The 70,734-nt window shown below is 49.2% G+C and overlaps 1 protein-coding gene across 2 annotated transcripts; it reads left to right on the top strand.

Moving 5' to 3' along the window:
- The first annotated feature begins 24,751 nt into the window (after window positions 1–24,751).
- Window positions 24,752–52,681, top strand: INCENP (inner centromere protein). 2 transcript variants are annotated; one of them, XM_068977696.1, is made up of 18 exons: window positions 24,752–24,850; window positions 28,037–28,187; window positions 28,574–28,687; window positions 29,514–30,289; window positions 35,782–35,833; window positions 36,691–36,748; window positions 36,832–36,925; window positions 38,211–38,262; window positions 38,665–38,782; window positions 39,274–39,408; window positions 45,325–45,434; window positions 45,505–45,625; window positions 45,944–46,066; window positions 47,093–47,265; window positions 48,985–49,063; window positions 49,249–49,353; window positions 50,803–50,953; window positions 52,385–52,681. In XM_068977696.1, the coding sequence occupies exons 2-18, from the start codon at window positions 28,048–28,050 to the stop codon at window positions 52,597–52,599; spliced, it is 2,616 nt and encodes an 871-aa protein (XP_068833797.1). In that variant the 5' UTR covers window positions 24,752–24,850; window positions 28,037–28,047; the 3' UTR covers window positions 52,600–52,681. The 2 variants fall into 2 exon arrangements, with proteins under 2 accessions (XP_068833797.1, XP_068833796.1); XM_068977695.1 differs by having other exon boundaries at window positions 36,832–36,946.
- Window positions 52,682–70,734: the final 18,053 nt, after the last annotated feature.

The following is a 70,734-nucleotide window of genomic DNA, read 5'->3' as shown; positions in this document are numbered from 1 at the left end:
ACCCAGAGAGTTTAGGTGATCAGGCGCATGTGTGCTAAGTTGCTTCAGTGATCTGCCTGCATGCTTAATTGTGTCCAGCTCTTTGCAACCCTTTGGACTGTAGCCTGCCAGGCTCCTCCGTCCATAGAGGTTTTGCAGGCGAGAATACTGGATCAGGTTGCCATTTCCTTCGCCAGAGGATCTTCCTGACCCAGGGATCGAACCCATGTTTCCTGTGTCTCCTGCACTGGAGAAGGATTCTTTGCCACAGAGCCACCGGGAAAGACCCTCAGTGATCTGAGGACTTGCCTAAAAATCATGCAGCAGATGCAGCTGCGTCTCCACCACCTCTGACATCCTGCCTCTCGGCTTACACATATCGCTTCTACCCAATGTGCCTCGCTAGATTACCTGGACAAGGACACTGGCAATATTTCTGAATCTGTATACACCCAGTTTGGCTCCTATTTGGACTCTAAATCCAACCTCAGTGTGGACAGATTCACCCTACAGCTAACTTCTCTTTAAATTCTGGAGTCAGTTGCTCCCAAGGTTTCAAAACACAGAGAAACGTCAAATTAAGAAGGTAGGGGTCAGGAGGTGGTGGCTGAATATTAACCAATGATGTGCTCAGTCGCGTCTGACTCTGCAGCCCCATGGGCTGTAGCCCTCCAGGTTGCTCTGCTCAGGGAATTTTCCAGGCAAGAATAGTGACGTGGGGTGCCACTTCCTCCTCCAGGGGATTTTCCTGACCCAAGGATCGATCCTGCGGCTCTTGCATCTCCTACATTGGCAGGCAGATTCTTCATCACTAGCGCCACCTGGGAAGCCCATTAACCAGTGAGTTACTCTTCAAATGCCTGTTAACAGTTTGTCAAGTTTACAAAAATGTATGTATCCCTATCTCTGTGCCAAGGAGCAGGCAAAATGCTGGAACAGTTTCAGAAGCATAAGGCAGGTTTTCTGCTCTTCGGAGATCTGGGGGTTCTCATGCAAATGAGGCAAGGCTTATGCAGCTCAGTTTTAAATTATCAGTAGAGATTTTTAAGTGATATGATTTTAAAGAAGTGATTCCTGGACTTCCCTGGAGGTCCAGTGGTTAAGAAGCCGCCTGCCAATGCAGGGGGCATGGGTTCGATCCCTGGCTTGGGAAGATTCCACATGCCTCAGAGCAACTAAGCCCGCGTGCTGCAACTGCTGAAGCCCTTGTGCCCTAAAACTCATGCTCTGACTCATGGGAAGCCACCACAGTGAGAAACCTGAGCACCGCAACTGCAGAAAGCCTGAGAGCAGCAAATAATTTTTTTTTAAAGGAAACCTAATTTTTTTTAAAGTGCTAAAAAGAAAAAAGGAAGTGATTGCTATGAGCTAGATGTTGGGTACTAACTGACCCTGGAATTTCTTTCCTACTCTGCCTCTCTGAGGCTTTATGAGATAAGGAAAGCTCTATGGCAGAAGACTAAATGATAGAACCTTCTCCTAGGTCATGGCAGGCAGCCTCTAAGCTAGCCCTGGTGATCCTGGTCTCCTGTTATTCGCGCCCTTGCATGGTCCCCTCCATGCTGAGTAGGGTTGACTTGTGTAGCCAGTTGGATGCTGTGGACAGGATACCTTGAGATTTCTGAGCTAGGTCGTAAAAGGCACTGAAGCATCTTCCTTGTTCTCTCTTGAACTGCTTGCCCTGTGGAAAGTCAGCTGCCGAGTGGTAAACACACTCAGGCAGCCCTATGGGGAGATCCTTGAGAGAAGCTGTGACTTCCTACTAACAGTCAGCACTGACTCAACATCCACGTGAGTAAGGCAGGGTAGGAGCAGATCCTCTGGCCCTAATCAACTTCAGATCAGCTGCATCATGTCCGACGTCATGACCATAGCCTCGTGGGAGACTTGGGGCCAGATCTACCCAGACAAGCTGCTCTTGAATTCCTGACCCACAGAAACAATGTGAGATAATAAATATGTGTCCCTTTTTCTTTTTTTAAGTTACTAAGCTTTGGTGTAATTTGTTTTGCAGCAATAGATAACTTGTACAATGGTTTGCTTATAGATAATCACCAGTCTAATAAGAAGAAAACAATTCTAATTGCTCAAAAGCCTTTAATGATTGTTATTACTCCCACAAACTCTGAAAGAGGCAGATGGTGAAAGGGAAGTCTTAGAAAAGGTGAACTATTTCTTTAATTCAGAGGGATAGATGACAGGGATAAAAAGATATTTCAGATTTCAATGCACAGAACAGTACTTGCACTCTCAAGTTATAGCTATTTTGAAAACACTCTGGGGACTTCTCTGCTAACACCCCTTGTTCCCAGTGCAGAGGACCTGGGTTTGATTCCTGGCCAGGAAACTAAGATCCTGCATGCCACAGCCAAGAGTTTTCACACCACAGCTAAAAGTTCCCATGTAACTAAGACCTGGCACTGCCAAATAAATAAATTTTTTAAAAATTGAAAACAGTCTGGCAACTCATTTAAGCCTTACAATGTTAGGTTTATAGATATATACATGGTATATGTGTGACTTAGAAAAAAGTTTTGCAGCTTCCTAAAGTACTAAAAATATGTTAGCTAGTACTCTACACACTCCTGTCATTACTGATCTGTTTTTCCCACTTTAAGAAACGGTCACCGTTCATTCCGAGAGAAAGCATCAATTTGTGGGCAAATTCAGTCTTTCCCCACTCCACACACAGAAAAGGAGGGGAGATTTAAAATATTCAAAAAGAAAACAGAACCAAAACAAACAAACAAAAAGATAGTTTCTTAGGAGGAAAAGGGGACGACAGAGGACGAGATGGCTGGATGGCATCACCCACTCAACGGACGTGAGTTTGAGTGAACTCCGGGAGTTGGTGATGGACAGGGAGGCCTGGCATGCTGCAATTCATAGGGTCTCAAAGAGTCGGACACGACTGAGCGACTGAACTGAACTGATGGCAATTGTAGAAAACACTGAAAAGGGAGGGACTTCCATGATGGTCCAGTGGTTAGGACTTGGTGCTTTCACTGCAGAGGGCCCAGGTTCAGTTCTTGGTCAGGGAACCAAGATCCTGCAAGCTGTGCAGCACATTCAAAAAATAAACTATAAATTTAAAAAAAATTTAAAAAGAAGATGTGGTACATATACATAATAGAATATTACACAGCCATAGAAAGGCCAAAAATAGGTTTCACTGAGCTCAAAATCAAGGTGTCAACAGACCTGAGTTTATTCTGAAGAGTCAAGGGGAAATCTGTTTCACACAGATGGGGCTGAGTTCAGCATCTTGACGTGGGGAGATTATCGAGGATTCTGCAAACGAGTTATGTGATCACAAGAGTCCTTATAAGGGAAAGCGAGAGATAGGTGACTCAGAGGAAATGCTACAGGCTGCCTGCATTCCTTGGCTCATGGCCCCTTCCTTCCTTTTTTTTTTCAAAGCCAGCAGTGTAGTATCTTCAAACCTCTTTCTTTCTGTGACATCTGCTGTTTCCATTGTCAAGATCCTGAACTCAATCCCACCTGTAAATTCCTTTTTGCCATGTAAAATAACATATTCACAGGTTCTTGGAATTAGAATGTAGACATCTCTATGGGCCATTATCCTGCGTGGTGGGGGGTGGGAGTGAGGTGTGCTCAGAACCACAGATGAGAAGCAGGATGAAAATGCACTATGGTGAGTGGGCTGCAGAGCTCCAGGCTCAGACATTCAGTGAAAGCCCCAGATTCATTCCTGGGGGACATGGGAACTAAAAGTCTCAAATTAGATGGGGGATGGAGCTGGACCCCTGTCCAAAGTTGTGGGCTGAACCAGGCCAGGCTAGGGGCTGCTGAACTAAATTGCTGCTGAAACCTGCCTGGGCTAAGATGTATAACAGGCTGCAAGTCCAGAGACTCATCTTGCAGCCCAGGGAGGGAGCCAGGCTGCCTGCTGGATTCGTGCCTGGATCTGTGTCCTCCTACATCACTAGTGGGGCAGCTCAACCATCATAATGAGAGCCAGTTCTGAGCTAGAGCCTTGAGGATGGTAGGAAGGCAAATGCAAGAGCATAAGACCTAGAGGGTTGAGCACAGAAGGCGAGCAGGAGAAACATACAAACCCTGAACATCGCCCATAAACCAATATTATGAAACCCTGTAAAGATATAACACTATGGCAGTCAATAAACTCAGAAATTAGAATATGAGTTTTAGATGAGATTAGTCAATCAAATAATCTGACAAAGACTTTAAACTGAGCCTGTTTTGTTTTTCACTTTTAAAAATTATGTTTAGTTTCATTGTTTACCAACAGGGAGATGCAGGCTATTTATACCAGCAGCTGTAGGGGCAAGGGGAATGCACAGTTAGTTAGCAACCTGTATAGGATAGAAAACTTAGGCAAAAAATAAGACTCTCCAAAACAAAGGACAGTGGTGGGCTTCACTACACGTTGAGCATGTCCAATTTGCCCAAAGGTAGACAAAATGGTTCCAGGGGAGTCCCAGGATGCTGAGGTCCTGTTTGAATTTGGGAGAAGGTTACCAACACTACAGTCTGGACTTTGTTAGGAAAATGGGGGTGTCCTTACCGTGGAGGCCATTGTCAGGAAGATCTTGCTGGAATGTCAAGGTCCAGGCTCGAAAAGGTGGTTCCTTTGTCAAGTGTATAAACATGATTTGAGAGGCCACATCACCCACAGAGAGAATCCAGATGTGTCTGGTACAAATTTCATCTGGAAAACAGGACAAAATTTTGTCTTTGAAAGTCAGAGGGATGTGAAATGTTCAACCCTTCTCTACAGTCCCACTTTACAGTGTATCCACAGCTTATTAGTTATTCTGTAGTAAAGTTTCTCAGGTCAAAAGTTCTGTTCTATTCTCTTTCAGGGCATTCCGAAGACCCAGATGCTCTGGTCCACTGCGGCCCCAGGGAATAGTCCCGTGAATTCTCAACTACGAGTTTATAGTTTGCAGAAAGGCAGAGAAACTGCCTCATTTGAAGACATCAAATCTTTTAAACAGGAAGATCGTCTTTTTACTCAGCAAGGATTTCTTTTTTAAATAGGTAAGAAGTGTACTTTATTCAGAAAGAAACACATTCCACAGAGTGCAGGCCATCCCAGAGGGTGCGTGTGGCCTCTTGGCAAGGATTTTAATGAGCATCTACTCTGTACAAATCTTTGGCCGTATCGCATGAGATTTCATAATGCAGTACTTTTCCAGGACCTTTGAGGTTAAACTGCAGGTTTGAAGTGACATTTTGTAGGGGCCCTAGAATCAGGCATCCCTTGTGACTCAGATGGCAAGAATCCTCCTGCAAAGTGGGAGACCCAGCTCAGATCCCTGGGTTGGGAAGATCTCCTGGAGAAGGAAATGGTTACCCACTGCAGAATTCCTGCCTGGACAGAGGAACCTGACGGACTATAATCCATGGGATCCCAAAGAGTCAGACACAGCTGAGTGACTAACACTTTCTAGAATCAGGACCTGAGTTCAAATCCCGGCTGCTCCCCCACCACCTCCTCTGGGTCCAGAGCTAGTTGGCTCATCTCTTTTAGACTCTGCCCACATTTGCAAAATGGAGATGATGCTAGTAACTACCATATTGTTGTAAGGATTAAGTAAGTAATGCCTAAAAAGTACTAAACCCCGTGCCTGACACAGGCAGTATCAGTAGATGTTAGTAATATAAAGCAAATATACATTGTCTGAGAAAGAGTTTATGGTGCTGATAAGCTGAAAAGTTGCAAAGAAAGGGCACAATGTGACAGAAGTGTGCGGTCAGAAATCTGAAGGTAAAGTCAGTCAGAAAGCCTTCAGACCAGAGGAAGGACATCTCAACAGCAGGAGAAAAGGACCTAGGGTTATACCTTTGGAGTATTTGAACATGTGAATCTTTTATTCTGAGAAGCCCTCAGTTAACGGCTCTGTGTATCACTGCTGTCTGTTCTTCACTGACCACGGGAGGGAGCAGACAAAAGCTAACCAGTTCAGTTCACGTGGAGATACGTTAAACGTGTTAAAAACGTTGCTCAATTGTGGCCGACTCTTTGCAACCCCACAAACTGTTGCCCTCCAGGCTCCTCTGTCCGTGGGATTCTTCAGGCAAGAATACTGGAGTGGATTGCCATTCCCTTCTCCAGAGGATCTTCCCAACCCAGGGATCGAACCCAGTTCTCCTTCATTGCAGGCAGATTCTTTACCATCTGAGCTACAGGGAAGATCCAACATGTACTGAACCAGATTAAAACTACTCTGAGAATAAAGAGGGGGAAGTGTCTCAGTGTTACATTTTAATTTTTCATTTAATTTTTATTTTATATTGGACTATAGTTGATTTACAATGTTGTGTTAGTTTCAGGTACACAGCAAAGTGATTCAGTTTCAGATCCTTTTCCCACTTAGATTATTATAGCATATTGAGTAGAGTTCCCGCACTATACAGCAGGTCCTTGTTGATTATCTATTTTATACCTAGTCATATGTATATGTTAATCCCTAATATATCCCTCCTTCTACCTTTCCCCTTTGGTAACCGTAAGTTTGTTTTCTATGTCCACGCGTCTGTTTCTGTTTTGTAAATAAGTTCATTTGTATCTTTTTTTTTTTTTTTTTGGCCATGCTGGGTCTCGTATCTTTTTTTTCTAATTTATTTTTGGCTACGCTGGGTCTCGTATCTTTTTTTTTTTTTTTTTTGGCCACGCTGGGTCTCCGTTGCTGTGTGTGGGCTTTCTCTGGCTGCAGCACTTCGGGATCTAGAGTGTGGGCTCAGTAGCTGTGGCACCTGGGCTCAGCTGCTCTGAGGCCTGTGGGGTCCTCCTGGACCAAGGATCGAACCCACGTCCCCTTCACTGGCAGGCGAATTCTCAACCACTGGACCACCAGGGAAGTCCCCATGTGCATAATTGTGCTTAGATTCCTATGCTATTTGTCTTTCTCCATCTGACTTACTAGTCTTTCGTTTTAAAATAACATTTCATCTACTTACTGTCCTAGTTGCTTAGTCACTGAGTCATCTCCAACTCTCTGAGACCCCATGTGACTGCAGCATGCCAGGCTCCTCTGTCCTCCACTATCTCACAGAATTTGCACAAATTCAAGTCCAGTGAGTTGGTGATGCTATGTAACCTATTTATAATTGTTAACCTAGCTAACCTATATCTAATTTAAAATAGAATATTTGTTAATTACTGCTACAAAGTTTAGCCCTCTCACTCCCACACTCTATGGAATGCTGCCCCTTTGAACATGTACTGCTAATCTCTAAATGGTTATCAACGGGAAACATCCTTCTACTTGGTTCTGCCTGAAGGATTTAACCAGGATGTCCCCAAAACAAAAGATACAAACAAAAGAATATGGAAAAGTGTTCAACTTTACTGATAATGAAAGAAACATGTATTAAATACAAGCTCTTATTTTAATTCAATTACTGTAGACTTTCAGTATAACAATGACTAACATAGGCAAGGGCCTGGCAGAATGAATCCTTTCAGGAGTTTCCAGTGAGAAACAACAACAACAAAAACTGTATTGTTCTCAAGCTCAACAAGGAAATACTAACTGACATGTGCCACTCACAGGAAGCAATTTCATAGGCAGTAAAAGTGAGACCCGTGGAGTGGTGACATGGTAAAATACACACCCACACAAGTGACAAAAGAATATGAGGTGGTTAGGAATGGTTTTTCCAGTGGTCATGTATGGATGTGAGAGTTGGACTATAAAGAAAACTGAGCACTGAAGAACTGATGCTTTTGAACTGTGGTGTTAGAGAAGACTCTTGAGAGTCCCTTGGACTGCAAGGAGATCAAACTAGCCAATCCTAAAGGAGATCAGTCCTGAATATTCATTGGAAGGCCTGATGCTGAAGCTGAAACTCCAATACTTTGGCCACCTGATGCAAAGAGCTGACTCATTTGAAAAGATCCTGATGCTGGGAAAGATTGAAGGCAGGAGGAAAAGGGGATGACAGAGGATGAGATGGATGGATGGCATCACTGACTCGATGGACATGACTTTGAGCAAGCTCCAGGAGCTGGTGATGGACAGGGAGGCCTGGCGTGCTGTAGTCCATGGGGTCGCAAAGAGTTGGACATGACTGAGCGACTAAACTGAACTGAAGGATGCCATGATTACAGTTGTGCCTAAAAAATACCCAGAAGGAGTCATGGGAAGAAATACAGCCACAGTGTGATGAGGTAGTGAGATTAACGATCGCTTTCTATTTCTGTTTGTCTCAAAGTTCCTATAATGAATGTGCCCTATTTGTAAATATTTTCCTTTACTTTAGAGTTTATCTTAAAATTTTTATTTTAATTATGTAAAAACCTGGTGGTCAAACATCAGAGCTCTCAGTCCCCAGTTCATATGTGGGTGGAAAAAAAAAAAATCACATCTCTCAAGGTGACAAAAACTCAGGTTTCAGGAATAGTAGAATGACTATACCATTCTCCTGAAAGATTCTACAACGTTCCTAACAGCCTACCTGGTGAAAAATGTTTTGCAAGTAATATGTACTTATCTTTGGGAAAATATGTACTAACCCACCAGAGCTTCTTAGTATAGCAGAAACTTTATAACCCTTAAAGTTTTTTCTTTTTAAAAAAAAATTCATTCATTTGGCTGCATCAGGTCTTAGTTGGGATCTTTCCTTGTGCAGGCTTAGTGGCTCTGCAGCGTGTGGGATCTTAAGTTTCCTGACCAGGGATTGAACCCATGTCCCCTGCTTTGCAATGTGGATGCTTAACCACAGGCTCACCAGGAAAGTTCAAACAGTTTTTTTTTTTTTCCTCTCTTATTTCACCCTCTCCCCCTGGTTCAACTTTTCTGAGGAAATTAGATTTTCAGGCATAACTTCAAGTTCTGGAGAGACGTCATGGCCCAAACCCCTTTCCCTTCAGGTGGTCATGGTTTCCTGTTCCCTGTAGGTAGAAATTCCCTGGGCTCCTACTTTATTCAAGAGCACACACAGTGCCTAGGGAGTGCCCTGAATGCCCCTACTCTCTGGGAAGAGTCCTAGATTCACTTTTATTTGGCTCTTTGAAAAAAAGAGGCACAGTCTACATGAGGGAGCCAAATGGGTCATTATTGAGAAAACAGAATATAGGTACAGCCTTATGACCGAAAGGTGTTGGGAATCATACTCTGACTTGTATATACCCAGTAAATCTCGCAAGAGGATGAAGTTTGTTTTTTTCTTTTTTTAAGTATGTCTTTTTTTCAGACAATATAATATAAGAGACAGATAAAGTGAAGACTGCCAATTGCTGTCAGGAACATGTTGTTTGTTAAAACTGGAATCTTGGGACTTCCTTGGGGAGTCCAGTGGCTAAAAAGATCCCATATGCCACAATTAAGACCTGGTGCAGCTAAATAAATAAATGAATAAATATGTTAAAAAGAGAAAAAGCTGGAGGGACTTCCTTGGTGGTCTGGTGGTTAAGACTCAGTGCAGGGGTCATAGGTCCCCTCCCTGGTGAGGGAACTAAGATCCCACATACCATGTAGTACAGTAAAACAAAACCAAAAAAGCTAGAATCTTGTTTAAAGAGAAGAAAAAAAAGCCAGCATTATCTGAGTGACTATTGCTAATAGTCATACAATGTCCTTTAAAACTGTACACAGGGATTAGCCCCTTTGCCAAAGAGCCACTGAGTAAATAAAAACAGGAATTCTGGCGTCTTGGTTTCTCCTGGGGATGATTTTTGTTGTTTTTCAGTCACTCAGTCATGTCCGACTCTTTGCTACCCCATGGACTGCAGTACACCAGGCTTCCCTGTCCTTCACTATGTCCCAGAGTTTGCTCAAACTCATGTCCTTTGAGTCAGTGATGCCATCCAATCATATTATCCTCTGTCACCCACTTCTCCTCCTGCCCTCAATCTTTCCCAGCATCAGAATCTTTTCCAATGAATCAGCTCTTTGCATCAGGTGGCCAAGGTATTGGAGCTTCAGTTTCAGCATCAGTTCTTCCAATGAATACTCAGGGTTTATGATTACCTCTCTCTTAACTGCGCTCTCTGCATTTGCTGATTCTGAGCACACTGACTCATGAGCCCACACAGCAGCTGCCTACACCATCCTGTAGGATTTAACCTACCTCTTACTGGTCCAGCAGGTTAACATTCACAGAAGGAAAATTTTTCTCTCTTTCCCACCCCCATTTGACTCCTAAGCCTCCAGAATGTTTTATCATCTAGAAATCCAAGTTACAAATCTTCTCCTAGGAAGTTTTTTGCAAGTTCAGCTTTAGAAGACCTACTTTCTCACTCTCACTATTTTCTCTAGCAGTTCAGAAATGTGTTCAACCTCCAGCATCTCTTAAGAGGAGCCAGTCACAGGCAGAAGAATTCTTTTGTAGAGGAACTTTGGTCACATTGGCTAGTTCCTTAAGGCAGTGGTTTCCAAGGCTGATGTGTAGGCTGGGTTTGGTGAGTGACCAGGATTCTACTGATTTGGGCAAAACAATAAAAATAAGAACAAGGCAAGTGTTTTCAAAAAGGAATTTATCTAGCTGTGATGGATTCTGAGATTGCATACTCTTTTAGTTTTTGACTTAAAATGTCTTTTATAATAGTGAAGTGAAGTGAAGTCGCTCAGTCGTGTCCGACTCTTTGCGACCCCATGGACTGTCGCCTACCAGGCCCCTCAGTCCATAGAATTTTCCAGGCAAGAGTACTAGAGTGGGTTGCCATTTCCTTCTCCAATTATAATAGTAAGGTCATAATAAGTGATAGATTTTTAAAAAAAGACATGCGTATTTGCTCAGTAAAATCAATACAATGTACATTTTTTGTTAATTTACAATTTTGTGAAATCCAAAAGTCCAGAGAACAATTGCTCTCATGGATTTCATCAGAGATTTAATATGAGATAATGGTATTTAATGAGACTTAATAGCATTTCATTCCAATGAGGAAAGTTCTGAATAGTCTGTCTCTGTACACTCAAAAAGTCAACCTACTTGGAAGCAACTGCGGTGTCCTTCAGCAGATGAATAGATAAATAATAGATAAAGCCCATTTTCTGCGGTCCAACAGAAAATGGAATATATTCAGTACTAAAAAGAAATGAGCTATCAGGGCATGAAAAGACATGGAGGAAACTTAAATGCATATTATGAGCTGAAGAAAGCCAATCTGGAAAGTCTGTGTATTCTGGGATTCCAACTATATGACATTCTGGTAAAGGCAAAACTTTGAAGATGATAAAAATAATCGTGGTTGTCAGGGGGTGTAGGCAGGGGTAATGACTAGGCAAAGCACAAGGATTCTTAGTACGTGGTTTGATAGGTATCATTTTGATACATATCATTACACTTTTAGCTAAACCCCACAGCACCAAGAGCGAACCCTAATGTCTAAGCTATAGACTTCTAAGCTTAGAAGTCTATAGACTTCTTTTATTTTTCTATAGACTTCTTTTTTAAATATAGACGTCTATAGACTTCTGGTGATAATGATATGTCAGTGTACATTCATTAATTATAATAAGTGAACCATTTGATCAGGGATATTAATAACTGGGAAGGCTAAGCATGTGGAGGGGCAGAAGGTATAAGGGAAATCTCTCTGTTTTTCACTCAAGTTTCTTCTGAACCTAAAAATTCACTTAAGAATAAAGTCTTTTTTTAAAAAAGTCAACCTCCCAAGCAAAATTAATGATTAGTTAGAGCCACCGTGGGAAAGCAGAGATCTCTGGCCAAGACCAGAACATCAGTTTCTTAAGCCTAAAGCTTTAGATCTTCAGAGATCACCTCTTATATAGCTGAGAAAGTTGACTTTGATGCTTTCTAGTCCTGGGCCTACCACTAACTTGACATATAACCTTGAACTAGCCACTTACCAGTCTGGTCCATTTCCTCAGGCTGCAAAGAGCCCTTTCCAGATCTGAAATTCTGTAACTTAACAAGTTAACGATCTGCAAGTTCAACATATTAAGAAAAACAGAGGGTTCCTCCTGGATAAGGGGTCAACACTGGGGAAATTCTCACTAATTATAGAAAGCAGCAATATACTCAGTGAAACTAAAAACTGGAAACACACAATTTTTCTTATTGCCCTAAATGGTCATGACTTGTTGTTATTCTAGAGTGGTTTGGTATTGAGAGAAAAACTAAGAAGATATTCCTACCCCCATCCCCTCCTCTCTCCCCACTCACTGACTTTTAGTAAGTGAGAAATCCCATGGACAGAGGGTCCTCTCAGGTTACACTCCATGGGGTCACAAAGAGTCAGACATGCATGCATGTTAAGTCACTCAGTCGTGTCCAACTCTTTGCAACCCCATGGACTGTAGCCTGCCAGGTTCCTCTGTCCATGGGATTCTCCAGGCAAGAATACTGCAGTGGGTTGCCATGCCCTCCTTCAGGGGATCTTCCCGACTCAGGGATGGAACCTGTATCTTCTGTGTCTCCTGCATTGCAGGCAGATTCTTTACCACTGAGCCACCTGGTAATCCTGAAGAGTCAGACAGGATTTAGCAACTAAAACAAAATAAGTGAGACATTGTTCTCAAAGGGCAGTGGATCCAAATGCAGTCACTGCCTCTTAATGGACACACAGCGTGGGGCTTATCTCTAGATGCAGAGATTTCAACTCAATTGCCCAGCAGCTGCAAGAATCGTTAAGACTGGAGGGGCCATAAACAGCTGGCTGTTTCACTTCCTTTACTTTGCGATGGGGATGTTGATACTTGAGGTCACATGGTGAGGCCCAGGGTTTTTTGTCTCAAGCCCAGGGACCATCCCCCTGCATCACATGGCAGCTTCACAGGGCTGCACAAACTCTGCCTATTTCTGTAAACATCTTGAGTGTTGGGGAACTATCTTTGGCAGGAAAAGAAAGATACCTCTTCATGTCAATTGGTCTCCCACTGGAACAGGAAGAGGATGCCTCAGACACAGCCATGTGACCTGTGGACCTGAAAAATATCCACAGCCTAAAAGCTGAGAGTTATGTTTATTCAATGGGAATTTTTAGGACTTCAGATCCAGGAGACAGCATCTCAAGTAGCCCTAAGAGAACTGCTCTGAGCAGGCAAGAGAGGAGCCAGGTTGCATAGAAGTTCTGAAACAAAGGGCAGTAGTCTGAACATCAAAAGATTGTTGTCAATTAAAGGAAAACCAACCTGCCAACGCAGGAGATGCAGAAGATTCAAGTTCGATCCCTGGGTAGGGAAGATCCCCTGAAGGAGGAAATGGCAACCCGCTCTAGTATTCTTCCCTGAGAAATCCCATGGACAGAGGAACCTGACAGGCTACAGTCCATGGGGTTGCAAAGAGTCAGATGCAACAGAGCACACACACACACACACACACACACACACACAGCAGCAGCAGCAACAGCAGCAAAATACCAGATGTCTCAAGTTAAGGAATTTAGTGCTTTCCTATGTATGGGAAAAACCAAGGGTTTCAGTTGGAGAAGGAAATGGCAACCCAGTCCAGTGTTCTTGCCTGGAGAATCCCAGGGACAGAGGAGCCTGGTGGGCTATAGACCATGGAGTCACAAAGAGACGGACACGACTGGCCAGCTAACACACACATACACACGCAAGAGTCTCTGTTCACTTAACTCATCCTGGGATATGCACTTATGTAGGATGTTCCCTATACGTCACCTATCTGGGGCCAGTAGACTGTTTTCCCACCCCGAGTTTCCTTAGGGCTCCCCATGGGGAGTGGCTGCAGTCTGCTGGCTGCTAGATGGCAGGTATTCTTTCCTTCCTGAGTTCCCTCGGGACTCACCAGCTTACCATCCATAATGGTTACAATTGCTGATGACTGTGACATCCTTTGTTTACTGACATGGCAGGAATTATCCCATTTCTCAGGCCTGATAAGGCTAACACAGAGGGAGAAGGTCATGGAACATGAAGGCAGAGATGGGATATGCCAGGATGCCTGGCAAACCACCAGACGCTAGGAGAGCGGCAGGTAACAGCTTCTCCCTCCAAGCCCTGAGAAAGGGCCAATGCTGCCAACCCCATCATGAACTTCAGGCCTCCAGAATGATGAGACAATACATTTTTGCCATTTAAGCCACTCAGTTTGTGGTACTTTGTTATGGCAGTGCTAGCAAATTCATAACAGATTTTGCAGAGCTTTCTCCATCAAATACCTTCCAGTTGTCAAATAGACTTTGATTTTGCAGGACCAGATGAAGCTGCCTTTTCTCCGAAATATCCAGTGACTGAAATTTCAAAACATGGAAAGGTCGTGTGTACTTAGAATTTCAGAATCATTCATTGCGGGACTTCCCTGGTGGCCCAATGGCTACCAAGTGCTACCAGGCTCAGCACTCCCAAGGCAGGGGCTTGGGTTCGATCCCTGGTCAGGAAACTAACTAGGGTTAGGGTTAGGGTTAGGGTTCGAATGCCTCAACTAAGAGTTTGAATGCCTCAACTAAAGAGCCTGCATGCCGCAATGAAGATCAAAGATCCCATGTGCGGAAACTAAGACACGGAGCAGCCCAATAAATAAATAAAAACAGATATTTTCTAGAAAAGAATTAATAGTTGGAAGGAACGTAGTCTAGTGACAGAATGAGTAGGAATCCTTCTACAGTATCTCCTTCAGCCAGGGACAGAAAAGAATGCTGTATCCCAGGATGGCCCTGGGGGTCCAGTGGTTAAGAATCCATCTGGCACTATATGGGACACAGATTCGATATGTGGGAAAATCCCACATATCTCAGAGCAACTGAGCCAGTGAGCCATAACTACTGAGCCCAAACTCTAGAGCCAGTGCTCCACAATAAGAGAGCCCCCCGCAACAAGAACCCACACACTGCAATGAAGAGTAACTCCCACTTTCCACAACTAGAGAAAGCCCGCGCCCAGCATCAAAGACCCAGCACAGCCAAAAGAAAGAAAGAGAGCTCACTCAGTCGTGTCCGACCCTTCGAGACCCCATGGACTGTAGCTGACCAGGCTCCTCCATCCATTGGATTTTCCAGACAAGAATAGTGGAGTGGGTTGCCATTTCCTTCTCCAGGGAATCTTCCGGATCAAAAATAATAAATAAGTAAAATTAAAAAAAAAAAGACTTCTGTATCCCTAGGGCACAAAAAAGTTAGGACAGTCCAGATGAGATATTCTGTGATAGAATAGAGATGTAGCCTTAGAACTCAGCAAAGGATTAGCACACTCAACCACCTTCCATACTTGAAGCTACAGAGGAGCTCCTTATGAACTTTAAATGAGGTAACCAGGGTTGCCATCCATGAGCTTGACTCTACGATGATGTATAAGGGACTAAAGCAGAGACAAGCAAAGTCCCCCGAGCAAAGCAAAAGGAACAGCAGGAAGCAAACACTTCCTGTCCAAGGGCTATAGGGGGAAGGATGAGTTTTAGTTACCAACTTTAAGCAGTTCCTGTTCCAAAGTGGTATTTTTCCAGCTAGGATGGTTTACTCGGGATCAGCAGAGAATTGCAATTTAGGGTCATCCACCATGGTGAGCTATATGCAAGTCCCCACGTGGCAAGGGAAAGGAGATAATTTTTTATGGAGAATTAAAGGAAGCTGGAGGGTTTCCCTGGTGGCTCAGTCAGTAAAGAATCCTCCTGCAATGCAGGAGACCTGGGTTTGATCCCTGGGTCTAGAAATTTCCCCTAGAGAAGGAAATGGCGACCGATGCTCCAGTATTCTTGCCTGGGTGGAGTCTTTTTCTTTCTGGTGGGCTCTGCGGTTCTTGCAGGGTGTGAGAGCTCCCCCTGCTGGTCTCCCAACTCTATTTAACTGCGGCTACTGCTGATGTTCAAGCTGGTTTTAGAAAAGGCAGAGGAACCAGAGATCAAATTGCCAACATCCGCTGGATCATGGAAAAAGTAAGAGAGTTCCAGAAAAACATCTATTTCTGCTTTATTGACTATGCCAAAGGCTTTGACTGTGTGGATCACAATAAACTGTGGAAAATTCTGAAAGAGATGGGAATACCAGACCACCTAACCTGCCTCTTGAGAAATCTGTATGCAGGTCAGGAAGCAACAGTTAGAACTGGACATGGAACAACAGACTGGCTCCAAATAGGAAAAGGAGTCCGTCAAGGCTGTATATTGTCACCCTGCTTATTTAACTTCTATGCAGAGTACATCATGAGAAACGCTGGGCTGAAAGAAACACAAGCTGGAATCAAGATTGCCGGGAGAAATATCAATCACCTCAGATATGCAGATGACACCACCCTTATGGCAGAAAGTGAAGAGGAGCTAAAAAGCCTCTTGATGTAAGTGAAAGAGGAGAGTGAAAAAGTTGGCTTAAAGCTCAACATTCAGAAAACGAAGATCATGGCATCCGGTCCCATCACTTCATGGGAAATAGACGGGGAAACAGTGGAAACAGTGGCAGACTTTATTTTTGGGGTCTCCAAAATCACTGCAGATGGTGACTGCAGCCATGAAATTAAAAGACGCTTACTCCTTGGAAGAAAAGATATGACCAACCTAGATAGCATATTCAAAAGCAGGGACATTACTTTGCCGACTAAGGTCTGTCAGTCAAGGCTATGGTTTTTCCTGTGGTCATGTATGGATGTGAGAGTTGGACTGTGAAGAAGGCTGAGCGCCGAAGAATTGATGCTTTTGAACTGTGGTGTTGGAGAAGACTCTTGAGAGTCCCTTGGACTGCAAGGAGATCCAACCAGTCCATTCTGAAGGAGATCAACCCTGGGATTTCTTTGAAGGGAATGATGCTAAAGCTGAAACTCCAGTACTTTGGCCACCTCACGTGAAGAGTTGACTCATTGGAAAAGACTCTGATGCCGGGAGGGATTGGGGGCAGGAGGAGAAGGGGACGACAGAGGATGAGATGGCTGGATGGCATCATGGACTTGATGGACATGAATCTGAGTGAACTCCGGGAGATGGTGATGGACAGGGAGGCCTGGCGTGCTGTGATTCATGGGGTCACAAAGAGTTGGACACAACTGAGCGACTCAACTGAACTGAACTGAACTGCTGCTGCTAAGTCACTTCAGTTGTGTCCGACTCTGTGTGACCCCATAGGCGGCAGCCCACCAGGCTCCCCCATCCCAGGGATTCTCCAGGCAAGAACACTGGAGTGGGTTGCCATTTCCTTCTCCTATGCATGACAGTGAAAAGTGAAAGTGAAGTCACTCAGTCGCGTCCGACTGTTCGCAACCCCATGGACTGCAGCCCACCAGGCTCCCCTGTCCACGGGATTTTCCAGGCAAGAGTGCTGGAGCGGGTGCCCTAAGAGTGACTTTTTACATCTCTTAGGTATGTACTCAGGGAACACGACAGCTTTTACGCATTTCTGATTCCACTGGCAAGAGTCTCTCTGTTATAAGCTGGATGCATCAGGCTGTCGTAGCTGGCTGCCATTAACCATTCATCCAAATCCCCATGCTAATTAGCAGCACATGGGACTACAGCGTGGCTTTTGCTGTACATTAGAGAGAGAAATGCGCTTGACTGCATTCAGCCTAAAACTGGCTGCTCAAAAACTAGGATTCCTCAAACTCAATCCTCAACAAATGAGCTGCTGATTGTGATTTCATTCACTGCTTGAGGGAGACCACACAGACAACACTTATTCACGGATTTAGTTTGGTGAGCTTTATTCTTCACTCCATCAGGATCAAGAAGCATTCTTTTACTAAATTTCCTTTGCATACTTCCTAGTTCATATAAATGAGTTTCTCAGCCATTATGATCAGAGGGTAACAACAAAAAGAGTGATTCTTTGAGACGTCAATATATAGGCCGCCCAAATAAAACACAGTTGTGGAGAACTTTGGCTACCAGCTGGGATGGAACTAGTATAGAATAAGCCCTCCTATGGTAAACAACAGTAAAACTGGAGTGAAAAATATAAGCAACTCTTTTTAGGCATTAGACCACAGGAGGAGGCAGACTGTTGTCCTGAAGAGAAGGAACACACCTGGGGTTGAGCCCCAGGACCATTGTCTTCCTGGGGTGCGGCCAGCTGGCACCTTAAGTAGCTGAGGAAGCAGATATCAGATCTAGGAGCAGGTGGAGTGACTGGAATTTCAGAGCATGGGCAGACATTTGTGTGATCCTCTACAAGGTAGGGAAGATGTGGAGCAAGTGAAATTAGAATCAGTTGCGTGTGGAAGGGTGAAATGGTGCAACCACTCTGGAAAATTGTATTTTATAAAGTTATACATACACTGGCTATATGCCTCAGCATTTTCATAATAACAGACATATGGAAAGAGTCGTCTCCCAAATATCCCCATCAGCAGAATTAATTAAGATTGCAAAATATTCATAAGTAGTATTAATACTTTTATATAGCAGTAGTAAGAATGACCTAAAGCCACAAATAACAGCATGGATGAATCTCACATAATATTGAGCAAAAGATGCCAGACACAAGAGCAAACTGTATAACACTTTATTTTTTTTTTAACACAAACTTTTATTTTTTAAAAAACAAAAATTATGTTGACAGATGCATGTGCTTTGGTGGTAAGCCTATACAGTAGTCCCCCTTATCTGTGGGGGATAGTTTCCAAGACCACCAGTGGATGTCTAAAATCTCAGACAGTACCATAGTATATACCAGGTTTTTTCCTACACATTAAGCACAGTAACAGATTGACAACAATAATAGTAGAACCATTACAGCAATCTACTGTAATAAAAGCTATATGAATACGGTCTCTCTCTCTCAAAATATCTTATTGTACAAATGTAATGCCTTTTCCATCATAACTGAGCAGTTCTCAGGCACTGTAGGCTGAAACATTTACAGTTTGAGGTGTGACAGCAAACTAGCATGAGTTTCTTTTTCCTTCTTCACAATTTCACAGATAGAAGAGTCATTCTTACCAAAGATCTTAGTAACCTGTGTATTTTTTTTTATTAAGAACTTTCACATTTTCACTTAAAGGAAGCACTTCATGGCTTTTCTTTGTCATAGCTGAATCGCCAGCATCACTACTCTGGTGTCTTGAGGGCATTACTAAGTAAAATTAGGGCCACTTGAACACTGAGCACTTTGATGCCTGGACAATTAATCCAATAAACCAAGACAGTAAGTAGCTAAATGGGTGGGGTACACTGGAAAGGGATGAATCTTGGCACCAGCTGGATACAGCAGGCTGTGTGAGATTTCAACACCCCACTCTGAACACAGACAAATTTAAAACTCATGAATTATTTACTTCTGGAATTTTCCATGTAATATTTTTAGACTGCATCTGACCCCGAATAACTGAGATCTTGTAAAATGAAACCATGAATAAGGACAGACTACTGTATAAGCAATCAATGATTACCATACTTTTTTTTTTTTAAGGCTTTACTTTGGGAAAGGGAGCAAGTGGGCTTTCCGGAGGCTAGCGAAGCTCTATTTCTTAACCTGGGAGGTGCTTTTTAAGGACTGATTTTGACAAACTAATAAGCTGTGTATCTCTGTTTTGTGCCTTTTTCTAGATGTGTCCTCTATTTCACAATTAAACTGTTGGAAGAGAGGAATGAAGGGATATCCTCACTCAGGATAATTTTAGGGGTCCAAGAAGCCAGGATCTGCTCCCAGGTCCATACACTACCCGTAGCATGAAGCCCCAGCCTGGGTAGCGCGTCCTTCGCTGGTCGCCAGATTCTCCGGCACAAACTGTCTAGAAAGTAAAATGTCTAGATTCTCACTTGGCAGTGCAGCACTCTGAGCAGCCAATCAGCGGCTTCTAATCACCTGCGCCTGCGCAGAGGTGCCTGCGGCAGACTCGGTTACGCCTGCGCAGTCTGTGCTGCTGGGCTTTAAACTCTTGTCCAGGGGCAGCTGGAGCAAGGGAATCCTTGGCAGCTGGCCTGTGGGCAGAGTATTAATACTTGGCCAAGAGGTGCAGTTGCATGTCCACTGAACCGAGCTGCAGGCTACTAAAGGGGTACCCATGTTTAGTTCGAGAAATGTTCTAACTTGTGCTGTGCTTAGTCACTGTCGTGTCCGACTCTTGGCGAGCTCATGGACTGTAGCCTGCCAGGCTCCTCTGTCCATGGGGATTCTCCAGGCAAGAAGACTAGAGTGGGTTGCCATGCCCTTCTCCATGGGATCTTCCCAATCCAGGGGTGGAACCCAGGTCTCATGAATTGCCGGCGGATTCTTTACTGTCTGAGCCACCAGGATTCTAAAATAGGGATCAGCAAACTTCTATAGAGGATTGGCAGTAAATAGTTTAGGCTTTGTGGGCCACGAGGCAAAATCTCCTATATTACATAGGTACTTTAGTAAGGAAAGAAAAACTTACCTACAGCTTTAAAAATTGATGTAATTCAATATAAAGCAATAATGATTAAAATTTTTAAGGGAATAGCCCTACTAATTAAAACAGAATTGTAGTTTGAGGCTGGGACGTGGAGGATAATATTTTCTTAACTGTGGCTCATAGTTAAGTTTGAGGGACTGCCAGGAGATAGTGAAGGACAGGGAAGCCTGGAGTGCTGCAGTCCACGGAGTGAATGGCTGAACAAAAATAATCATTAAAACTCAAATATGATGTTCATCTGTAAATGCAAATCTACAGTGAGATTTTTACCCACTTCCTTTTTAAAGTGTCTTTCCACACAGATAAGTAATGCCAGATATTGATAATCTGAGATGATTTCAGTTGACCATATTCATCACCAGAAAATGGGCTTCCCTAGTGGCTCAGTTCCCTAGGTTGGCAGGTGCCCAATATGCTACTGGAGATCAGTGGAAAATAACTCCAGAAAGAATGAAGGGACGGAGCCAAAGCAAAAACAACACACAGTTGTGGATGTGACTGGTGATAGAAGCAAGGTCTGATGCTGTAAAGAGCAATATTGCATAGGAACCTGGAATGTTAGGTCCATGAATCAAGGCAAATTGGAAGTGGTCAAACAGGAGATGGCAAGAGTGAATGTCGACAACTAGCAATCAGTGAACTAAAATAAGCAATAAGCAAACTCCTTATTTCCAAATTCAGACTTAAATTGAAGAAAGTGGGGAAAACCATTAGACCATTCAGGTATGACCTAAATCAAATCCCTTATGATTATACAGTGGAAGTGAGAAATAGATTTAAGGGACTAGATCTGATAGACAGAGTGCCTGATGAACTATAGACAGAGGTTCATGACACTCCCTGTACAGGAGACAGGGATCAAGACCATCCCCAAGAAAAAGAAATGCAAAAAAGCAAAATGGCTATCTAAGGAGGCCTTAAAAATAGCTGTGAAAAGAAGAGAAGTGAAAAGCAAAGGAGAAAAGGAAAGATATACCCTTTGAATGCAGAGTTCCAAAGAATAGAAAGGAGAGAGATTAGAAAGCCTTCCTCAGTGATCAGTGCAAAGAAATAGAGGAAAATAATAGAATGGGAAAGACTAGAGATCTCTTCAAGAAAATTAGAGATATCAAGGGAACATTTCATGCAAAGATGGGCTCGATAAAGGACAGAAATGGTATGGACCTAACAGAAGCAGAAGATATTCAGAAGAGGTGGCAAGAATACACAGAAGAACTGTACAAAAAAGATCTTCACAACCCAGATAATCACAATGGTGTGATCACTCACCTAGAGCCAGACATCCTGGAATGTGAAGTCAGGTGGGCCTTAGGAAGCATCACTACAAACAAAGCTAGTGAAGGTGATGGAATTCCAGTTGAGCTATTTCAAATCCTGAAAGATGATGCTGTGAAAGTGCTGCACTCAATATGCCAGCAAATTTGGAAAACTCAGCCGTGGCCATGGGACTGGAAAAGGTCAGTTTTCATTCCAATCCCAAGAAAGGCAATGCCAAAGAATGCTCAAACTACCACACAATTGCACTCATCTCACACGCTAGCAAAGTAATGCTCAAAATTCTCCAAGCCAAGCTTCGGCAATACATGAACCATGAATTTCCAGATGTTCAAGCTGGTTTTAGAAAAGGCAGAGGAACCAGAGATCAAATTGCTAACATCCATTGGATTATCGAAAAAGGGAGAGAGTTCCAGAAAAACATCTATTCTGCTTTATTGACTATGCCAAAGCCTTTGACGGTGTGGATCACAATAAACTGTGGAAAATTCTGAAAGAGCTGGGAATACCAGACCACCTGACTTGCCTCTTGAGAAATCTGTATGCAGGTCAGGAAGCAACAGTTAGAACTGGACATGGAACAACAGACTGGTTCCAAGTAGGAAAAGGAGTACGTCAAGGCTGTATATTGTCACCCTGCCTATTTAACGTATATGCAGAGTACATCATGAGAAACGCTGGGCTGGATGAAGCACAAGCTGGAATCAAGATTGCCGGGAGAAATATCAATCACCTCAGATATGCAGATGACACCACCCTTATGGCAGAAAGCGAAGAGGAACTAAAGGGCCTCTTGATGTAAGTGAAAGAGGAGAGTGAAAAAGTTGGCTTAAAGCTCAAAATTCAGAAAACTAAGATCATGGCATCTGATCCAATTAGTCAGTTCAGTTCAGTCGCTCAGTCATGTCTGACTCTTTGTGACCCCATGAATTGCAGCACGTCAGGCCTCCCTGTCCATCACCAACTCCTGGAGTTCACTCAAACTCACGTCCATCAAGTCGGTGATGCCATCCAGCCATCTCATCCTTGGTCGTCCCCTTCTCCTCCTGCCTCTAATCCCTCCCAGCATCAGAGTCTTTTCCAACAAGTCATCTCTTCACATGAGGTGGCCAAAGTGCTGGAGTTTCAGCTTTAGCATCAGTCCTTCCAAAGAACACCCAGGGCTGATCTCCTTCAGGATGGATTGGTTGGATCTCCTTGCAGTCCAAGGGACTCTCAAGAGTATTCTCCAACACCACAGTTCAAAAGCATCAATTCTTCAGCACTCAGCTTTCTTCACAGTCCAACTCTCTCATCCATACATGACTACTGGAAAAACCATAGCCTTGACTAGACAGACCTTTGTTGGCAAAGTAATGTCTCTGCTTTTGAATATGCTATCTAGGTTGGTCATAACTTTTCTTCCAAGGAGTAAGCGTCTTTTAATTTCATGGCTGCAGTCACCATCTGCAGTGATTTTGGAGGCCCCAAAAATAAAGTCTGACACTGTTTCCACTGTTTCCCCATCTATTTCCCAAGAAGTGATGGGACCAGATGCCATGATCTTAGTTTTCTGAATGTTGAGCTTTATGATCCCATTACTTCCTCGCAAATAGATGGGGAAACAGTGGAAACAGTGGCAGACTTTATTTTGGTGGGCTCCAAAATCATTGCAGATGGTGACTGCAGCCATGAAATTAAAAGATGCTTGCTCCTTGGAAGAAAAGTTATGACCAACCTCGACAACATATTAAAATGCAGAGACATTACTTTGCCAATAAAGGTCTGTCTAGTCAAGGCTATGGTTTTTCCAGTAGTCATGTATGGATGTGAGAGTTGGACTGTGAAGAAAGCTGAGCGCCGAAGAATTGATGCTTTTGAACTGTAGTGTTGGAGGAGATTCTTGAGAGTCCCTTGGACTGCAAGGAGATCCAACCAGTCCATCCTAAAGGAGATCAGTCCTTTAGTGTTCATTGGAAGGACTGATGTTGAAGCTGAAACTCCAATACTTTGGCCACCTGATGTGAAGCGCTGACTCATTTGAAAAGACCCTCATGCTGGGTAAGATTGAGGGCAGGAGGAGAAGGGGACGACAGAGGCTGAGATGGTTGGATGGCATCACCAACTCAACGGACATGAGTTTGGGTAAACTCCGGGAGTTGGTGATGGACAGGAAGGCCTGGTGTGCTGCAGTCCACGGGGTCACAAAGAGTCAGACGCGACTGAACTGAACTGAGTTGCTCAGTCAGTAAGGAATCTGCCTTCAACGCTGGCAGACCAGGGTTCAATCACTGGGTGGGGAATGTCCCCTGGAGAAGGAAATGGCAACCCGCTCCAATATTCTTGCCTGCAGAATCGCATGGACAGAGGAGCCTGGTGAGCTACAGTCCACAGGGTCGGCTATAGTCCATGGAGTCTCAGGAGAGTCCAACACGACTTGGTGACTTAACTATCACCAGAAATGTATGTGTAGAATTGTTGGCTTCTTCTCTTGATATTTGCCTTTTAGCAGGTCATCGCATTGCAGATTAATGACTTCCAGTTGGAGATTAAGTGGAAAGTCCTGAATAACAGGGTTAAATGGATTATGAAATAATGGAAATGTCCTCTGCATTTGCATCAAAGTCTGAAAAAGTATGCTGGAACTGCAGTTTGAGGCTGACGATTTGTGCTGAAATGGAAATCTGGATTCTTACTTTTACCTTTGACAGCATGGAAAGCATACAAGCAATTTGGCTTTACTTGTGATTCAGTGTTAATTGTTATGGAAACAATTTCGCTCTATTATAAATTTTGCTGTCTTGCTTTGTAATTTTAAGTTGAAATCTTTAAGAAACATCATCGTCTATATTATTTCTGTAAAATGGCTGAGATCGGCCCGTATTGAGGACAGAGTTGGGTGAAGAAATGGCAGTGAAGAGCACTATCCGCAACTAAGGCCTCACCCATCTCCCAGGTCCCTCAGGGCACTCGCAATGCACGCTGGGACTTGTAGTTCTTGCGTGTGAGACCTTGCGCGCGCAAGCCCCACCTCGGGAGATCTCTAGGCCGCGCGCCGCTGTTCCCGGAAGCTGTACAGGTTAAAGTTTCAACGCTTCCTCTCCCCTCTTCTTAGTCCCGCAGAGTGCCAATCCACATAGCCAATCGATGGGCTGACTGGTGCTTCCTTTTACTTGATTGGCTTAGAGTTTTGCAGCCGCCCAGACAAACTTGACGGGGATTGGTCGAACCTTCAGTTTTGAAAATCGTAGGTTTGGCCCGCGCTGTACCGCCCCGTTGGTTCACTGCAGCCGCAAGCCTTGGAGGCCGGGAGCCGTGGGGCTTGGGCAGGCTGGGATTTGTGTTGGGGGGGTCGCCGGACCTGGATCGGAGCAGCAGTTAAGGAGACGCGGTGCAGTCGAGTGAGTCTGCGCGGGCGGCTGGCGGGGCTGGGGGGTCGTTAGCAATTTGTTGTCCCTCCGCCAGCCCTGGACCGGGGGGCATGACCTCCCTTATCCCCCGTTGCGGCCTGCAGGGGATGGGTCACCTCTTCCAAGTGACGAGGTGCCCTGCCTTGGTCCTGGGGCCCAAGATGACCCCACCCCTCCCCCTCCAGGTGCCTTTTTTTGACCTGGACGCTCAGGAAGCACCCACCGACTGGGTGTTTGGCGGCATTGTACCAGATGGCATTTCTGTACAGTTAACCCTGGCTCGCCACCTCCCTTATCGGCTGAGCAGCATTTTAAATTGACCCATTTCCGGAGGCCAGTGCTGACTTGTCACTCCCCCGGCCCATTTGCTGACAGTGGCCTTCTCTGGGGCGCCCAGTCAGAACTTAGCGCCTACCTTTCCGAAGTTGAAATGGAGTAGGCGGCAAAGCTTGAGGTTAAGAGCACGGTTTAAATCCGGGCCCCTCCCTTGACTTACCCGAAGACTTGGGCTTAACTTCAGTCTGCCTCAATTTGCTCATCTGCACCAGGATCTCCTTGAGGTTGTGGCGAGAATGAAATGAGATGATGCTCCACCCGAGCATGGAGCAGGTCTCTTTACAGAAAGTAGCTATTACGAGCTTCCTCACTGAGGTGTGGTCAGGGTTATCTGGTGGCCTTCCCGCACCCTCAAAAGAACAGTCATTGTGAAGGAGGGCCGTGGGGCTCTTAATGTATGACGTGAGAAAAGTATTGGGAGAGGAAGATGAGCCTCCTTCACCCTTGGTGGGACGTAAGGTGCTTTGGGTTTGTATCCAGGTTCTTATAGGGGACTGAAAAGATTTTTATTGCCTTTCCCCAGACCCTCATTCTTAACACTGATCTCCTTTCTCAGGGTCATCTCTGATCTAGTGACAGTGACCCTTTTTAAATAGGCTGAGGCTGCTGAAAACAAACCTCCTTATGGAAGAAGCTCAAACACTTTTTTGCACTTTGTGTAAGAAGCCCTGACCCACTTTGCCATTTACTTTTTTAAATAAAAGAGCAAATTGTTGCTTTCCATAGCACAAATTGTTTTGTGTTCCTTAAACAGGTCTCTCCTAGCCTCAACCTGGATTCCTGTCGTTAGCCAGGACTGAACGCTGGGACAGAGGGACTGGGGGGAGTCAGAGGGATGGCAGCCAGGAGGCTGTGCTGTGACTGGAATCTGCACGCCTGTCTCTGCCCAAAGCCTCCGCGGTCCTGCCCTGACGGGTGCTGCTCTTAGCTCCTCGGAGTAGGGCTTTGGATGAGAAAGGCGTGCTCTAACCTGTGTAGAATGGCCTCATTTGGTGTCCCTGTGTGTGTGTGTCTTTGGGGAGGGAGTTAGAGTGGCTGTAGAATGTTTATCTCTAGGTGTACAGTTGATAGATGGATCTGTTCATTCAACAGGTGTTCCTTTTGTGCCAGGCATTCTGCCAAGCTCTGGGCTTCAAAGCTACGAGCAAGACAGATCAGGGCTTGCCCTCAGGGAACAAATGCTTAGTGGGCAGAGACAGGTAGTCAGGAAGCAGATACATCGTCACCTGAGTGTTGTGCAGAGTATTGAAATTGATGGATAGGATGGTGGCTGGTAGTCAGGTCCTCCCTGCATTGCTGAGAGCCAAGTGCTGAGGAGTGAGCTGTACCAAATAGGAGACGGAAGGTTCCAGGCAGAGGGCAGAGCTTGCTCGAGGAACAGAGGCCAGTGTGCCCTCGAAATCAGGCTCCAGGAAGGCAGTCCTGTGAGGCTGCAACAGCACCTGGCGTTAAGCCCTTTATAGGGGTCAGTGACTTAGCCCTCCTTCCAGAACTCCCTGTCTTAGGTAGAGGCTGAGCTGTGGGTGGTTCTTGGTTTTGAAGGTGTTGATCGGGTGGCGGTCACTGCCATGGCATGAGACACGCAGTCTGTTATTATGGCTTGTGACTGTCACCTATTAATTCGTTCTTTCATTCATTGCCCCAGTCGGGATGTTTATTGAGCCCCTGCTATGAACCACAATAGAACACTTCTTCCTTGCTTGGGGCTTTGGTGATAATTTTATAACTGAATTTTGAGGAGAATATCTGAGTTTCTAGTTGTTTGTTTTTGTTTGAGTTGCTAGTTTCTTAAGAAATTAAGACATAAAAAGCAAGCTTATGGTTACCAAAGGGGAAAGGGGGGAAGAGATAAATTAGGAGCTTGGGGTTAAAATATACACACTATGATATACAAAATAGATAACCAACAAGAACCTACTGTATAGCCCAGGGAACTCTACTCGGTATCTTTTAATAACCTGTAATGAAAAAGAATAGATATATATGTATCTGTAAACTGAATCACTTTGCCATGCATCTGAAACTAAAATCAGCTATACGTCAATAAAAACTATTTTTAAAAAATTAAGGGAAAACTAATTTTGTATTTTATACTGCCTGATATTTCTAGACTAAGTTTCCTAAAAAAGAAGACACTGCTCATCTGTTTCCCTCATGTTCCCTCATCCATCCGAAGGCATTTCTGTTCAAGGGAGAGAGTTATAGGGGCCCCCTAGAGAAGAGCCTGTCTATGGCCCACCACTTTCTTACCCACTCCTTTGGAATGCAGATCTGTCATTTACTAGCGTCCATAAGGGGCAGTTGGATTTGATGTTCTTTGACCTGACACCTGGGGTTAGCTTGTGTGTACCTCAAGTGTTAGTCACTCAGTTGTGTGCCACTCTTTGCAATCCCATGGAATGTAGCCTGCCAGGCTCCTTTGTCCATGGGATTCTCCAGGCAAGAATACTGGAGTGGGTTACCATTCCCTTCTCCGGGGGATCTTCCCTATGCAGGGATCGAACGCAGGTTTCCTGCATTGCAGGCAGATTCTTTACTGTCTGGGCCACCAGGGAAGCCCCTAGGTGTCCCTTAAGGTGGCCCTCAATCACCTTCAGGCAGTAAGAGGAGTGGGTAAGAGCAGGCATGTGTGTGGGCAGGTCAAGGGGTCCTACCTGGTGGGACTGCAGTTTCTCCTGAACCCAGGAAGGCCATTTGTAATGAGGTCCATTGATCCCAGAATTGGCTGGGCAGCATGGACTTCTGCAGACAGTGTCCTATGGAGCTGGGGAGGGGGTGGTGTTAGAAGAGTGTGAAGATTCCAGCCTGAGCCCCCATGCCTCTTGTCTCTGCTTTCTCCAGGCAGAGCCACCATGGGGACAACAGCCCAGGGGCCCATTCACTTGCTGGAGCTATGTGACCAGAAGCTCCTGGAGTTTGTCTGCAACGTGGACAATAAGGACATGGTGTGGCTGGAGGAGATCGAGGAGGAGGCCGAGCGCATGTTCACCAGGTGCGAGGCTAGGGGTTCCGGGGGCGGCGGCAAGAGGGGGGCACGCTGGCAGGATGCACCAGGGGCTGCCTGGCTGCTGTGGCCTTTGGGCACTTCCCCACCTGCCAGGCAAGACAGGCTGCCGGGGTCCCTCCTGAGTGCCTCAGATGCGCGGGCTAGGGAGAGGGGTTGGCCTGCGCCTTGGAAGGTAGGGCCGCCTGGCAGCCTTGCTCCCCTGCTCCCCTGCTTCCCTGCGGTGACTCTCACGCAGCCTTGGAGCGCTCGCTTGGTGCTGGTCACCCCAGCTTGACCAGCCACTGTCAGGAAAGGGGCAGCGGTGTGGCTGGGTGGGGGAGGGGCAGTGGTTTCCAGGCAGCCTCGACCATCACTGTCTTCGTACCAAACAGAGAATTCAGCAAAGAGCCTGAGCTGATGCCCAGAACGCCTTCGCAGAAGAACCGACGGAAGAAGAGACGAATTTCTTCCATTCAGGACGAGAACAGAGACCCTATCCGGAAAAGGTACGAGGGGCAGGAGGCTTGGCGCCCACGAGGAGAGTTTGATTCAAAGGTGTTAACTGAGATCAGGAGCAGTGGGCACTGCGTGCGCCATGCCGAGGGGGATGAAGCAGGCCTGGAGCCCGTGGAGTCCAGAGCTTATGTGCGTTAGGGTAGGGGTGGTGTTTGATCTGGGCCTCGGAGGATGGGGAGGGTTTCTGGAGGTGGGAGAAGCAAGAGAATCTGACTTTCTGCTTGGGGGAGAGTGAACAGAGGTGTAGCCTGGGAGCTGGCTGTCTCCCAACCCCCTGTTGCTATGGTGGTTCTAACTGCCCCTGCAACGACCGTGGGTTTCAGAGTACCGGGGAAGGAGGCTGGCTCTTGGAGTCAGGCAGTCCTGGGTGTGCACCCCAGCTCTGCTGCGTAGCAACTGTGTGTCCTTGGGTTAATGTTCCACCTCTCCGAACCTCAAGTTTCTGAAATTTAAAGTGAGGATGAGAGTCCCTGCCTCTCGGGGACTGTCTGGTGGATTAAGCGACAGAAGGAGCGATTCCTCCAGCAGGGTGCTTGGCCCAGTCTGACCCAGTCAGCGGGAGTTTTATGGGAATTTAATCTTCCCAGCAGTCTTGTGAGGACTGGCATCATCCCAGTGCACAGATAGGGAGACTGAGGCTCGGAGAAGAGCATCTGGGGTCTCTTGGCTAGAGGCAGCAGAGTCTGAATTGGAACCCCAGTCTTCTGCCTCCAAGCTTCAGACTCCCCTGGAGTTGGCAGCTCCTCCAGCTGGAACTGTGGGCAGCCTCCCCGCCTCTCTGGGTCGTCTCAGCTTCTGTTCCGCCCCCTGCACCAGGTTGTCCCGCAGAAAGTCGCGGAGCAGCCAGCGGACCTCCCGGCACCTCCGCAGCAAGGACAAGGTGGAGAAGCTGGCCACGGTGGTGGGCGAGAATGGCTCTGTCCTGCGGCGCGTGACCCGGGCTGCCGCCGCAGCGGCGGCCGCTTCTGTGGTGGCCGCCCCTCCTTCACCCACCTCCAGGTCTCCCACCGTCCTGACCAAGAATCTCAAGGAGAGCCCAACGCAGTGCCAGCCAGTGCCTGCGGTAAAGATCAGTGCCAATGAGCGCCAGAGCGCCGAGCAGTACCTCAGTCACCTCCAGTCTGCCCAGGCTCCGACCCCTGCCCTGGCCCCGGCCTCCCAGATCCCCTCGAGCTCGGATGAGGATTCAACACCCCATAAGGCAGAGGCGGGGAGGCTGGAGTCTGTCACCGTGAGCTCCCTGATGACTACACCTCGGGACCCCAAGGGCCGAGGGGCCGGGGCAGGAAGGTCCGCCTCCAAGCTCCGGATTGCGGCGGCCACCCCCGGCCCACAGGACTCGCCCAGCTCTCCGGCCTCCCCATGGCGGGAGCGAGTGCTGGCTCCCCTCCAGCCAGATAACTTCTCCACCCCAATGGGAGCCCGAGTGGACCGGCAGTCCGTGCGGCGCAGCCTGATCGCCCCAGGCCCCCAGGCCTCCCTGGCTCAGAATCACTCCCCAGTTTCCAAAGAAGACAGCACCATCCGACGATCAAGCAGAAGGATCGCGAAGAAGACTGCCAAAGAGCCAACTGCCTCCGCCCGCATCATCTGTGAGTCGGGGCTCGGTGTTGGGCAAGGCTGCAGAGGGTGGTCCTTTGTGCCTGGCTCAGCGGAGGGTGTCTGGGGCCCCTCCAAGTAAGGAGCTGTCCACAGAACTTTCTGTGATGATGTGAACGTCCCAGATCTGTGCCATCCCACATAGTAGCCACTAGCTAGCCACGTGTGGCTATAGAGCCTTCAAAATGTGGCTCCTTTGATCCAGGAGCTGAATTTTTAGTTTTATTACCTTTTATTTATTTCTGATTTAAGTTGCCACGCAAAGCTCGTGGCTGCCATGTTGGACAGAGCAGATTCAATCCAGCGCTCTTGTTTTCCAAATGAGAAAATTGAGGTCCAGCACTGTTTTCCACAGTGTCCCCATGGTTAATGCCATGCTGAGCTTACACCTGGGCCTGTCCCTCAGGGCCGGCGTGTTCCCCTTCCCTCCTGCCCAGACTCTCTTAGATTCAGCCTGCTTATGGGCCACCTCCTGTTAGCATAACTGTAGGGCCTGGAGATACCGAGGTGAAGAGAGATGAACTCTAGGAGGGACACATAGCTGGGTTTGAGTGCCAGGTCCACCCTTTACCGCCCCGTGACCCCGGGCAAGTTACAGGAATTCCTTTATGAGCTTCACTTTCTCACGTGTCAGCTGATAATAATAGTATCACTTCAAAGGTTCATTGGGAGGTTTTCTTGTTAGTGCACATAGGATGCTTAGAGCAGCGGCTGCACAGAGAAAGGGCTGTGTAACTTTGTCATCATCTGATCCCAGCTCCAGGGATCCTTGTCCCAGATGGGAGCCTGTGTCGTGAGCCACAGATAAGGACAGGCAGCTCTAAGAATCAGGGCTGTCTGCATGGAGGAGGTGGGGTCTGAGCTGAGAGGGTTGCGAAGACTTCCTGGGCTTTTGCCTGGTGGAAAAATTCAGGAAAAGGTATTCCTGGCAGAGGGAACAGCTTGTATGGAGACCCTGAGGCCTGAACTGGCCAGTGATGGGGTATCTGGGTCTCAAGCTTGACCCCATGAAGGATGTGGCCCCTAAATGGTTGTTGGAAGGTTCCAGCACTGTGTGAAAAACAGCCAAGAAGAGAAGGAACAGAGCAGAGAGTCCAGGGAGGAGGGTCTAGCCAGAGGACAGTGAGGTCCTGGGATGGTGGAGAGGACAAGCCAGGTATTTACATTAATGAAACTGAGGCTTAAGGAGGCCACTGAGTCTGTTAAGTTGGGAAGCTGGGGCTAGAGCCCCCTGTGTTTCGTCCTTTCTAGGATGACGGGCCGCTCGCCAAGGAGGCCAGGTGGAAAGCCTCGGGGTGGGGCATCAGGCAGGCGAGGGCCTGGCCCAGTTTCTTCCCTGCCTGGGGAAGGGCTTGCTCTAGGGTCTGGGGCCCATGCAGACCTGTGGTCTGACACACTGACCATATTTGGATTCTCAGAAGGGCCCAGATGGTTCTGACGTGTCTTGGGGATGGGGATGTCCTTAGGTGTGAATCTCATCCTGGGCAGGAGCCCAAGGGGGAGAGCAGACCTGGAATTCTAGAGGGAGGGTCAGGGAGAGACCCTCAAGGCTTCCCCACGCTTCTGGTTCAGACATCTGGACACTCTTAAGCCAGTCTTTTCCCTGGAGAAGGAAATGGCAACCCACTTCAGTATTCTTGCCTGGGGAATCCCATGGAGGGGAAGCCTGGTGGGCTGTAGTCCATGGGGTCGCAAAGGAGTTGGACACAGCTTAGTGACTGAACAACAACTTGGCCCCGCCCTGAACACAGGTGGGCTTCAGATTTGATCTGCCTTTGACACAGTCCTATGGAAGGAAGACAGTCAGACAAGGTGGTTAAGCCCTGGAGACACTAGAGCCTGCAGGACCTGGGGCATACCCTTCTCAGAACCTCAGTTTTCCAATCTGTTAAATGGTAAGAATGCCTGTCTTGAGTGTGGGTAGAAGACCCGTCTTAGTGGTTGGATATGGTACAGCTCATTCGTCCAAAACGAAACAAAACTAGGTGATAAAACCACAGTCAGCCTGTGTCCCTACAGCTCATCCGAGGAGTGCCTAGCTGACCCTCCTAGGGTGCTCAAGGGCGTGGAGCAGGGAAGGGCAAGAGGGCTTCCTGGAGGCCTTCCTGACACCCAGGCCCTGGGGCTTAGCTCAGCGGGCAGCTTAGAGGTGGGGGTCTTAGTTTGGGTTCCCCGGAAGCAGCCCTCAATGTCAGGGTTTAAGAAGAGCTTGTTACTATGGGAGGGAGAGGAAGCACCTGCAGCAAGGGAGTGGGGAGGTGACCACCAGTAACGGGACTGGGGCCTCTGGAGCCAGTGTGGAGCCCTTGGGAGGGGCTGCTGGGTGGAGGCATTAACCCCCCCAAACTTGCAGGGTGCACAGTTGGCCACACTTCACTGGGCAAAGAAGTGGTCTCTGAAGTGGTCAGGTGGGGCCAGGGCCACTGCCCTGGGTTTCTGCAGGGCCCAGCTTTACAGGCCGGGCTCCTCCCCAGCTCTGCACTGGGAAATGGCCCCTCAGCCCCTCTCCAGGCCTTTGCCCTGCCACCAGACCTGTTCTAAAGCCCTAATGGCTTGAGTAGGCACTTAACATTCCAGAGAAGCTTTTACACACTTCTGTGTGGTCACATGGGCGTCTTCTCACCTTTCAGCCCCCTCATCAGCAAGCCCTGAGCTGGGATGGGAGGCAGGGGCTGGGAGGAGTCTCCTGGCTGTGGACCCCGCAGGTAGGAGCCTGCCCCTGTTCTCCACCGCACTCCCCCAGGCCTGCCGGCCTCCCGCCTAGTGAAAGTCGCTCAGTCTCTCTGACTCTTTGCGACCACATGGTCTATAGTCTGCCAGGCTCCTCTGTCCATGGAATTCTCCAGGCAAGAATATTGGAGTGGGTTGCTGTTCCCTTCTCCAGGGGATCCTCCCAACCCAGGGATCAAACCCTGGTCTACTGCACTGCAGGCAGATTCTCTGTCGCCTGAGCCACCTGGGAACCCTCACAGAAGGAAGGTCCCTGCTTCCGGCCTCCCATCCTCTGCCTTAATGTCTGGCCACGCCCCCGTGGCTCAGATGCTTCGCAAAGCCCGCTCCTTCCTGCCTCACGGCCTTGGCCGATGCTGTTCCTTCTGCCCAGACTGGCACCTCTCAATTCGCGGCCTCAGGACCTCAAAGAGCTTTTGATTATGAGGACTCTTATCTGTTGGTAGTTATTTAATACTTTAATAGAAAAGTAACAAACCTATTAAGGTTAGTTTTTCTTTCTTTCTCTTTTTTTAAAAAATAACTGTTTTCCAAACAAATGTGGTGAGGAGACTGGCGCTGTTCTCCTGCTGTGAGAATAAATGGCATCATCCCGTTGATGGGCGGCTTGGAAGAAGGCAGCTGGGTGCTGCCTTCAGTCTGTCGCGTTGTGCTGTGTGGGTTCAAGTCTGCGGTGAAAATCTGGCCTCACACAGAAACCTAGCTGGCAAAGGGAAGAGGACTTAGAAAGCGTTTTGTTGTGTATTCTCTTTTTTCTTCCAATTAATTTGTGCGCACTCGCAAGTGTGCAGAGTTACGCACACCTTCCAGGTGTCGAGGCACTTTATCATATATTGTCTTAAAGGACCACGTTTGCTTTCTGGTCTCATCAGAAAGGTTTTTAGGTATCAGGAAGCTATGAAGTTCGTGGCGGTTTTGGCTTTTTGTGGGGCTCAGTTTTTTTTATTCTTGGCAACAAATCCTGTTCGTTGGATTTGAAGGGACAGGCTCCCTTGGTTCATTTCTAAGACAGTATCTGCCAGACAACCCAGGCTTGTTGAGCCATAGTTTGTCAGTTGTTCTTTGACTTAAAAACAGCATTCTGTTTCAAAATAAAGGGAGGGGGTGGGGCCGGTTCAGGTGAGACCTCAGACCCCTGTGCTTCTTAGAGATTTGGCTGTGCAGCCCAAGGGCATTTTGCTTACACTCTACTTTATGGCAGAGTGTATTAAAAAGATATGAACTTAAGTTTATTAATTTTAAAAATATTTTATTTCTTTACTTACTTATTTATTTGGCTGCAAGTTTCTTTTTGTTTTTTTTAATGCTTACTTATTTGACTGTGCCGTGTCTTACTTGGGGCACGCGGGATCTTTGATCTTTGTGGCAGCATGTGGGATCTTTAGTTGAGGTTTTTGTATTATGGTGAAAATAGTTAAGACCTTGTGGGTCCCCCGAAAGAGTACTCTGGGGCCCTCAGCTCTCAGGAGGCCCAGACTACACTCAGAACTACTGGCCCAGACATCCCCCACCCGCTCCTTTGCAGCTTTCTTACACTTCACTTTCCAGCCTCCAGACCAGCTTGAAGTCCTCTCCTCTTTCCTGTCGTGACACGTGTCACTGGTCAGCCACAGGATTACCTGGTGATTGTCTAGACCAACTTGTGGCCCGTCTGGTTTGCTCTCTGTTGGGTCCCCAGGGCCTGGTGCATAGTAGGCCCTCGACGTATGTTTGCTGAATGCATCTGCTGCTTTGTGTTCAGCCTGTGCTGGAAGGTGGAGGCCCGAAGCCCAGCACTGTCCCTCTTTCCAGACACTCCCAGCCCAGTGAACTTTGTCCTCTGAGGGGCTTGTCACCAGCTGGGGAGTAGCAGGAGACATTCAGGCAGCAGCTCTGTGGAGGGTGTGAGGCGTCAGGGGGGTGCTGACAGCAGGGCTCTGCACCCCGGGAACGGGGAGGGGTCTGTGGGATGAGGGAGTCTGGGTCTAGTGAAGGGAGGGGTCTGTGGGGTGAGGGGGTCTGACTAGTGATGGGAGGGGTGTACAGGTGGAGGGGGTCTGTAGGGTGGAGGGGTTTGTGACTAGTGAAGGGAGGGGTGTACAGGTGGAGGGGGTCTGTGACTAGTGGAGGGGGTCTGTGACTAGTGAAGGGAGGGGTCTGCAGGTGGAGGGGGTCTGTGGGGTGGAGGGATCTATGACTAGTGAAAGGAGGGGTCTCTGGGGTGAGGGGGTCTGTGATGAGTGAAGGGAAGGGTCTGCAGGTGGAGGGGGTCTGTGACGAGTGAAGGGAGGGGTCTGTAGGGTGAGGGGGTCTGTGACTAGTGAAGGGAGGGGTCTGTGGGGTGAGGGGGTCTGTGACTAGTGATGGGAGGGGTCTGCAGATGAAGGGGGTCTGTGGGATGAGGGGGTCTGTGACTAGTGAAGGGAGGGGTCTGTGGGGTGAGGGGGTCTGTGACTAGTGATGGGAGGGGTCTGCAGATGAAGGGGGTCTGTGGGATGAGGGGGTCTGTGACTAATGAAAGGAGGTGTCTGCAGGTGGATGGGGTCTATGACAAGTGAAGGGAGGGGTCTGTGGTGTGAGGGGGTCTGTGACGAGTGAAGGGAGGGGTCTGTGGGGTGAGGGGGTCTGGGTCGAGTGAAGGAGGGGTCAGCAGGTGGATGGTGTCTGTTGCAGAGAGACGCAGCCAAGCCCCCAGCAGAGCCTGGCTGCCCTGGACTTCTAGGACAGACCAGGCTGGTTCTGAGGGCGTCTTTTTGTCCCTTTGTTTTCCCGTCAGGCCACAGTTACCTGGAGAGGCTCCTGAATGTTGAGGTGCCCCAGAAAGTCAGGTGAGTTGAGTTCCGGGGCTTGGGGACCTTCCTGGGCACACGCACTGCAGGCCCTTTCCAGGTGAGGCCCCCCAGTGGAGGCATTTCCTGTGCCTGAGCCTTCCCTTTCCTTGGGAACCACTCCTGAGCGGCCCACCACTGCCCCCTGCCCCAGTTTTACCAGGAAGTGCCCCACGGGTGCCAGGTCTTCCCACATTGCTCGTCAACATCCCTCATCAGCCCTGGCCCCTCCAAGCCTTATCCTGGGGCCAGAGCCCCATAGGTTGTCAAATCCAGAGCCCTGAGGGTGAGCCAGCGCAGTCATGAGGAGTCAGTTTCTCCTGAAGTGCGCGGTGTGGGGATCGGAGCTGCTCCGTTTATACCCCAGCCGTGCTTGGGGCCAGCGCCCCTTTCCCAGGGGGCCACGTCCTGCCATCCCTGGAACTACTGCAGCCCCCACCCCCCACCCCCGTGGCCCCTGCTCTGGAGCAGAGGGTTGGTGCTGGGGATGGGCAGACCCACTGGCTTTGCTGGCCCCACGGTAAATGGAGGAGAGGCCTCAATGAGACATGGCTCATTCTGGCCAACCGGGTTGACTGGGAGCTGGGAAAGGGCTGACATCCAGAACCCAGGCCCCGATGGGATCTGAATGAAGCCAGACTCAGAAGCTGACACCCCTCGTCTGCCCGGGCCACAGACTTAAAGCACCCAGCACCTGGCTCTGGCTGCTCTGCCCACCTGGGGCTGTTGGGGCTGTGGTCCAGTCTGGGGCATCTGATGGACCCCTCCTGGCTTGCTCCCCCAAGGCATGCGAGAGGGGCTCCCTTGGGGAGGCTTGGGCAGGGTGGGTCCCACAGTGCCCCCTGCTTTGCTTCCAGCCCCAAGGAGGAGGAACCCAGCAAGGAAGCTGAGCCTAAGGAGGCAGCCGAGCCAGAGGTAAGTAGGCAGGCCAGGGAGGGGTGGGCTCGAGGCCTGCGAGTCCCGGGGGCAGACTCCTGAAGCCTTGGTTCTTCCCTTAGGTCCCCAAGAACAATGGCAGGGCCTTGCAGCTCCGCAGCACCACCAACATCACCCTTAGCCCACCAAGCTCACAGCCTGCAGCCAGTAGCCAGGGTGAGTGTGAAGGGCAGCAGGGTGAGTCTCCTGACCTGCTGGTGAGGGACACTCAGGCCTGTGCAGGCCTTGGTAGCCTCTGTCTGACTTTCTCTCGGAAGAGAGGCAAGGCGGGGTTTCTGGGCTGACAGGCTGAGGGTACGTGAGACCCGGGGTGCAGAAATCTGCTTGAGTCGACATGTTTCATCTCCCACCTTTTGGCTGAAGCTGCTGCTGGGTACAGTTGGGAGGCCATGGCCAGTTGGTCCAGGAAGCTGGGGTGGGGGGACCTGAATTAGGGCAGTAACTGTGAACATGCCAGGTCAAAGCCTCGAGCCTCCCTCCAGGGTGGGGAACAGGAGGGTCTGGGTGCTGGGGTGTGAGCATGTGGCCTTGTGTTTTGTCTGCCGCTGGCTCACTTCTCACCTCTAGGTCTCCCGGCTGAAAGGGCAGGAGCGCTGCGGGCACCTCCCCTGGTTCAAAGTGCAGTACCTGAGGGGGCTTGAACGTGGCTCCCTGGCTTCATGACTGGGTTAGGGACAACGGCCACGCCAGCCCCACAGACCTCAGGGGTCGCTGCCAGAACCCTTTGGAATAGAGAGTGTTGTGACGGACTTCCCTGACAGTCCAGCGGCTAAGACACCACACTTCTACTGCAGAGGGCGTGGGTTCGACCCCTGGCTGGGGAACCAAGACCCTGCATGCCACATGGTGTGGCCCACCAAAAACAGAAACGTGAAAGTGTGATAGTGTTGAAGAACCGGGGGAGGGGAGATCGGCCCCTTCTGTTGCCAGGGAAACAGAACCTACTGACCCGCACCCCACATGTTGACCCTGTTCAGGAGCACCCCACCCCCACCCCTGTGCCACCCCTAGCGGAAAGGGCCAGGAGAGGTCAGGTTTCGAAGCCAGTCCAGGGGCCTGTTAGAGCTTATAGCTTCCAATTCTTCTTCCCATGAAAGGCATCCATGTTAGTGTTAGGCTGTGGAGAGGGGGCAACTGGGCTCTCAGTACTAAAGGCGAGTGGGATGTGCTTGGGGCCACCTCGATGGGACTGTCTCACCGTTTCACCCCAGAGGCCAGGCCTGGGGACAAGGGGTCTGTGGACTGGGGGCAGCATGCTGGCTCTGCATGTCCCGAGATGTGTCAGGACCAGACGGTGCTAAGGCGGATGCTCCTGCCCCTGGCCACCCCGAGATACCCTGGGAAGAGAGCTTTGCCCCGGCCAGGGCTGCTGCCCGTGGGCCCCTTCCCTGGACCCCTCCCCACCCTCCCTGCCACCCCCTTGAACCTCCTCTTTCCACAGAGGCCGAGACTGACCAGGCAGATCACCCCAAGGAGCCACCCCAGAGTGTCAGGTTTGCATCCGGGAAGGGGCGTGCAGGCCGCCATTCAGAGGGGCAGGAACCCTGAGTCCTTGGCTGGGGAGGGTGGGCACCTGCGTTTCCTCTCGGCAGAGGTGGGGCCTGGTGCTCTCACTTAATAAAGGAGACAGCTTCGTGCTGTGGGGTGAGCCTGGCCTGGGGCTGGGCGATGGGATCCCTGGCTGCATGAGCTTAGGCTGGTTCATTTCCCTTCCTTTGACCAGGCAGCAGGGGGTCAGTCAGGGAAACTCACCTCTGTGGTACCTTTCAGGCTGGAGTCTTGGGGGCTGGGCCCAGTTCTGTTCACAGGGGGGCATCTTTTCTGGGGCATGGCAGGGCTGCTGGGGAGGACACCAGGGCCGGCCCCCTGACACCACTGTCTCCACGCCTCGGCAGGAGGAAGCGCAGCTACAAGCAGGCGGTGAGTGAGCTGGACGAGGAGCAGCAGCTGGAGGATGAGGAGCTGCAGCCCCCCAGGAGCAAGACCCCCTCCCCGCCCTGTCCTGCCAGCAAGGTGCGTGCACGCTGCCCTCCCTCTGAGCCGCTGCCCCGCCCCCGGGCTCTGGCCCTGGTCTCCTCTGTCCCGCCCCCGGGGCCTGACCCTGGTCTGTCTGTCCCGCCTCCTGGGGTCTGACCCTAGTCTGTCTGTGTCACCCCTGGGGTCTGACCCTGGTCTGTCTGTCCCGCCCCCTGGGGTCTGAACCCTGGTCTGTCTGTCCCGCCTCCTGGGGTCTGACCCTGGTCTGTCTGTGTCACCCCTGGGGTCTGACCCTGGTCTGTCTGTCCTGCCCCTGGGGTCTGACCCTGGTCTGTCTGACCCTAGTCTGTCTGTCCTGCCCCTGGGGTCTGAACCCTGGTCTGTCTCTCCCGCCCCCTGGGGTCTGACCCTGGTCTGTCTGTCCCGCCCCCTGGGGTTTGACCCTGCTCTGTCTGTCCCGCCCCCTGGGGTCTGACCCTGCTCTGTCTGTCCCGACCCCCGGGGCCTGACCGTGGTCCCGTCTGCAGGTGGTGCGGCCCCTCCGGACCTTCCTACACACCGTGCAGAGGAACCAGATGCTCATGACCCCGACCTCGACCCCCCACGGCAACATCATGAAATCCTTCATCAAGCGCAACACTCCCCTGCGCGTGGACCCCAAGGTGAGGAGCTGCCAGGGTCTGGGCCAAGGCAGGTTGTGGCCCGGCCCACCGGTCAGGGGCCAACTCGAGCCTCTGTGGCCCTGGGCTGCCTCGACCCTGGGGACTGTCCCATCCCCTTGGGCTCTGCCTGGCCGCCTCGTGGCTTGCCTGGCTCCGGGTGGCCTCCCAGGTGCTGGGTCCTGGGCCAGAAAGTTACAGAACTGACCTCGCCGGCCGCCACCATGACCGTCCATCCCCACACACAACACCGTTCCCTCCCGGTGGCCTGAGTAGTTAAAGTGAAGGACACATATGGACACTGATTTGCTGGGATGAGGGCTGAGTATGCCAGAGGAGGTGATGGAGACGCTGGTGAGAGGTGGGCAGGCGTCACCAGGAGGGTGGTCTGCCTTCCAGGTCTCCCCCAACCTGGCATTAACTCTTGGCTTTTTCCCCTGTCTCCTCTCCTCCACAGAGCAGCTTCGTTGTAAGTAAGGCCTTCCCCTTCCTCGTAGCCTAGCTCCACGCAGCACTTACCCGCTGTGGCCCTGTCTCTGAAGCTGACAGCACCTGTAGAGGCACTAACGTCATCGATGGGAGCGTTGAGGGGGCCGGAGGAGGGAGGTGAAGCCGAGCTGCTGGCAGGCCGACCCAGCGGAGCCTGCCTGGGAGGAGGCATCTCAGAGCCTCCCTGAGGCAGGAGGCAGCAGAGGGGGTGTGACCTGCGGCCTGTCCCCGGGGCCACATCTTGCAGTGTCCCCCCACCCCCCCGGCCACCTCCTTCCAGCCTCCCTCCCTCCCTCTTCCCTGTTGCTGGGCTCATCCTCAGGGTCTGGGGCTGCGAAGAGAACAGACAAGGCTTCTCTGATCCCAGGCCACCAAGATTTACTGGGTTGCAGACCTAAGCTGCTGCCTTGAGCGGCAGGCAGTGCGGGGAAAGGAGGGCTGGGTCCTCCGGGTGACACTTTCTGGAATAGTCAGTGTCATCCCTTCAGAAAGAAAGCCACAGGAGCTGTTCTCTTCTCAGATGTCCCAGAGCCAAGCTGGACGAGCGGCCGTGTGCAGGGAGCCGTAGGGCACTGGGACCGGCTTGGGCCACGGTCCTGGCTCCCGGGGTCTCCTGCGCAGCTGCACAGCCACAGTCCCCGTGGTCCTTTAGTGTCCACTGGCGCTTTAAAGGGTCTCCTACCAGGAGGGCTTCTGCCTCTAGCCGAGGGTCTTAGGGCCTCAGCTTGGCAGTCAAGGGGCTTCCCCACAGCTGGACAGGCAGGCCCTGAACTTGCCTCTCCTGCAAGAAGGCTGGTCCCATCTGGGTGGACAGGGCCGGGACGTGCCATCCAGTATGCCAGGGAGCAGCTCTGTGGTCCTTAAGCACCTGTTTTTGTGCCAGGGCTCTGCTGGGCATCTGTGCCCACAGCAGTGAACCAGCCCTGGGCTTGTTCCTCCTACGAGGAACTACCCGTGCCCCACCCAGACTGCTTGGAGCCTCACAGGGCCCGTGGGGATGACCAAGGGATTCAGGAAGCTGCCCTTCCCAGCTGTGGGGAGCCCAGGTCTCTGCACGGGGCATCTGGTGGGTAGGACAGTCCTCAAAGAGACCAAGGGACCTATACAGGTCTCTGTGGCCTTGGACTGGTTTCCTAACCTTTGGGCCTACATTTCCTTGGCTGTGAAATGTGGAGACAGTGGTCCATTCGTGCAGACCCAATGAACCAAAGAGAAATGTGTGTCAAGCCGCCAGCACAGGGCTCGGCATGGAGTGGTTTGATGAACGGCAGAGACGCTGCTCAGTTGAGGCCCCTGGAGGCAGAAGGGGCTGTGCAAGCTTTTGGATTGTTCCTGCTCTCTGCCCTGGCCTTGATGGGGGCCTCTGGGGAGCAGCCCACCTCTCAGGGTTGGGGCAGAGAGGAAGCACGGGTTCTATGGCTTAAGTAACTCTTGTTTTCGTTCTGTGAGCTTCACAACGCAACAGGATAAATTCTGTGACCTGGACTGGGAAATCCTAACACCTGAGCTTCAGGAAAAGAGCCTGTTTTCCTGAGCTCTGCTGGGAGCAGGAGTCTGGCACATGGAGGGGGTGGGGTAGGAAGAAAGGGTGGGCACTCTCTGGGTGCCACATGACCTTTGTTTCCCCGGTGCTTTCCTCACAGGCCGGCAGACGGGGTGGCCTCTCACTAGGTTCCCCTGGGCCTGGGTGTTTGGAGAGCAAAAGGCCACCTGTTCCTTCCCTGAGGGGGGCCTCCTGAAGGCCAGCGCCCTCCTCCAGCCTGGCTCCTACGGCTCAGCGTCGTCTCTGTTTCCATTTCTCTCTCCATCTTCTAAAAAAAAAAAAAACTTTTTATATTAAAAAAACAAACTTTACAGTAAAATTTATGTTAAAAATGATCATACGGTAAAATCTATACTTTGTGAAAGTATAGGTTTATGTAACCCCCTGCCACAACTGGGGTGCAGAGCAGTTCCATCCCCTCCCCTCCCCTCCCCGCCCAAAACTCTATGCCCCACTCACAACCCATGTTCTCCATCACTATAGTCTTGGCCTTTTGAGACTGTCATGAGGGGAATCATGACAGGTGACCTCTTGAGACTGGCATCTCACCCATTACATTTGAAGTCAGTTTCTGGTAGACAGCATATAGTTGAGTCACGGTGGTTTGGTTTTGTTTTTTCTTTTTAAAATCTAACAATGTCTGATTTATTTTGTTGTACGTTTGGATTTAAGGATATAAGTCTAGCGTTTTATTATTGTCAGCTGTTACCATTATTTTTTTTTCTTCTGTTTCCCTTTCTTGCCTTCTTCTGGGGCTCCCTTGAACATTTTTTAGTATTCCATTTTAATTTGTCTTCCACGATTTGGACTGTGTCATTTTGAGTGTTTTTTGGTGTTTGTTCTGAGGCATTACATACTTAACTTTCACAGTCACTTTAGCATCTGTATCTTATCAATTACCTGTAGGCGCCTTGACTCCCCGCTGTGTATGAACCTTGTCTTACGTATTTCATCTCCATACATCGACAGCCCTGGCAGAATAATTTTTGCTTTCAACTGTCAAACATTTTAAAGAAACTCGAGAGGAAAGGAAGTCTGTTGATATTTACCCAGATATTTATCATTTCTGTTCTTCATTTTTGATGTTTTCTTCTGCTATCATTTCTCTTCCATCTGGAAAACAGACTTTAGCAATTTTTTGAGAACAAGTCTGCTGGTAGCAAATTCTCTAGTTTTCCTTTGTCTGAGAAAGTTCATTTGTGAAGGATATTTTCACTGAATAAGTGGAATTCTCGAGTAACAGTTCTTTCCTTTTAGCAATCTTGCAATGTGCCATTTCTGTCTGGCCTCGGTACTTTCTGATGTCCGTCAAATGATTGCTCCCTGTTAGATAATGTGTCTTTTTTTCCGGTGCTTGCTTTGCAGGTTTTTTCCATTTATATTAAGTGGTTTTTGCGTTTGTTTTCAAGCTACGCGGGGTCTGCGTGGCGGCGTGCAGGCTTTCTCCTGTGCAGGTGGGGGCTGCTCTCGAGTGGTGGCGTGCGGGCTTCTCACTGCCGTGGCTTTCCTTATTGTGGAGCACGGGCTCTGGGCACGTGGGCCTCAGCAGTTGTGGCGCGTGGCCTCAGCAGTTATGGGTTCCGGGCTCTGGAGTGCAGGCTCAGTAGCTGTGGTGCGTGGGCTTAGCTGATCCACAGTGTTCGGGATCCTCCCAGCCCAGGGATCGAACCCATGTCTCCTATATTGGCAGGTGGATTCTTTACCACTCAGTCATCAGGGAAGCCCTGTATTACTAAGTTATTAGCAGTTTGATTCTTTTCTGGCTGGGTATGTGTATCCTTGGGTTTATCCTGTTTTAGGTTTTGATGACCTCAGCTTCCCTGGTGGCTCACACAGTAAAGCGTCTGCCTGAGGTGCGAAGACCCAGGTTTGATCCCTGCGTTGGAAAGATCCCCTGGAGAAGGAAATGGCAACCCACTCCAGTACTCTTGCCTGGAAAATTCCATGGATTGAGGAGCCTGGTGGGCTACAGTCCATGGGGTCGCAAAGAGTCGGACGTGACTGAGCGACTTCACTTCACTTCACTTCACTTTAATCTGTAGATTTATATCTTTCAGCAAGTCTGGGCATTTTCAGCCATTATTTCTTCAAGGTTTGGTTTTCTTTCTCCCCAGCATTTCATAAACCTTTTGTTGTCATCCCACAGTTCCTTCAGGCTCTGTTAATTTTTCTTCAATATCTTTTGTCTCTGTGCCTAGACTGGATACATTCTATTGATTTATCTTCAAGTTTTCTCCATTCTGCTGTTGGGTCCATCCACTGAAATTTTTTTTCAGTTACTGTATTTTTAGTTCCAAAATTTCCATTTGATTCTTCTTTAGATCTTTCACTTGCTGAGAGTTTTTATTTTTCCAGTTTCTTAAGAATCCTCTGATGAGTTATTAAAGCATTTTTGTCATAGCTGCGTTAAAGTCTTTGTCAGGTAATTCCAACATGTTGTCTTGGCATTGGTGCCTGTTGATTGTCTTTTGCCATGGGAGTTAAGATTTCCCTGCTTCTTTTATGCTGAGTAATTTGGGATTGCATCCTGCACATTTTGAATATGATGTTAGGAGTGAGTTAAAGTTGCTCAATCATATCCGACCGGCTCTTTGCAACCCCATGGGCTGTAGCCTGCCAGGCTCCTCTGTCCGTGGAATTCTCCAGGCAAGAATACTGCCATTCCCTTCTCCAGGGGATCTTCCTGACCCAGGGATCAAACCTGGGTCTCCCATGTTGCAAGCAGACTCTTCACTGTCTGAGCCACCAGGGAAGCCCGTGTTAGGAGACTGGGTCTTGTTTAGGTCTTATGGAGAATGTTACTGTTCGCTTTAGTGGCAACCCGCTGGCCCCGGCTGTGGTTCCAGCGTGAGTTCAGGTTTCCAGCCTTTATGGTGTTGTTTGGACCTGTCCAGGTGCTCCAGCCAGCGGTCAGGCTGGGGTCTGGCAGGTGGCCCGTGGCTTTAGTTCTCAAAGCTTCGGGTGTGATAGTCAGGGTTGAACCCGTGTCTCCTGCACTGACAGGCAGATTCTTCACCACTGAAGAAGGAGCCCTGAAACAACTCACACTTTTTAAAAGTTGTTTTTGAAATTATTATGTAGCCGTATCATAAGTGTGAAAAATAAAGAGAAAAAATGGCACCTCTCATCTGCCTGTGCAGCCTACAGTAAACCTCTATTAGCATATGGCAGTATTATCTTTCCTTTTCAACTGTTAGGAAGTAGTTAATACACACAAAAGTATGTGTGTACGGTCATGTTACACATATAATAAAAAATTAATACATGTACCTGGGGGCTTCCCTTGTGGCTCAGCTGGTAAAGAATCCACCTGCAATGCGGAAGACCTGGGTTCAATCCCTGGGTTGGAAAGATCCTCTGGAGACGAGAACAGCTACCCACTCCAGTATTCTGGCCTGGAGAATTCCATGGACTGTATAGTCTATGGGGTCGCAAAGAGTTGGACAGGACTGAGCGACTTTGAGTTTCACCCATCCACCCCCTTAAATAGAACATTAACAGTAACTTTCAAAACTGCCTTTCTGTCCCTTCCCAATCCCGTTCTTTCAAATATACTTTTTACATAGCTAGACTCAGAGCATACATCCAATGTTGAGCCTGACTCTTGTGTTGCCCAGGACTTTCCCAGGCCCAGGTGAGGGCACGCGTGTCTCAGGCCCCTGGGAGGCCTTTGGATTCCCCCAGGAGAGAGACCGAAGCCCCAGGCCTCCATCTGGGTGGGAATGGAGGCCCTTTTGGGGTGACTTTGCCTCTCAGAAGCAGTCTGGTGCTGCTGCCTGTCTGGTAGGGTTGGGGAGGATTGCTGTGGGGGTCCCAGGGCAACGTCTGGGGGTCGTCCTGCCCCAGCACCGGGCTGTGCTCGCTCACTCCCTACCCCCCCACCCCAGGAGAAAGAGCGGCAGCGCCTGGAGAACCTGCGGCGGAAGGAGGAGGCTGAGCAGCTCCGCAGGCAGAAGGTGGAGGAGGACAAGCGCCGGCGGCTGGAGGAGGTGAAGCTGTAAGTGCCTCCATGCCCTGCAGCCCACCCAGCCTCGCTGGACCCCCGTGACCACCCTGTGTGCCCGCAGGAAGCGCGAGGAGCGCCTCCGCAAGGTGCTGCAGGCCCGGGAGCGGGTGGAGCAGATGAAGGAGGAGAAGAAGAAGCAGATCGAGCAGAAGTTTGCTCAGATCGACGAGAAGACGGAGAAGGTGCGGGCCTGGGCTGTGGGCGGCAGCTCAGTGGACTGGACCCATGGGGACCCTACCGGTCTCCTGCCCCATATCCTTCTCCTGTCCGTCATGGGCCCCGCAGTTCTGAGCCACGTGGAGGGTGGAAGGTCTGCTCTGGGGCGAGCACAGCCCTGTGCTCCTGGCGGGACTGCCTCCTGGCTGCCCCCTCCCCAGGGCTGTGGGAGCAAGCCGGGTCCATGGGACTCAGAGTATCTGTCACACAGAGTACCAAGCCCCACTCCATAGGGTTGAGTGAGGGGGGCTGTTCCAATGGGCATCTGGGCTTGGGCTCTGCAGGCCAAGGAGGAGCGGCTGGCAGAGGAGAAGGCCAGAAAGAAGGCAGCAGCTAAGAAGATGGAGGAAGTGGAGGCGCGCAGGAAGCAGGAGGAGGAGGCGCGGAGGCTCAAGTGGCTGCAGCAGGTGTGAACGCGGGCGCGGCCGCAGGGAAGAGGTGGGGGAGTCTGCAGGGCCCCGAGGACCGCCGGGCACACGCCGCTCCATCAGGTTGATCCTGGTGGATCTTGTCACCTCGAGCTCGGAAGGAGGTTCAGCAGAGGCTGTGGAGGTGGGGATGGTGACAGCAACCTGCCTTGTGTTTTCTGCAGAGGCAGCAGTTTGAGGGCTAAGTCCATGGCCTCGGGAGCCAGACTTCCAATTTCATTTCTGCCCTCTGTTGGCTGTGTGACCTTGGGTGGGTTCCTTGACCTCTCTGTGCTTCATTTCCTTCAGGTAACAGTGGTATCTATTTGATAGGGTTATTGTGAGGATTACGATTACAGGGCTTCCCTGGTGGCTCAGATGGTAAATAATCCACTGGCAATGTGGGAGACCTGGGTTTGATCCCTGGGTCAGGAAGATCCCCTGGAGAAGTGAATGGCAACCCACTCCAGTATTCTTGCCTGGAGAATCCCTATGGACAGAGGAGCCTGGCGAACTACAGTCCGTGGGGACGCAAAGAGTCGGACAGGGCCGAGCAGCTAAGCACAGCACATAAGATTACAGGCCCACCTGTCCTGAGAACTGTCAGTCTTACGACTCTAGGGGATGAGAATCTGTCATTGGGGAGTTACAAGACTAGTGGCTGAAACGTATGAAGTGTTTCCATAGTGCCAGGCACTGTTCTAAGTGCGTCGTGTATATAAACCCAGCAGGCTCATGAGGCATGGGCGTAACTGTTGTCCATGTTTTATCAATGAGGACAGACCAGGCCAGAGGGCTTGTGTGACCCGCCCGGTGTCCCCCAGCTCCAGGGTCTGGCTCCAGGCTGTAAATACACTGCAGCAGCAGAAGTTGTCGCGGGGTGCCTCTCAGGCCGGTCACGGTGCTCCCTGTGGACGGGGCTTTGGTGGGGTGTCCTGGGCTCACGCCGCTCTTCCTCCCCGGACGCTCTGTGGCCCCTGCAGCCCGGGCTGGCCTGTGGGCCCTGACCGCGCTCCCTGTTGACAGGAGGAGGAGGAGCGGCGGCACCAGGAGCTGCTGCAAAAGAGGAAGGAGGAGGAGCAGGAGCGGCTGCGGAAGGCGGCCGAGGCCAGGAGGCTGGCGGAGCAGCGGGAGCAGGAGCGGCAGCTGGCGGAGCAGCAGGAGCGGAAGAGGGAGCAGGAGCGGCTGCAGGCTGAGCGGTGAGCGGCCGGGCAGGCGGCCCACCCCCCGGGGGCCTCGCCGTCCTCCTGCGCGTGTGGCGCACACAGGCGTAGCCATGACCCAGGGCAGCTCCCGCCTTCACTCGGGGGTCTGGAAAAGAAGGGTTCCCTTCCTCCTATAGGCTTCCCTGGTGGCTCAGATGGGAAAGGATCTCCCTGCAGTGCAGGAGACCTGGGTTCGATCCTGGGAGGATCCTCCTGGAAAAGGGAATGGCTACCCACTCCAGTATTCTTGCCTGGAGAATCCCCATGGACAGAGGAGCCTAGTGGGCTACAGTCCATAGGGTCGCAAAGAGTCAGACATGACTGAGAAACTGACGCTTTGCAAAACAGGGAGGCTTTTTTTCTCTTGGCTCCAAACCAGGCAGACCACCCAAATGTGGTGTGTTGGTTGCTGGAGATTCAAGGAGTACCAGGCAGGGTCACTCAGGATTTTGTCTCATTCTGCCTCCAGCCGGATAAGCTGAGCCCTTTGGTGTGTTTTTTTCTCAGCTGACATGAGGCAGGGAGGTTGCAGGGCGAGCCAGCATTTCTCAGCAGTTGCTGAGGGTCTTTGGGTGGGAGTGTCCCACCAAGAAGGATGCCCTCTGGCGTCCTTGGCTCTTGCCCACCACTCTGCTCCTCTATTCTGATGATGACTCGCGTTGCCCCCCATCAACATTTCCTGGCAGCTCCCTACCCCCATCGGGGACCATGGTGGATGAGCCAGCCCTTTCAGAGACAGGGGTCTCTGCGATAGGAAAGATTTCCACACTTAGTTCCACCGGTGTTTATCCAAGACCAATCACTGTGCCTGGTTGTGCTGGGTTCTGGGGGTGCCAGGGAGGATAAACCACAGTCACCGTTGGCCGAGAGCTGTATGGGGCCCTGTGCCTGTGTGTAGACTTAGAGAACTCTGCCTGTGTGTGTGTAGACACACGGCAGACCTTGGCCCAGGCCCTGCCTCCACCTCCTGGGAAACACCAGGCGTCCATCTGCGTGGGGGGTCCACCGCCAGGGGGCTCACTGCATCGGGGCTGTCTCCTGTGCTTGATGAGTGGCACAAAGGTGTCCTTTGACCTGTGGGCAGAGCCAGAGACAGGAGCCTGGGAAGGGAGCAGAGGGTGGCAGCTGGTGTGCTTTTAGAATCGCACGTGTGCCCGGCAGCACCGGGGGCTTCGAGGGGACGGACAGTGGTTTGGTGGTCATAATAATTGGCAGCTACACGCCTTCCACCCGTTTCTTTGTTTAAACCTGTGGCCGGTGTACCAGCAGCTCCACCTCCAGAGGGGCACACAGGTTCAGAGAGGTTCCGTGACTTGTTCAGGGTCATCCAAGCAAGTACACGGAGGTGGCTTGTGAGCAGCCCCGCCCAGCTTCACATCAGGCGTGGGCCTGGGTGTGGGCCTGCGGTCAGGATGAGTGGCAGTGACTCAAAAGACCTCATTTCACTGTCCCGTCAACTCTGGATGAAAGGGGCTAGGTTCCCATCGTACGGCAGATAAGAGCCAGGTGCAGAGTTGTGGAGGAGGGGGGCCCAGCTTGGTGGCCTCAAAGCCCAGCACCCCCGACACGGGTGTGCACGCCAGCCCCCAGCGCAGCTGCTGGCCCTCAGCTGGTGTGCCCACCCCGCCAGTGGGCTGGGGCGCCTGGCTTCCCTGGCAGGGACGGAACAGGGGCTCGGTTTCCTGCTCTGACTGGCTCTGGCTCGGTCCTCAGGGAGCTGCAGGAGAGAGAGAAAGCCTTGAGATTACAGAAGGAGCGGCTGCAGCGGGAGCTGGAGGAAAAGAGGAGGAAGGTAACGGGGGACCGGGCGTGCGGCTCCCAAGGGCTCTGCACTGGGCTCTGGGCTGGGGCGGCCTGGCCCCAGTGGTTCGGGCAGGAGCTGCTGTGCCCGCCGGGCTGCGCTGGGGTTGGCGCAGAGTAGGGGAGCGCACTCCCCTGGTCTGTGACATCCTGCCTCCCACTGTCTCCGGGCCCCAGGAAGAGCAGCAGCGCCTGGCTGAGCAGCGGCTGCAGGAAGAGCAGAAGAAGGCCAAGGAGGCCGCGGGTGCCAGCAATAGCCTGAACGTGACCGTGGACGTGCAGGTGAGGCCCGGGCGTCAGGGTGGAGAGGCCCCCTGGCTCTGATGATTCTCTTCCCAGGAGCTGGAGGCGCAGGCTGAGTATATTAGGACTGTGAGAAAGGGGGGCTTCCCTTGTGGCTCAACTGGTAAAGAATCCACCTGTAATGTGGGAGACCTGGGTTCAATCCCTGGGTTAGGAAGATCCCCTGGAGAAGGGAGAAGGGAAAGGCTACCCACTCCAGTATTCTTGCCTGGAGAATCCCATGGACCATACAGTCCATGAGGTCACAAAGAATCCAACACGACTGAGCAACGTTCACTTCCCTTCATGAGAAAGAGGAAGGATACAGTCAGCCCAAGTGTTTCCCCCCCAACAACTATTTTTGATATATGTATTGTTCTTTATTCTGAAAGTAGAAAGTAGTTTAAAAACAAAAGAAACTGAGCTTTATAAAAGAATACAAAGCAAAAGAAAGGTGCCCTCAAAGGGTAGGTCTAAGTCTGGTGTATTTCCTTCTATATTGAAACATTCATAAATATTTTGTACACACTTTTTCTCACACACACATATATATAGTTTTTTAAATGGGCCCAGACTGTACATTCCGTCTCAGTCTGTTCGTGCTGCTACAACAAATGACCCTAGACTGTGTGGCTGAAAGAGCAGACGTGCTGGGAAGGCCAGGGTCAAGGCGCTGGCAGGTGAGGGCCCTCCTCTGGCTGACAGATGGCCGTTTTCTCGCTGTGTCCTCAGATGGCTGGAGGGGAGAGGGAGCTCTCTGGGGTCTTTTCTAAGGGAACTGATCCCACTGAGGAGGGCTGTACCTCCCAAAGGTCCCACCTCCAGATACCATCACACTGGGGGTTAGGATTTAACATAGGACTGTGGGGGAAGAATACAAACGTTCAGTCCAGAGCACATACCGTTTAGCAGCTTGATTTTTTTCCCCCTCCTCTTTTTTTTGCTTGTTTAATGTGTTGTACACACCTATTTCTCCATTTATTAATTGCTTCTGGTGGCTGTGTTCCATTTGGTACCAGAATTTCTTTAATCAGCCCTCCCCAACTAGCATTTAGGCTATTAATGCTGTTACAGACGGATGTAGTGTGAGGAAGGGTTTTCGTTGCAGTCTAGTTTAGGATGTTGAAAACTTGGAAGGTCGCTGAACCAGGTGGTTAAATTACAAATCATGGAGTTCCTGGTGCAGCGCCCTGCAGCCATTCAAAGGACATACACACATACACACTGACCTGGAAGAATGTTTGTAACATGCTTTTACATGAAAAAGGAAGACATAAGAATCATGTATGTGGCATGATTTTTTTTTTTCAAATCAAAAAGCAACCCCTGAACCTTTTTCTTTCTTTTCCCTGTGAAATGAGGGGAGGTGGCCAGAGCCCGGCACTTCTCAGCGTCAGGAGAGGCCAGCATGCAGGGCGGGCGGCCAGTAGCCATGTTCGTCTTTTCCAGTCTCCAGCTTGTACGTCGTATCAGATGACCCCTCAGGGGCACAGGGCCCCCCCCAAGATCAATGCGGATGACTACGGGATGGATCTAAACAGTGATGACTCCACCGATGACGAGGCCCATCCCCGGAAGCCCATCCCCAGCTGGGCCCGAGGTGAGCGGGGCCTGGAGCTCCCCAGGAGGGCGGGTCCCCACTTGTGACTCCGAGGGCTCGGCGGCTGTGGGTATCAGGAGCCCATTGTGCTTGTGGGCTGGCAGCTTGAGTCTTGGGCCAGCTCTGCGTCGGACCTCCCGACGCTCCTGGAAAGGGTGGGCGGCCCTGACCAGTGAGCTCACCTGTAGACCAGACCTACGGCGCTGGGTGCCTCCGTTCTCAGCAGATGAATTAGATCCTGGCTGACTGCCGGCAGGTGTGGTGCTGGGTATTCCGTCTCAGACTCTGGCCTACCCCTGGGAGCCCCACCCAGTAGGCTAGATGGACCCAAATATGTCGCCTGGGATGGGAATAGAGCTCAGAGAGGCAGCGGGGTTTTGGCTGTGCATGAAGAGTTGGAGTGGGGGTTCTGGCCAGCTGGTGGCGGGAGCTGGGGGTGGAGATGGGAGCCCGTAAGCAGGATTGGGCCCCGAGTTTACACATCTCTAAACAGGAGTGTGGGTGAGTTTGAAGGTGCCTTAGGCCTGGGTCCAAACCCTGCGGGAGTGAGCGAGGCCAGTGGGTGCCCATCTCACAGAACTGGCCGAGCTGATGGTGGGGTGGGCCTCACTCCCCGGAGGAAGGGCCCAGAGCCCCAGGAGCTCAGCCCTCTACAGACCACAGGCCCTGTGAGTCTCACTTCATCTAAACCCCACAGTAACTGGAATCTGACTCTGTCTCCTTAATAATAAGTCATTCTGGAGGTGGCAGCTGGCAGGAGTCAGCGTGGCTGGGATGCCAGGCTAATTGTGGTTGACCTCCACCAGCCCACTTGAACTCTCAGTTCTCCCATCTGGAATGGGGGTGCTGAGAGCACCCAGCTGAGAAGGGCTACTGATGACAAAGCACGTTAGTGCAGGAAGGCCTGGTACCAGGCAAGCGCTGGGCACGCATTCTGCCACGCTGACCCCCTGGGTTCCTCCTCAGCCTCGCTCTAGGCTCTGAGCCACCAGCAGCCCCAGCCTGCACCAGGCATGACGAGGCTGCGGTGTCGATGGTGTGAGTAGCTGGTCAAGGCCGTCAAACATGACGTCAGATGTGTTGGTCCTGGAGCTGGACTTGTCTTTAGACCCCAGCTCTGCCGGTCACCAGCTGTGTGCCTTTGGGCAGGTCTCATCGAGGTGGCCGTGGTGGTCTCACGATGAGGTGGTCATGCAGTGACCTCGGCCGAGTGCCTGGCTCACGTGAGCTGCCAGAGCAGGGCTACAGGAGCGGGCAGTGAGGGGTTATTGCTGTTTCGTAGAGGAGGACTCTGCGGAGAGTTGATGTGGCAGGACGTGGGGGAGTGAGGAGGCAGAGAGGTTGACAGGGCTTCTGTGGGAGGGCAGGGAGATGGGAGGAGACGCAGGGGGAACACAGGGCAGTGAGCCAGCCCTTCATGTCCCCCCGCAGGCACCCAGCTCAGCCAGGCCGTCATCCGCCAGTATTACCAGCCCCCAGACCTTCTGGATCTCTTCGGAAGCCTCCTCCAGCTGGACTTGGAGGAAATCTTCCAGAAGAGCAAGCCCCGCTACCATAAGCGCACCAGCTCCGCCGTGTGGAACTCGCCGCCCCTGCAGGGCCCCAGGGTCCCTGGCAGCCTGGCCTACAGCCTGAAGAAGCACTGAGCCAGGCCCGCAGGCCCGCTCGACTGTCTCGGCCTTTGCTGTGTCTGTCTGTCCGTCTCTCTGTTGACCTGCTGCCCTCCTGCCTGGTATCCTGTCCCTGAGGGTTTGGTCAGATGTATATAAATGTCCTCTGTGTCACGGGTGAAGAGCAGCCCAGCCCCGCCTGGTCTGTTGACAGCACTCTGTAAATAGATTGTTAGAGTTCAGTTGAATTTTAGCCTCTAGTGTTTGAGAGCTAGATTAATAAAGCCTATTCCTTTAAGTCTGCTGTGGGTATCATGGCACCAGGGCTTCTCTGCACAAAGCCCCGGACCCTGGCTCTGTCTTGGGCTGCCAGAGGGGCCGGAAGAGGAGATGTGTCAAGGTCAGCTGGATCCCACCCACAGAGAGGCTGATGGAGCAGGCGATTCCGATGGCAGCCCTGCACAACCCTGAGAAACACTTCAGTTACTTTCGTGTTGAGGCAGGTGACATTACAAGCCTGTTTTTCTGGGCACCGCCCTGCCTGGAAAGAGGGGCTCATTCAGTGGGTCAGACTTGGAGTTAAGGTCAGAGTTGGGCTCTTGACACAGCTCTGCCACTTAACACAGGCCCTCAGCCCCTCCACGCCTCAGGTTCCATCCACCCTCGCCACACAGATGCTGGAAGGACTTCAGAACATGGACGTGCCGCTGAAACAGATCGGGGTGAGGAAGGGGACGCCTCTTGAAACTACCTCAGGACCAGTACGTGCAAGCAGCTGGGATGTTTCTCCAGCAAAACCAGGCAGCCGCCAGGTTAAATGCTCATTAGCCGCCTCATTATTGCGTCTCCATGGAAGCTGGCCCTGCCCCCACTGCCGCCGGCTGTGTACTAAGCCTGCCATAGCTCTGTCTCCTCCTCCAGCTCTTGGGATGGGGGTTGGTGAACTTGGGCCTATGGGCCAAATCAAGTCAAAGTCTGTTTTTGTCAAGTTTTATTGGAACCCACTCTGTAGACCTGAATTAACTACTGTCCCCATCTGCCTGCTGAGGGCAGAGTTAAATAGTTACAACAGAGGCCTAATGTTTCGCAAAGGTGAGAGTATTTACTCTATACCTTTACAGAAAATGTTCGCTGACCCTACTTCAGGACAAAATCAAGGCTGAATGTAAGAGAATTTTAAAAATGAGCAAAGAGTGAATATATATAACAGGCTGAAATCTAGAAGATTCCACCCATGAAAAGAAAAACATTTTACTGTTCATTCAAACAATTTAAATTTGTTTCGTATGTTCTCTGGGCTTCCCAGGTGGTGCTAGTGGTAAAGAACCCACCTGCCAATGCAGGAGACCTAAGAGACATGGGTTCCATCCCTGGGTCGAAAAGATCCAGTATTCTTGCCTGGAGAATCCCATGGACAGAGGAACCCGGCAGGTGGGCTGCAGTCCATGGGGTCACAGTCAGAAACGACTGACGCAGTGTACACGCGTGCACACATGTTCTTTGATGAGAAACTTGTGTTGAGTCTACCGGTGAGGGTGTCTTTGCCTAAAGCCATAACGTCAAGATATGGCCTCTTGTAAGCGTATTTGTATGGTGGGTTTGAGAAGAAATTGTTAATCAGCAAAAGGGTGGTTACACTTAACTCTGTGTCTTCACCAGCACTTGATATTCTTGGTGCTTCATGTTTTCGCTGTTTTTATAGATGTGTAGTGAGTTCTTGTGTTTTTGTTTTTGTTTTTTAACTTTGGCAGCACAGTGAGGCCTGCAGGATCTTGGTTTCCCAACCAGGGATCAAACCTGTGCCCCCTGCAGTGGAAGCTTGGAGCCTAAGTCCTAACCACAGGACCACCAGGGAATTCCCTCTTCATGATTTTAATTTGCATTTCCCTAACGGCTGGTTATGCTGACCGTCATCTCATGTGCTTACTTGCCATCTGCGTATCTTTGGCAAAGTGTCTGTTCAACTCATTCGTTCATTTTTAAGTTGAGTTGTTGGTTTTCTTGCTGTTTAGAATCTATCTATTCTAGACGTAAATCTGTTGTCAGATAAGCACTATTTTGTCCTAGTCTGCAACTTGTCTTTTCATTCACTTACCAGTATTTTTCATAGAGCACAAATTTTACTTTTGATAAAGTTCAGTTTATTAACATTTTCCTTGTATGGATTATGCTTTTTTGGCTTCATGTCTAAGAAATCTTTGTCCAGCTCCAGTTCTCAAAGACTTTCTCCTATGTTTTCTTCTAAATATTTTGTAGTTTTACATATTACATTTAGGGTTATGATCTAGTTTGTGTTAATTTTTTTAATGTGAAGTTTATGTTTTTGTTTTGGGAGCTTATCTATATGTTCCCAGTTGTTTTAGGACCGTTTGTTTAAACAACTGTTCTTTTTCTTTTTCTTTTTTTTTTTAACGACTGTTCTTTTTCACAAAATCAGTCAGCCGTATTTGACTGTACTGTTTCTGGACTTTGTATTCTCCTTCCTTGGTCTGTGGGTCTCTCTTTTCACAGTAGTATTGACCATGCTTCATGGTCAAGATTACTGTAGCTTAAAGTCTTAAAAATCTCATAGTGTGATTTCTCCACCTTTATTCTTCCCTTTCAAAATTATCTTGGCTTTTCTATCAGTGTTGCCTTTCTGTATAAAATTTAGAATCGACTTATCTATATAAAAGTGCTGCTGGGATATTGATTGAAATTACATTAAACCTGTAGATTAACTTGGGGAGAGCGGACATGTTTGTGATGGTGAGTCACATGAGATAGCTCTCCATTTATTTGCATCTTTAGTTTCTTTTATGAGCATTTTGTTTCAGCATGCAGATTCTGTATAAGTATTGTTAGATTTCTAGCTAAGTATTTTCTTGGAGCCTTTATAAATGGTATTGTCTTTCTAATTTTGGTTTCTAGTTGTTCATTGCTGGTATATAGAAATCCAGTTGACTTTTGTGTGTTGACCTTGTATCTTATAATGCAAGTTAAGCAGTACTTAGAGGGGAATTTATAGCGCTAAATGCTTATATTAGAAGAAGTCTCAAATCTACGACCCTAGCTTCCACTTTAAGAAACTAGAAAAAGAAGAGCAACCCAAAATATAGGCAGAAGGGAAATAACAAAAGGTAGAGTGGAAGTCGATGACATTGGAAAGAAAAAATAATAGAGAAAAGCTTAATTAAACCAAAAGCTGATTCTTTAAGAAGGTAAAAAAAAAAAAATTGTAAACCTCTTTCAAAACTGATAAAGAGAAAAAGAATGAACAAATGACCAATGTCAGGAATGAGAGGAAACACTACAGATTCTATAGATACTAAAAGGATATTATGAACAGTTTATGATGTTTGACAATCTAGGCGAGCACAGATTTCATGGAAGATACAGATTATCTCAGTCACTCAAAAAGAAATGTAAAATCTAAGTAGCCCTATCTATGAGAGAAATTTAATTGTTGTGTAAAATACATATGTATGGTCACATGATTTTGGACAAAGGTGGAAAGGCAATTTAGTTTGAGGAGAATAATTTTTTTTTCAGCAAATTGTCTTGAAACCGTTGGACATATTCAAAAATCTCCAACCCTACTCACACCATCTACCAGATTAATTCATGATGGATTGTGGTGCTAAATGTAAAAACTAAAACTATGAAACTAGAAAAAACAATGGGACAAAATCTTAGCATCTGTGTTCAGCACAGGTTTCTCTTAACACATGACAACAACAGTATTCCCTGGTGGCTCAGACAGTAAAGAATCCGCCTGCAATGCAGGAGACCCAGGTTCTACCCATGGGTTAAGAAGATCCCCTGGAGAAGGGAATGGCAACCCACTCCAGAGTTCTTGCCTGGAGAATTCCATGGACAGAGGAGCTACCATCCGTGGGGCTGCAAAGGGTCAGACACGACTGAGTGACTAACACTTTCATAAAGGAAACATTTAAAACTCTTCCCCCTTTAAAAACCACTGCTGGGACTTCCCTAGTGGTCCAGTGATTAAAAATCTGGCTACCAGTGCAGAGAACACAGGTTCAATCCCTGGTCCAAGAGGATCCCACATGCCGTTGGGGCAGCTAAGCCTGAACACCACGACTACCAAGCCCATGTTCTAGAGCTGATGCCCTGCAACAAGAGAAGCCACCACAGTGAGACGCCCGGGCACCGCAGCAGAGAGTAGTCCCCACTCACCACAACCAGAGAAAGCCCGCACAGAGTAATGAAGGACCCAGCAAAGCCAAACACTGTTGCTAACCATTCCCCCACCCCTATGACTGGGGTGATGCAAATAGCCTGTAACCATATTCCTGGGGTTTCCCTGGTGGTGCTAGTGGTAAAGAATCCACCCGCCAGTGCAGTACCACAGGAGACTCGGGTTTGATCCCTGGGTCGGGAAGATCCCCCTGGAGTAGGAAATGGCAACCCGCTCCAGAATTCTTGGCTGGAAAATCCCAGGGACAGAGGAGCCTGGTGGGCTACAGTCCGTGAGGCCAAAAAGAGTGGGACACGACTGAGCAATTGAGCACACCGTATTTCCAGGGATAAAGCTGGGAATGGGTTCAACTAGGCTCTCTCTTGCTTTGGTTGGACCTGTTCATGTGTAACCTCATTGTAACCTTTTACCTGCCTGACACTCTTCCCCTGGTCAGGCCCCAGCTGGCTGCCTGCTCTGTGATGCTTTCCCTGTCTCCCTCAGGTGGACTAAGGCCAACTGCTTTCTGGCTCCCTCTGGGGTGGTGATGCTCTGGGTACCCACAGCTCTGAAGTCAGCTGAGCACCAGTGAATGCTGGGTAATCTCTGCTTGGGCAGCAGCCTCTGCTCCTCTGGGTTTCCCTGGTGCAAACACTCCTCCAGAAGCTTTAGGAAAGAAGGAAGCACACGCATGAGAAGGGGAACTGATCATAGCCTGTATTCCAAAGGCTTCCAAACTTGATCCAGACCTAAGGTTACAGTCCTGCCTGAGCCACTTGGAGCTCAGTTCTGAGGTTCCCTTGGACACCGAGAGAGCAATCAGTAGCACCTAGCACTAAAGAAACTGAGCACCTGAGCCCCGAGGCACCAGCTTTGTATCCTTCCTGACTGAGGAGAACAAGCTAAGTTGTCCCCAACCAGCAAAACAGAAAATAAATTCCACAGCCCACCCCAACCAAAGCTCCACTCACTGCAAATAATTTTGAACTTTCTTGACCAAGGCAATCTGTCGTGCATGCTGGAAGGAGGAAGTGAACTTATTTTCTTATACTTTTTAAATAGTCACATCTTTTCCTTTCTTTGGTTGCACCAGGTCCTAGTTGCGGCACCCAGAATCTAGTTCCCTGACCAGGGGTTGAGCCTGGGCCCCTGCATTGGTAGCACATAGTCTTAACCACGGGACCACCAGGGAAGTCCCTAAGATAGTCGCCTCTTCATTTGGCACTTGCCTTGATCGCAATTTATGAAGCCTGAGAAAGTGGACATAAAGGTGGATGCTTTCATTAGGATTTAGTTGCCTTTAGTTGCCTTTAGTCGTACTTGCCCGCAGACACACACACACGCGTACACACAACACCTGCCAACATTATTTACCTCTTCAAACATTCCCCGTCGTCTGCTATTAAGATACAGGAAGGCAGGTCATCTCAGATTAACTTCAGGGTAACCGTTCTAGGGCTATATATCAAGGGAGAGGGTGTAACAACCCATGAGAGCTGTGACATGTCTTTGGGCCTCTGTGTTGTCCCTGCCCAGCTCTGCCTCTGGCCTGGAGGGCTCGGCGGGGGTGAGGATCCATCCCTCAGAGCAGGAGAACTTGAGGGGTCTATTTGTGTCCTTGGATTGTGATTTGAGAATGACAAAGAGGTAAGGGCCCCTGGGATTCTGTAACAAAACAAGTACAGGACCATTTCCTGTACCCTCACCACAAAGGCAGTCACAGGGTTTTTATTGAGTGAAGCCAAGAAGAAGGTGGCATTGTGGGAGCACTGGGGGGGTCCAGACAAAGACGGTGGCACTCAAAAAGGAGCTGGAACGTGTCCCCACTCTGGTCCAGCCCAGGGGACGCTGCTCGGAAAAGCATGGTCTCCTGGACTGCAGCCTCAGGACCGGGTCCCGCTGGCCTTTCTGCTGTTGTGTCTCATGTTTTGATGAAGCAGATCAAGAAGAGTGGCTCAGGCAGAGAACATAACCCAGCAGTAAACTTACTGTGTGAGGGTCAAGGGCATGGGGTTTGTTATCCAACCTGAATTAACTGCTTCCCCAGGAACTGTCTGGGAGTAAGGATGATAACTGTCGATTACAAAGCACCGACTGTCGGATTCCCTGGTGGCTCAGTTGGCAAAGAATCCATCTGCAATGCAGGAGACACAGGTTCGATCCCTAGGTTGGGAAGATCCCCTGGAGAAGGAAATGGCAACCCACTCCAGTATTCTTACCTGGAGAATCCCATGGACAGAGGAGCCTTTGCATCCATAGGGTCGCAAGGAGTCAGACACAACTTAGCGACTAAACCACCACCACCGTGTACAGGTCTTCTGCAAGGTCTGAGGGTCTGTGCCTCAATCACATCTCTCTGAGCCAGGGGAGGGATGGTAATGGTATCATTTTCATCTTCATTTGAAGTTTATGCAAAGTGAGACTCAATGGCAATGCCAAGCTGATGTAGGGCGTGTGGTCGGGTCGGAATCTCTTGACTCTGAAGGTGTTGCTCCAGATCAGCTCTGCTGTACTGCTGTCCAGACATGAGGAAGGTAAGGGGAGGCCCTCCATTGTCTCTTGCTTGCACCCAGACTTTTCTGATGCCGTCGGCAATTGCTAGTCTTTGGCCTGCGATGTGTCCTCATCCAAGGCTGCTGTAACTTACCCAGGCTTCCTGACGCCCCCTAGTGGCCAGCGTGGTATCATGTATCACCCAGGAGGCTGGCAGATGACATACCCAGAAGTGCCAGGAGCTGAAGTCTTCCTGGAGTGGATTTTGACTAACGGGGAACTGGAGGTAGGAGGGAGCTGCCACCTTCCTGTCTCCCACAGGGGTTTCTGAGGCATCGTTTCTCCACACAGCCCATCTGGAGAAGTCCCACTGCCCAGCAAACTGCCGTGTCTCCACACTGGGTGGGCGTGGAGCGGTGGTTGACGCAATCAAGCCCATTTGCCCGACACCTGTCCTGGCTCACGTCCCTTTTGCCAGGTTTCCGGGAGGCCTGGGGACATCTAGTGGTGAGGTAGGGGCACAGCGGGTGTAACAGCTTAGATATCCCCCGAGTTGGCCAAGTAAGGGAGCGGTAGAGTAGGTCAATGGCACCCCACTCCGGTACTCTTGCCTGGAAAACCCTATGGACGGGGGAGCCTGGTGGGCTGCAGTCCGTGGGGTCGCGAAGAGTCGGACAGGACTGAGCGACTTCATTTTCACTTTTCATTTTCATGCATTGGAGAAGGAAATGGCAACCCACTCCAGAGTTCTTGCCTGGAGAATCCCAAGGACGGTGGAGGCTGGTGGGCTGCCGTCTATGGGGTCGCACAGAGTCAGACACGACTGAAGCGACTTAGCAGCAGCAGCAGCAGAGTAGATCAGGGCCAAACACAGAGTTTCCTTATTTTTATTATTTTCTAAGTGACAGTGGTAAGGAATCCGCCTGCCAGTGCAGGAGATACAAGAGATGTGGGTTCGATCCCTGGGTCAGGAAGATCTCCAGGAGCAGGAAATGGCAACCCGCTCCAGTGTTCTTGCCTTGGACAGAGGAGCCTGGCAGGTTACAGTCCATGGGGTGGCAAAGAGTCAGACACGACTTGAGCATGCACACACACATACACATAATGACCCGCATGAAGGACCCTTGTAACTTTGGGTGTTGGGATCTCCATTGGTCAGCTGCTGCTGCTGCTGCTAAGTCGCTTCAGTCGTGTCCGACTCTGTGTGACCCCATAAACAGCAGCCCACCAGGCTCCCCTGTCCCTGGGATTCTCCAGGCAAGAACACTGGAGTGGGTTGCCATTGCCTTCTCCAGTGCATGAAGGGGAAAAGTGAAAGTGAAGTCGCTGAGTCATGTCCGACTCTTCGCGACCCCATGGACTGCAGCCTACCAGGCTCCTCCGTCCATGGATTTTCCAGGCAAGAGTACTGGAGTGGGGTGCCATTGCCTTCTCCATCCATTGGTCAGAGGGAGGATCTAAAAATCAGATGGTCACACTGGAGCACTGGCTGCACGTTGATGAAAGACAGTGAAGTGGACCTCCATGTCTGGGTTCTGGACCAGCTCCCTCTGGGGTTGTCCTGCCCAGAACTGAGCCCTGACTCACGATGGGTGAGAGGAGAGCAGAGGGGCTGGGAGAGCTGGGCTCACCTCCGTGTCTGCTATCACTGCTTTCTCCTCCGCCAAGAACTCAGCAAATGAGCTCTCAAAGCAAGCTTTGACAAACACATTCATCTCTGCCCGCAGATGCTGGAGGAAGAGGCTTAGGCCCTTTCACCATGATAGCAAGCCAGCGCTTGTGCGTTGTCAGGGGGGCACCGTGCGTGAAGCATGGCCCCACCTGTGAAGCAAGGTACCAGCCTATGGACATCCATGCCTGGATGGATGGGGGAAAGACTCGAGTTAACACTGGCTGTATCCGAGTGACTTCCAACATCTTCCATGCGCTTTCTTCATTTTTTAAAAAATTTCTAAGGCGTGCTCTGTCCATTATACAGCGCCTTGCATAACAACTTTCATTTATTCCTAAAAATCCTGCCCACTGAGTGAAAAACATTCCTGTTATTTTTAATGGGAAAAATGATGATGTGTTTCATCACAAACCAACGTTCCCAAATTATTTTCACAGATAGAAAAATATATCAGTGGAACAAGGAAAAGTTTATGTACATAATACATGACACCTTGAAAGTCAAAATGCAGTTTCTGTGCATAAACATGTCGCAATAATGGTATGGTGCTCTTTTTTTTTTTGTCATCATCTCCACACAATTTTCATTATCAGCTTCTCAGTCTTTCGGGAGCTCACGATTACCTTACACCCAAATGAGACTTAAAAGTATAGTACCTTTACTATATATAAAGTTGCATATGTTAATATATATACCTTTTATCCATATCTATATCTATATCTGTAACTTTATAGCTGTCTATATTTAGAACAAAATTAAGGCTAAATACAGGAGGGCTTTCAAAAAAATGAGAAATTAGTTAGCATGCACTATACACGTTAGTCTAAAAGATTCTATCCATGCAAAGAAAAGTGTTTTAGGATTCATTCAAATACAGAGTGCATTTCAAATTTGTTTCATATAACACTCTATGACTGGGAGGGGTTGTGCTGAGTAAAGTGGCGAGTATGTCTTTGCCTGGGCTTCCCAGATTCCCAGGCAAGACAACTGGAGTGGGTTGCCATTTTCTTTTCCGTTTGATCCCGACCCAGGGATCAAACCCATGTCTCCCGCATTTGCAAGTGGATTCTTCGCTACTGCCTGCAATGCAGGAGACCTGGGTCAGGAAGATACTCTGGAGAAGGAAATGGTAACCTGCTCCAATATTCTTGCGTAGAGAATTCCATGGACAAAGAAGCCTGGCGGTCTATAGTCCATGGGGTTGCAAAGAGTCAGACACAACTGAACAGCTAACACTTTCTTTCACTTTCTTTGCCGCTGAGTCACAAGGGAAGCGCAGCTGGAGCATAGGAGCTCTAAAAGTTCCGGAGGGGATGCTAGTTAGGGAACCACCGATGTATGCAGAGGCAATGTACATTTAACATTGTAAAAGCATTACAATGCTAACATATGCATATAACTATAATGCAAACATTATAAAGCATGACAAAACTCATCAAGAATGATGTCATCAGCAGCTCCCTTTAATAGAAACTTAGTGTGTGTCTGGAATTACAGTGAGGTCTTTACCTGCATTATCCACATTCACCCTCTCAGAGCCCTGCAGGACAGTCATGACCATTTTCAGTTCAGTCCAGTTGCTTAGTCGTGTCCAACTCTTTGCAACCCCATGGACTGCAGCACGCCAGGCCTCCCTATCTATCACCAACTCCCGGAACTCGCTCAAACTCATGTCCATCGAGGCGGTGATGCCATCCAACCATCTCATCCTCTGTTGCCCCCTTCTCCTCCTGCCTTCAATCTTTCCCAGCATCAGGGTCTTTTCCAATGAGTCAGTTCTTCACATCAGGTGGCCAAAGTATTTGGAGTTTCAGCTTTAACATCAGTCCTTCCAATGAATATTCAGGACTGATTTCCTTTAGGATTGACTGGTTGGACCTCCTTGCAGTTCTAGAGACTCTCAAGAGCCTTCTCCAACAGCCCAGTTCAAAAGCATCAATTCTTCAGCGCTCAGCTTTCTTTATATCCAACTCTCACATCCATACATGACTACTGGAAAGACCACAGCTTTGACTAGACGGACGTTTGTTGGCAAAGCAATATCTCTGCTTTTTAATATGCGGTCAGGTTGGGCATAGCTTTTATTCCAAGGAACAAATGTCTTTTAATTTCATGGCTGCAGTCACTATCTGTAGTGATTTTGGAGCCCCCCAAAAGAAAGTCTCTCTCACTGTTTCCATTGTTTCCCCATCTATTTGCCATGAAGTGATGGGATCAGATGCCATGATCTTAGTTTTCTTAATGTTGAGTTTTAAGTCAACTTTTTCATTCTCCTCTTTCACTTTCATCAAGAGGGTTTTTAGTTCTTCTTCACTTTCTACCATAAAGGTGGTGTCACCTGGATATCTGAGGTTATTGATGTTTCTCCTGGCAATCTTGATTCCAGCTTCTGCTTCTTCCAGCCCAGCGTTTCTCATGATGTACTCTGCATATATGTTAAATAAACAGGGTGACAATATACAGCCTTGACGTACTCCTTTCCCAATTTGGACCCAGTCTGTTGTTCCATGTCCAGTTCTAACTGTTGCTTCTTGACCTGCATACAGATTTCTCAAGGGGCAGGTCAGGTGGTTTGGTATTCCCATCTCTAAGAATTTTCCACAGTTTGTTGTGATCCACACTCAAAGGCTTTGGCGTAGTCAATAAAGGAAAAGTAGATGTTTTTCTGGAACTCTCTTGCTTTTCCAATGATCCAGTGGACGTTGGCAATTTAATCTCTGGTTCCTCTGCCTTTTCTAAAACCAGCTTGACCATCTGGAAGTTCACGATTAACGTACTGTTGAAGCCTGGCATCCTGACCTTGTGTTAATGTTATCTCAAAATGCATGTTGTGGGTGAGGGGCCTGGTGCCAGTCTCTGAGTTTTGAGACATTTCCTTTCTCTAATTAGCAGACGGCTAGTAGCTATATAACATCCAGCTAAAGATTAGCAGGGGGGTACTCTTTCTGCCCCCTTCTGATGTTTATGTCAAGCCTCGTCACTGACCCTGGATTGAATTCCTCTCCTCCAAAAGCCTAGAATCCTGGTGTCTTTCACGGCTCAGCAATAATCTTTCAACAGCCTTTCTGCGTATACATTAAATATGCCCATTTTACAGAGCAGTAAACAGGCTTAGGGTTAAAAATCACACAGCAGGTAGATGACGTAGTCACATTCCGGTTCTGGTCTCTGTCCCTAAAGCCCAGGCACACGGTTAACATTTGGTCTCCTGGCTTCCCTGGTGACTCAGACAGTAAAGAATCCGCCCTCAATGCCGGAGACCTGGGTTTGATCCCTGGGTTTAGAAGATCCCCTCGAGGAGGCATGGCAACCCTCTTCGGTATTCTTGCCTGGAGAATCCCCATGGACAGAGCAACAACAGTCCACGGGGTCACAAAGAGTCGGACACGACTGAGCAACTACGCACAGCACACCTTCTATATCCAGTAAGCGGTTTCCTGGGGTGATGCCCCTGGAAATTGTTCCAGAGATCAAATGGAGCCGAGAAGGTCAAGGTGACCCATGTTCTGCTGACCTGGAGGGTGAGACAGAATCAGGAAGGCCAAGATCACCTGCGTGACTGGACTGGCAGCGGCCAGTGTTTAAAGGCCAGAGCAGGGAGTCTCTGGTGTCTACTGCGTATGTGCCAGCATCTGAGCCCACCCGCCTCTGCAATCTGGGCTCCTGCAGGCAGCCTGGACACGCCCTGGGGAGGCCAGTCCCGAGGTGCCACAGGAGCAAGGATGTGAACTTGCAGCACACGCTCTTCTGGGAGTGGTATTCCTACGTACCTCAAGGTCAGCGGGAGTGCTGGAGAAGGCTTTGTGCCCCAGGGATTGGAATCACTTCTTTGCCTCCAAACCTCAGTGCTTCTGGTTTTTGTCCGCCCGTTTCACAGTAAATCTAGCTCCTAGAGCGTACATACATGGTGCAGGGAAAGTTGGGTCACGCTGGAGTTCCCGTTTCTTTGTTGATGGTTCTTTTCTTGAACCTGGACTCTGGAACCCATCTTCTCTTCAATTCCATTGCTACTTCCTCATCGTCTCCTACTTGGACTTGCCCAGGAGCCCACTTCCCTCGTCAATCATCCTTTGACTGGTTCCTCCCTGCAGTCGCAGCCATTTATGCATAAATCCTCTTGTTGAACAACTGTTTCATGTAAGCCACAGTGGATACATCAGTAAAGAAAACAGACCAAACTCCTTGTCTTCACAAAGCTTATGTGTTATTGAGGGGAACAAAACAATAAGCCAACCAAAGAAGTAAAATTTAAAGTACAAGGTGATAAATTCCATAGAGAAAAAAAAAGGCAGGAGGTGGGGTGGTTTTGCGGTTTTAATTAGAATGGACAGCACCTGAAACTAATATTTTTTTTGTAAATCAGCTATAGCAATAGTGTAGTGTTAGTTGCTCCATCGTGTCTGACTTTTGGCAACCCCATGAACTGGGGCCTGCCAGGCTCCTCTGTCCATGGAATCCTCCAGGCAAGAATACTGGAGTGGGTTGCCATTCCCTTACTTCAATTAAACTATTAGGATGTACAGGAAAGGCCTCACCGAAGAGGAAATGTTTCAGCCCAAATGAAGGAGGTGAGGGACAGAGCCCGAGGTGTCTGGTCAATGGGCAATCCAGGTGGAGTGCTCCAGGGTCTGGTCGTAATGTTCTCTTTAGTTTTTATATAAATATGTGTTGTCTTGACTCAAGCCAGGAACCAGTGTTTCAGGAAACATCAGTTAAGTTCTGTTGGCCAGCAAATGGGAGATGCTCCAGGGCTGTGTTTCTCAAACACAATTTGCATCAGAATCACCTAGAGATTTTGATGAAACAGTTTGTTGGGCTCACCCTTGGGATTTCTCATCAGTAGCTCTGAGGTGAGGTCCAAGAAGCTGCATTTCAAACATCAGGTGATCCTGATGTTGCTGGAGTAAGGATCATATTTTGAGAAGGTCTGCTCTAAGACAACTTGCCATCTCCTTCTGGAAGGCTTGGGGTTTGGCCCCAAGCCCAGCCTTGGGGCTTGGCTGACTTCGGTAAACTAAAGACACAACTTCTACTTATCAACTTATTTGAACCTCAGCAAACCACTGATGGAACATTGTCTTCCACTCTGAGAGCATTTGCCTGGCCAAAAGGAGATCATTTTATTAAAGACCCTGTCATCCCCAACCTTCCAAACAAATGGCTTAGTGTTGGTTTAAACTTCATTTATTTTACTAAAATATATCCAATGTTAGTAAAAATAAACAAGGTTAGGGGCTTCCCTGGTGGCGCAGGTGGTAAAGAATCTGCCTGCAATGAGGGAGACCCAGGTTTGATTGCTGAGTCGGGAAGATCCCCTGGAGAAGGAAATGGCAACCCACTCCAGTATTCTTACCTGGAGAATTCCACGGACAGAAAAGCCTGGCAGGCTACCGTCCATGGGCTCCCAAGAGTTGGAAACAACTGAGCAACTAATACAATAACAACATCCAATATTAACAACGTTCCCTCCTGTCATTTGCTTTAACTCTTCTTCCAGCTGCACATCTTGAGAACAGCGAGCTTGATATTTTCCTCCCTTCGTTGCCTTGTGCAGCACAGTTTCTAGGCTCAATCAATGGTAAATTCAACATTCAAAAATTGTAAATTCAACAACAATAAAAAAAGGTAAGTTCAACATTCAAAAAAGGAAGATCATGGCATCCAGTCCCATCACTTCATGGCAAATAGATGGGGAAACAATGGAAAACAATGAGAGACTTCATTTCCTTGGGCTCCAAAATCACAAAATTAAAAGTCACTTGCTCCTTGGAAGAAAAGTTATGGCAAACCTAGACAGCATATTAAAAAGCAGAGACATTACTTTGCCAACAAAGGTCCATCTAATCAAAGCTATGGTTTTTCCAGTAGTCAGGTATGGATGTGAGAGTTGGACTGTAAAGAAAGCTGAGCGCCAAAGAATTGATGCTTTTAAATCCCTGGTCCAGGGATCAGGAGAAGACTCTTGAGAGTCCCTCAGACTGTCAACCCTAAGCTGTCAACCCCCCAAGCTGTCAACCCTAAAGGAAATCAGTCCTGAACATTCATTGGAAGGACTGATGTTGAAGCTAATACTTTGGCCACCTGATGCGAAGAACTGACTCATTGGAAAAGACCCTGGAAAGATCCTGATGCTGGAAAAGATTGAAGGTGTGAGGAGAAGGGGATGACAGAGGATGAGATGGTTGGATGGCATCACCGACTTGGATGGACATGAGCTTGAGTAAGCTCTGGGAGTTGGTGATGGACAGAAAAGCCTGGTGTGCTGCAGTCTATGGGGCCACAAAGAATCAGACACAGCGGAGCAGCTGAACCGAACTGAACAGCTGTAACTTAATAGAACCAAATGGCAGATTCGTCGTCTCTACGACTGTAAGCTTTGAGCCTCCAGGTGGCGCCATTTCACACAGAATCTGGGCTCTCCCTGAACACGCAGTATGTATACCGCTGGTCACTAGAAGGAGCCTTTAGGTTACACTCCTGCATGCAATGGTCAAAGTCACTAAAAGGAAGTGAACCTTTCACTTTGATTTGCACTTGTGCAAAACAACTGACCAGAACTTCCCTGGAGTCCCAGGGGATAAGAATCTGCCTGTCAATGCAGGGAACACGGGTTTGATCCCTGGTCCAGGAAGATTCCATATGCCTCTGAGCAACTAATCCCATGCCATACGCCTTTGGAGCCTGTGCTTTAGGGCCCAGCAGCTGCAACTGCTGAGCTCATATGTCATAGGGCCCATATTCTACAACGAGAGGAGCCATTGCAATGAGAATCTCTCTCACTGCAAGTAGAGAAAGCCTGTGCAGAGCAACGAAGACCCAATGCAGCCAAAATAATACAACCGACCAGCTCTTCCGGAGAGTGCTGCATGACCATGCCGGGTGTATTTAATGCCTGTCTCTTCAGATTTCACACCCATGGAGCAGAAGATGAGAAATTGAGGGCTACACGGGTTGATGAAATCATGAGACACAACGGAGTAGAGCCTGAGAGTTGACTATTGAGGGCAGAGGAGATAGAGAGGCAGATAAACGATCTCGTTGGTGGTGAAGCTAAAGAGGAAGTGAAGATCAAAAATGCCTCACTTGCAGAGGACTGCCACTGTCTGGGGGCTTCCCAGGTGGCGCTCAGTTCAGTTCAGTTCAGTCGCTCAGTTGTGTCTGACTCTTTGTGACCCCATGAATCGCAGCACACCAGGCCTCCCTGTCCATCACCATCTCCCGGAGCTCACTCAGACTCAATGTCCATCGAGTCCGTGATGCCATCCAGCCATCTCATCCTCTGTCATCCCTTTCTCCTCCTGCCCCCAATCCCTCCCAGCATCAGAGTCTTTTCCAATGAGTCAACTCTTCGCATGAGGTGGCCAAAGTACTGGAGTTTCAGCTTTAGCATCATTCCTTCCAAAGAAATCCCAGGGCTGATCTCCTTCAGAATGGACTGGTTGGATCTCCTTGCAGTCCAAGGGACTGTCAAGAGTCTTCTCCAACACCGCAGTCCAAAAGCATCAATTCTTCGGTGCTCAGCCTTCTTCACAGTTCAACTCTCACATCCATACATGACCACCCAGGTAGCACTAGTGGTAAAAAAAAAAAAAAAAACCTGCCTGCCCATGCAGGAGACGTAAGAGTGCACGGTCGGGGTCGGGAAGATCCCCTGGGGGAGGAAATGGCAACCCGCTCCAGTATTCTTGCCTGGAGAATCCCATGGACAGAGGAGCCTGGCGGGCTACATTCCATAGAGATGCACGGAATCAGACACAGCTGAAGCGACATGGCACGCACACGCGACACTGTCTGGGTTTACGGTTCTCCCTAGAGTGATGATCTGAATGAGGCACTGTGCTGAGGGTTCCACACACATACTGCTATTTAATTCCTAGGATTTCCTTGTTAGCAAAGTGCATTTCCATTTACTAAATAAATGGCCTCCATGCGTGTGTGCACGCTCAGTTGCTCAGTCTCTTTGCAGCCCCATGGACTTAACCCACCAGGTCCCCCTGTCCATGGGATTCTCCAGGCAAGAATACTGGGGTAGGTTGCCAAGTCCTTCTCCAGGGGATCTTCCTGACCCCAGGACTGAACCAGGGTCTCCTATATCAGCAGGTGGATTCTTTACCATCTAAGGCACCAGGGAAGCTCTGCTGATAGACAAATTCAAAACTAGACTGTGGAGAGCTGGCCTTGATTTTCACCTTTAACAATACTGGTATTATTTCCCTGCTATTGCTACAATTCCTTCTCTGGAACTATCTTTACCTTTCTCACTACCATCATTCACAGAAAATTAGGTCATCTCAGTACAGAAACAGTTGTCAAAAGGAGATTCAGAGGGAGTCATATTTGCTTTAAAAGAACACTGATCTTCATTTGCCACCACAAGTTCACAAATATCTCTTATGTATCAGTCAAAGCACCTGAACACAGTAAAAATTAAACACAACATCTGAGATTGGATCAAGAACACAGAGTGTAAGTTTAACCTCTGCTCAACCTTCTTGGAAATCCCCAAGCATAACAAAAATGATATTAAAACAACAAGAAAAGAACAAAGCAGTAAACTCAAGAGTGGGGTAGAAAAAAGAAAGCGACAATGACACGTGTTTGAGATTTCCTGGTAGGCAGAGGACAGATAGGCTGAAATCTACTGAGAGACAAATACAGAAGAAACTGAAGTCCAGTCATATGCTGGAGACAGTCCTTCAGAGACAGGAATTTGGGGTACAAAACAGGAATCGAGGTTTAGGGTAGGATGATAAATATTAAAGCTGAGAATAGAGAAGGATGAAGGTAGAAACACCACATAACCAGAATGGGACAGCTACCCACCCCAGTTCTGTCTTTGCTCATCACGTGGTGCTTGGTAACTGCAAGTCTGTGCCTCTTATTCACCCTCGTGTATGTCTGTCTGCCCCACACCCTCCTCCCCTCTGGCAACCACCCATTTGTTCTCTAAGAGGTACAAACTTTCAGTTACAACATAAACAAGTCATGGGTATGAAATGTGCAGTGTGAAATATAGTCGTTAATCAGGTAGTGTCTTTGGAGGGTGACAATCAACAACCAGACTTATTACGGTGATCATTTTGAAATGCACAGAAATGCTGAAACACTGTGTGCATGCCAGGAACTAACATGGGGTTGCAGGTCAATCACACTTCAAAAGCAAACGTGCAAACTTATAGAAAAGATATCTACTTTGTGCTTACCAGAAGCAGCGTTGGGAGGGAGGGGAGTTGAAGGTAGTCAAAAGGTACAAACTTCTAGTTATAAGACAAATATGAACCAGGAATGTAAGGTACAGCATGGTAAACATAATTAGCATTGTTGTATGTTACATACGAGGGCTTCCCTCGCGGCTCATTGGGAAAGAATCAGCCTGCCAACGCAGGAGATGCAACAGACGCGAGTCCAGTCCCTGGGTCGGGAAGATCCCTGGAGAAGGAAATGGCCACCCATCCAGTATTCCTGCCTGGAAAATCCCATGGACAGAGGAGCCTGGCGGGCTACATTCCATGGGGTCACAAAGAGTCAGACACAGCTTAGCAACCAAACAACAACAACGTTATACACAAAAGCGGTTACAAGAGGAAATCCTGAGTTCTCATCACAAGGAAAAAAATTTTCTCTTGCTTTAATGTTGCATCCATATGAGATAAATGATGTTCCCTAAACTTACTGTGGTCATCATTTCATGATGTATGTGAGTCAAATCATTATGCTCTACACCTTAAACTTACACAGTGCTGTAGGTCAATTATGTCTCAATAAAACTAGAAGAAAAATATTAATATCAATTAAGAGCACTAAAAACTGTGTTTCACCATTGAAG

The sequence above is a fragment of the Capricornis sumatraensis genome, chromosome 8, assembly GCF_032405125.1.
Source record: "Capricornis sumatraensis isolate serow.1 chromosome 8, serow.2, whole genome shotgun sequence".
NCBI classification, from domain to species: Eukaryota; Metazoa; Chordata; class Mammalia; order Artiodactyla; family Bovidae; genus Capricornis; species Capricornis sumatraensis.
The sequence above is the reverse complement of the archived record's forward strand: the minus strand, read 5'-3'. Positions and strand labels throughout refer to the sequence as shown.

Bases quoted from the DNA above. Each gene is read 5' to 3' on its own strand.
- INCENP (XM_068977695.1), top strand. From the start codon at position 28,048: ATGGGGACAACAGCCCAGGGGCCCATTCACTTGCTGGAGCTATGTGAC. The intron at 28,188-28,573 runs GTGCGAGGCTAG...CGTACCAAACAG, and splicing joins GCCGAGCGCATGTTCACCAG to AGAATTCAGCAAAGAGCCTG. The intron at 46,067-47,092 runs GTGTGAACGCGG...CCCTGTTGACAG, and splicing joins GGCTCAAGTGGCTGCAGCAG to GAGGAGGAGGAGCGGCGGCA.